This window comes from Nipponia nippon, unplaced genomic scaffold (genome assembly GCF_047370975.1).
Source record: "Nipponia nippon isolate SJK-2023a ecotype South Korea unplaced genomic scaffold, ASM4737097v1 scaffold_7, whole genome shotgun sequence".
NCBI classification, from domain to species: Eukaryota; Metazoa; Chordata; class Aves; order Pelecaniformes; family Threskiornithidae; genus Nipponia; species Nipponia nippon.
Window position 1 is genome coordinate 24,072,974 of NW_028262391.1, and position 71,530 is coordinate 24,144,503.

The window sequence follows — 71,530 nt, forward strand, 5'->3', positions numbered from 1 at the left end:
GTTTAAACCAATATGAAGAGCATGCATAGGAATCAGTGGTTGTGGGGAGTTGAGGGTTGGGATACACTGTGATACAGGCCCAGCACCAGGTCATAGGCCTGGCTGCTTAGGTGTGTGTTGAGGAATCCAGGTGTCTCAAGGACATCTGCTATGTGTGGCCACGTTTAATCCAGAAAGTAGTGTGCCTGAGGTAGCAAAAGCTGTGGAAATGTTATTCCGCTGTCTCATTGCCTTTAAAAGAGCTTTCCATGCCCTGTCTGTGCCATGCATGGACTTGGAAGTGTACTTTCTCACCAAGGGATCAGATTCAGTTGCTTAACAGGCAGGAAACTAACTCAGAAAGCTTTCTGACAGATTAACAAATTGAACTGGCTCACTGAGGGGCCAAGTAAGTAGCAGAGTGGGCACAAGGAAGGATCAAGACCACATAACCATGGGTACATGGTAGCAAGGCGATAGTGGTGGCAGGGATGGGGAGAAGAGCAGCACTGTCCCCTCCTTGTTGAAAGCAAAATGTTAGATCAGCTCAGAAACCTTGTGAAAGCTGTCTTTGACATCTAAGTCTGGATGGTTTTGAATGGTGAACCCCAACCTGATGTAGTCACTTTCTTTCAGGGCGGAAGAAGGTGTATAAATCCAACACAGTAGGCAGGAATGAGGATGCACTTTTCTGTTTGGCATCTCTTACTAGCTCTCTCATGCTAGTCTAATGACATGCAAATTTCATTTTAAGTGCCTAACTCTGTAATTCCATGTGCAATATGTCTTGGACCCTCTGCTCCAACCCAAAATGTGTTTTTCCATCCTGTTTAGTTTTGGCTTTTGTGCTCCTGTAGCTGTGATGTGTTCCAGCCAAAAACTTCTTTCATGGGATGTTTTCAGTCAAATCAGTTTCCTAATCTGACTGACAGTATAGTTGCATAATCTCTAAATTTTAACTCAGTGGAGGTGGTAGGACTGTTCCTTTTGGTGGATGTGTAAGGTCTTTGATCACCTTAGGTAGACTGCGAAATCACAAACTAGCACTCTCTGACTTATACAGGAAACTTAAAACCCTTTTTCAGCACTGTGGATTCAATTTCAGGCTCTCTTCAGCCTTCTGTGAGGCTGACTGCAGAAAATGTGTTGCTAATACACACTAAACAGCAGGATCCTGGACCTGGAGGGCTCAGAGCTGTGTTTTGCTTCTGAAATCATGTTAACGGACTTGGGGATCAGCACATGTAGTGACAGTGATGAGATACCCCCCTTCCATTTGTATCCTTCTAGTCATTTTAAAATCGAACAATTCAGGGCTCCTTTATGTGTCACTTTTGAAGATATTTAGAACTTAAAAGTATACTGAAGTTGCCAACAGAAACTGAATTTAACAAAAATAACTAGAAAACAGTAGGAATGGAGACAGAATGAAAAAATACCTTCCCCAGAACTCTTTAGGAAAGGTTTTCTGGCTGGGGACAGCCATATACCCTTGCAAAGGACTTCTGAGCTGCAGCACTTATCAGGAACTTGCTGGCTGAGTTGGAGTTCTTTATCATGTTTGTTATGTTCCTTTACATTTTAATCAAAGAGTTTTCAAGATTGTATGGATATTGCTATCCTTCTAGTTGTTATCGTTTGTTCCTACACTTTCTAAAGCTTTTAGAAAAACCTGTCCATATATCCACTGGTAATGAGGAAAGTGGGTTTTTTCCTTCCCCCATCCTTTGTCTGTACAGACAGGAACAGTGATGCCTTGTGCTCATTAGCAAAAAAGCCTTTCCGGATCTTTGTAAGAATCAATGACTGTCAGCGTCACTGTAAGTGATGAGTAATTAGACTTAGGAAATGAAGAATTAGACATGAGCTCCAGCTGCAAAATATTGATTTTCTTTTTTTTTTTTTTTTTTTTTTGAACAATATACAGTTTCGTTAGTGCTGTCATGTAACTTATAACAGGTAACTTCTGCAAGTGGACAAGTGGATAGGGAAGCATAGTTACTTGAAAAAGATGAGCCCTATTTCTTTAACAGTAAGCAAACCCAAGCAAGCAACTCTCAGGTAGTTTTTCAGGAAGTCTCAAATCCTCTTTTTTTTTTCTTTTCCCCCCCAAAATGTTGATACTGTCAATATGTTGCTGCTTATCAGAATTGATTGAAATACTTTTGTTAAGAAAAAATTCTATTTTTTTAAGTATGCTGGGAAAAGGTTCAGCATTTTGTGTATGTGTGTGTGTAAAGTTCTGATAATATTAGAAAGTGCAAGAAGCACGGGGAGCTTCATAAAAAAAAGTTCTTCTAAATGACTTTTTTCCCACGTAAAATCCTTGCAGTAAAAAAAGGGGAAAAAAAGAGAAAAGGCCTAGTTCTACCAATTCATCTTTTGTGATTTCAGAAAGATACTATGCTGAAGAAAAGCTGTGCAAGGAAGAGATTCAATAGCGTGTGGAAGCTACATATTAGCAGTGCAGTTGGAGCAATGCTAGTTGTGCAGTTAAAAGAAAACAGCAAGGCCCAGACCTGCCTGCTTATGGATGGACCCTACTTAAGAAGGCCTGCTATCTTCCATTGTGTCTCATACAGACTGGTATTTGCCTTGCGAAACCAAATGGGGGAGCCAGGTAGAATTTAAAGCAGGACAGTGCCCCACCTCACCAACCAAAGGCTGCTTTGGATGAATGTTAGTGTGAGATGTGGTGTGTTATATGACAAAACAGGTGTATATAAAGGGTTTGCCTTATATACGAATGATTTGTTCTCACCATGCTCCAAGAGTTATAACTGAATACAAAAAAAAACAAAAAACAAAGCTGGGAAAAAACCCCACAACCATTTTAATGTTTTTGTTACAATCTTTGTGTTCTTTAAAACTTTTTGTGTACACACACACAAAGATATTTTACTCATGCTGCTATTAAAATCCTTATGCTATAGCTACTTACTAGGTAGAGTGACCTTAAAATCAAAACAAAAAATTTTGTCCTGTAACATTTTGCAACCATTTTCTTTTGCTTTGTTTCTTAGCAGAGGAGCCATTGCATCAGCAGTAATATTCATTCCTCTAGAAGCCATGTGCCTGCCTTCTTGTTAGTTCATACTGGTGTTGCCTGGAATAACTTGTATCTATATACAATTGCAACTTTCAGAAAATTGGTATGATAGAAAAATTTGGACTGAACTGGTTCAAGATGCACAATCACATTTTAAGTAACACTGTTTTCCCGAGTTTTTGGTAAATAGAAAGCTACAAACACTAAAAAGTGACAGAAATAGAACTTAATTATTGCTGTATGCTTGACCAAAATAACTGTTTAGTATCCCTTTAAAATAAGCAGAACTCAAGTAATGCCTCTGGTAGTTACTTGGATGGAAAAGGTACTTGCTTTTTCTGGTGGTGGTGATTACTGTTTGCCTGCTAGAACTGGCCTGCTACGCTACAGTGATGAATGTGTCTCCTGTTCTGTTTGTTCTGGAAACTCATTCAGCTCTAGTGCAGTGCCATAGTTTGCCTCCAGCTTCTCACGCTTGCATTCTGATGGGGCGGAGGGGGGAATCTCAAAGTTTTGCCTTGGTTGAAGTGCCTTACTTTTAATCTGTGGTAAGAGGTATAGCCCTTAGCACACAGCCAGAGACGGGTATTTTTGGCACATGAGATGAAAAACAACATCCCATTGAAACCAAGGATGTCATTCTACATCCTCCCAACCCACCCAACCCTAAAGCAAAGAACTTAAACAGAAAAGATGATAAAATTTTGGATGTGAAGTCCTAACAGCAACAGTAAGTTGGCCAAACTACACACAGAATATCTAATTAGGATTAGTCTTTAAATCAGACTCCTCAGAGGAGTGCAAACTAAGAATGGGATCCTGATAAGCTGACTTGTGCAGTGCAACAAATCCAGTTGCAGAATTTGCTCCTAATGCTTCCGCTGCCCACCCCCTCTCCTCTTCAGGAGTTAAGTACTCCACAGGACTTTACTCACAGGCTGTTTCTGTAACAGTCATAGCTTAAATATTTATGTACCTAATGGACTTACCCTAACACCACAAGTGAGGGAGGGAAGCAGCATTAACCTCATTTTGCAGATAAACAGTGGAAGCCCTGATGGCTCTCTACTGTGTTACATCCTATGGAGCAACTGCACGTATGCAGTGAGCGTAAAAATGCTGTTACACCAGACTGCTGTATTCACACTGAGACTGACAAAGCTTTGGCATGTTCTCTGTTCCTTCTTTTCATAGCCACGTACGACTATGAAGGTAAAGGAAGTTCAGAATAAGTTGTCATTAATTTCTCAGCTACTGATTGCTCTGCTCAGCCGTGGAAGATGTGGAGACTAGAACAGTGCCACTCAACATGCTGAACTGTTTAACAGTGGGTAATCTCACTGCTGAAGGGCAGCAACTCAAGTCTCAGCTTCTCTCTCACCACAATTTAGGATGGTGCAGGGGCCTGCACAAAAACCTGTGTGACCAATGTCACAAGAATTTTTTTTATTTTTTAATTCTTTTTTATTGTAAGATGGGAAATGTCAATACTCTGAATGTTTTGCCTGAACAGAAGGGGAAAAGATTATTTTTTTTAATAAATATGAAAAATTATTTCTTTTACATTTGGAATGGAAAGTAATCATACGGAAATTAGCATATCGGGAGCTAGTTTTCCACAAGAGAACGGTACATACCTCTAATGCCTCGGAAACTCTTAGTTTAACCATTTTTGTAGTTATTCAAACTGATGCTAACTAGATGGTGACGGAGAAAGGTGAAGCTCTACGCTCGCCTGTCCTGCACTTTGCTTTGTGACCCGGACACTTCTGAACACTGCACGGGGTCAGTTTCGAAACTTCAGGGCGTGCGCCCAGCGCGGGCGGCGACACCACGAAACGGGATACGGGCGCTTCTCCCTTATGTAAGCGAGCCGAGCCCCCGGCAGGCCATTGGCTGGCCCCGGCAGGGCGACCGCCGCAGGCTCCAGCTGCTGCCTCCACAGCGCCAGCAGCGCGTCAGTATCCTCTCACTGGCAGCGCGAGGCTCTCCCGGCTGGGCTGGTTCCCCGCTCCCCTCAGCTCGGGGTCCTGCCGGGCCGTTAGCGGCGGCGGTGCTCAGGAGCCTCTTCCAGAGCGGCCTTTTCCCGCCGGCAGGGCGGGAGCGCTTCCCGACCCGGCTCGGGTCGCGCTCGGCGGGCGGCCCGGCCGCCCCTCGCACACCCTTCCCCCGCCGAGGGGCCGCGGGGCGGCCGGGCGCTGTGAGGGGGCCGTGTACGGCGCTACCGGCCAACGCGCCCCGCCCTTTCGCTTCTCCCCTCAGCGGCGCCGAGTGCGCGCCGCGGCCGTTGGCGGTCGGCCCGCGCGCCCCGCCTCAGCTAGCGAGCGCGCGGCCGGCCGCCAACAGTCGCCCGCGCGCCGACCCATCGGGCGCGCGCTGACGTCACAGGCGGCTCCGAGAGGGCGGGGCGGAGCCGCTTCCCTCAGGCGTGATGTAACCTCTGCCCTTCGGTCCGGCGGCGGAGGAGTAGCGCGGGCGGAGGGGAGGGGAGCGGACTGGACCGGACCGGTCGGCGGCTGCTGCGGGAGGCGGTGCGGCTCCCGGCGGTGAGTGCGGCGGTGGCGGTGCGGGGACGCGTCCGCGGCGGGGGAGGGGACGGGAAGGGGGGAGGGGCGGGCTGGCGGGGCAGGCTCGGAGGCGATCGTGGCCGCCGGTGGAAACATGGTGCCACACGTGAGGCTTATGTAAAATGAGCGGCGTCCGGAGCCGCCAATGGGAGAGATGTGCGCCCCGCCCCCGCCTCCGTCCCCCGCTGGCGTCACGCGCCGGCGGCCAATGACGGGGCGGGCGGGGCGGGCTCTCCGGGCTCAGTCACGTTTCTGCCTGTATGAAGTCGGTGCCGGGCTGCGCTGGGCTGGGCGGACGCGGTGCGGGCGGTGAGTCGGGCTCTGCCGGGTGCTCCCCCCGCCACTCGCCGGGCCCGGGGGGTCCGCGGGCGCCGTGGAGGGGGAGGCGGGGGGCGGCAGGGGCGGGGGGCCGAGGGCCGAGCAGCGGGGCCCCCCGCCCGCCTCCCCCGCCCGCTGGGCCGAGGTTACGTAACCCCCGCGCGCCGGGGCTCTCCCGTTGCCGGGGAGACGGGAGGGGGCCGCCGGTGGGGCGAGCGGGCGGCGCCGGGGGGGTCCGGCCCGCCGGGGAGGGGGCGGCCGTGACACGCCCCCACCTCAGACCGCAGCGGAGGACGGGGCGCCGGCCGCCACCCCCTCCTCGGGCCGGGCCGCGGCGTGGGGGGCTGCGGGCGTGAGTGCGGCTCGCCCCTCGCCCATCTCGGGCCGGGGGTGGGGGGCACAGACACCCCGCCCAGGTCAGGCCGGGCGGGAGCCGGGGGCTCCGGGGGGCGGCTGTGGCACGCCTCTCCGCCCGCGTGGGGCCGGGCCGGGGCGCCGAGGGGCGGCGGCGGACCCCACCTCAGAGCCGGGGTGGGTTTGCCGCGGGGCGGCGGTCAGGCCGGCGTGGAGGAGGAGCGCGGCGGGGCGGCCGTGGCTTCCCCGCCCCGCGGCCGATGGGAGGCCCGGTGGCGGCGGGGCCGGTCCCTCGGCGCTGCCGCGGGGCTCCGCTCTGGCGTCCCTGGCGGCCGCGGGGCGCGGCCGCATCTGTGTGAAAGGTCAGCGCCGGAGTTTGGAGGGAGCGGAGATAGGCGCGGGTGGCACCTTCGGGGAACACGCGTGTCCCGGTCCCGTGAGCATGGCCCGCGGCCCCGCGCTCCGTCGCCCTCCTCTCGAGGGGACAGCGCCGTGCGCGGCCGGCTGGCGGGCTTTTTTCAGGTGAGGAGTTGTGCGGCAGCAAGTAACAGAATCTCGGCGCGCTGAGGGGGTGTGTGAGCTACAGGTAGACACCCGGTGCTGTAGATCTGTTTTTTGTGTCGCCTATGGTTGCAAGGACGCTTTGTTCCTTGAGACCGTGTGGCTGTGCTGCTGCTGACATTAGTTGCATGCTATTACATGCATGATTACAAAACGGTTTATGTAAGTACAGTTTCATGCAAATAGCTAAGCAGTATGGTAACAGTCAAGCCGACACTTTACAACTGACTTTTTGTAATAGGTTAGGATAGGGTATAGCGTTGCTCTGTGTGCCATAGGAGACTAAACAGCCCCCAGAGTGGTCAGTATGAGGTCTCTGGTACTTGGAAACTGAAGCACTTTGAAATTGTATTCCAGTGAAACAGTAACTTGGCTGAGACAGTGCATATGAAGGACTTTGAAGAAACATATTGGTTTGCGTTTTTAGTCTGCCTTTTTGTCTGCCTTTTTGTTTTCCAAATGTAAGACTCTGAGGTTTACTGTCTTGTACATCTGAGATTGAATAGCTATCACTTACGTATTAACAAGTGAAGGGGAAAAGGTGGAAATCCTGTAATGATTCTAGTGGTAAGATTGCCTGGTCTAGTCAAAAGTAGAGTAAAAACTCATTTAGTATAGTGAGAAATTGTTTCAAGTTGCCAATATCGTTTTAACCACAGAGTTTATTTACAGATGACAGTTAATGTTAGTTAACATTTCTCAAAACTGCGCCTATTTTTTGGAACTGGCTTTTGCTTATTGTCAAGGTAAAATCTGAATTAATCACAATGATGGCAGTGAGGAGTATCTACTTGAATGCAAATGGTTAGTTTTGATAGTGTAGGGTTGTTAATAAAATGTAAGGATGTGAAGCTGACAGCTAAGGCCTCGATGGTGTGGCCCTGTTCCATAAACAGATCCTATTGTATATTAGATGGTTTGAGGGCATTGAACTTGATGAAACTCAAACTTTTCTTACTTTCTAGAGTGCCTCAGTGTCTGTATGTGTCCTTGATCTTCTCAGCGTTGGGCACAGTGCTGTTTATACCCTTTACACAGTGGCTTTTGAATACAAAATTTGAGACTAGGGCCTAGAATTTGATTCGTGTCAGGGAGGGTGCCCGCATTGTTGTGCTGTAACATCAAGTTCCTTCTTGCTTATGCTTGTGTGTGTTTGCGTGCTCCTGTGATCTTTCTTTTTGCCGTTTCTTACTGAAACTTGCATTATTTGTGCAAAGTGAATAAGTTGCACTGGAGAACTGGACCCTGTCCTCGCTTCATCCAAGGTTTGTTTTTAGCCTTGTGATTAGGGCACTGTCCTGAGGTGTGGAGTCTTTCTTCTGGACTGCAAAGGTTGCTTACCTCACTAGTAAGACATAATGGAAAAGAAAGGGCCTTTGGCCTAGAGTAGAAGATAAAAGCAATATCCGTCAGTTTTGGTGGGTTTTTGGCCGTTTCAGGTGTTTATTTCAAGATAGAAGGGAGAATGCTTTAGTTGGGTAGTTGGCGTAAGTGTCCAACACTGTGCAGTGAAGGAGCATGGCCTGTCCTGCGCTGTGAAGAAGTAAAGTGTAGTTCAGCTTGACCTAGTCTAGAGGTAAAGGCACGGAAAGTAGGATTTTGGCTTTTGTGCACTTTCTTCAGATTCAGCAGGTTTTCTGGTTTCATTTGTGATCTAAAGACTACATGGTTTTGCTGGGGTTTTTGTTTATTTGTCCGTTGGTAGGATTTGTAGGCTTCCTATATTTGTTTTAACACGTGAATGCTATCTGTGAAAATCTTCACTTTTACAACTTACTTTACAACAAAAATTCCTTTTGGATTTCCATGGAGAGACGTTAAAGAGAGAGTGTATTGTGGCAGCTCTTAGTGTAATATCTTACTTTTCCACTTTTTTTTTTCCCAGTTAGAAGATTAAAATACGTAACAACTCAGCTTATCAAATAAACTTACTTAAGCCTGTCCCTGGAAAATACATTTTTATAGTAATAAATTTCCCCTGTGAAGAATCACGTTTTTTGAATAAACTGAGATTTTGATGGAGTTCAGCCATAGTATGTGGATAGAGTGAAATGGGGAAACTGGCTGGAAGTAGAGTTCTGGATTTTTGGTCTACCTCAGACTTTATTATGACCAGGAAGTGTTTGGTTTAGATACAGACTGATAAACGAATTTTCTTTTTCCTGGGTTCTTGCCACACCCTTATTTCTCCAACATCTTTACAATATTAAAACGTGCTTTACTGCAGAAAAGCTTTTTTTAAGCCCTTAAAGTATAAGCACATGAGCAAGTTTCTGTAGGATGAGGTATATTTGGTGTGGTTTAAAAGCAATTAGATTACCACTAGCCAGTAGAACAAGTAAATTATCACTAGTCTAGATCAACTGGAGTGTTTTATATAGGGTTGCTATGGTTGGCCTATGTTAAGAGGGAACATCATGTTCTTAGCAAGGTGTTGTGTAATACTTGGCATGAATGTCCTGTAGACACTGTATTACACTCACAACGTTACCACATCATAATTACTAGATAATCAGGTGTTTCTGAAAAGGAATTGTTGTCTCCAGTTTTGGTTGCATGGCCTAGAATTCCTCTATGAGGATGGTGGATTACAGAGGCTTGTAACTGGGTTGTCTTGCTGCATTCATACTTTCCACATGCAGTTATATCCCCATTCCGCAAGTTTTAAACTGCTTGAATATTTATTATGTTAACCTAGCTTGTCAAGCACTGAACAGCAAATGGGTCAATTAATATCTGTATTATTCTTTGTGATACGGTTTTATTACTCTGAAGGGCTTTGATTTGCATTTTTGGGTACGGTTGAGGTTGGATATAATGGGGGCCAGGCTGTTAATGCAGCATGTGTTATTGGTAGTAAGGCAAACCTAGTTGTTGGTAAGTAAAGAACAGCTCCACCTTCTGACACATAGACGGTTTTTTGGGAGTTGTTTCTTTTTAGCTACAGGTGAGATACAGACTTCATAGAAGGAAGTTTAAAGGGCATGGGAAAAGAGAAGGTGGCAGTCAAAAACACACTTCATGGGCTAATGGTTTTGCGATCTGTTGCTGGGATTTCTCGTGGCCCCAGGCCACCCTTGTGAAATACAGTATGGTAGAGAAGACCAAAATGAAGGAAGATCAGATGGCTTGGGTATGTCTGCAAAGGCTACGGAGAGGCTCTGAAGCTATGCTTCAGAGCATCTTCTGTTCACGCTGACAGTGAACCAGTAACCATATGTAGTAAGAAAGCACCTGGACACATGGGAACGCACATGCCTGAGCATGCGCACAGTGATCTAGTACTCTAGTAAGTGGCTTAGTAGATCACCAGGCATGCTTGTGCAGCCTGCTTGTATTCTGCCTGCCAGCAATGCTGGAACATGGGTGGATCAGGCTTCTGTGCTTCTGTTTTGTATTTCTCAGGTTATCCTTTAAGTGTAGATAGGGTCTTTATGTCTGAATGCCTGCACTGGACTTCTACCAATCCAGCATAAAGCCCTCTTGCTTGGTGCTCTCTCCCTCTTGAAGAGTTCCTGAGGGACAGCAGCGGCAGTGTACTAAGTTTCATGCAAGTTGCACAGGCAGTGGTTCTGAAGAGCACGTTTTCCCTGTTTATCCACATATGCAAGTGTGGTTATGAGAATTTTTTTTTGTGTGTGAAAGCTATTGTAAGGTCAAGAAAAATTTTTGTGCAGATGTTTTCAGCTGCTGCTGAAGTGGTGTGTGGTAGTCCTAGAGGAGCCTTCTGATTTCTCTGACTTTTTTTGGTAGTCTGATTTAGACAACTTTGCTTGTAGGACATAATAAGAAGTGAGCCTAAATTTACCTTCCTTGAGATATATAATCGTGGAGCGTGATTTCCCTTTTTCCTTCATTTTCTCCCAACAGAAAGCACAACTTTATGCAGGGTGCTGAAGGGGTAGAGAGTCAATATGCTGTTTACAGGACAAGTGGACCGAAATACACAGGGAGCTTGTATCTTGGGGCAAGAGTATGAGGTTGTTCTGCAGATTGTGTGAGCAGGCTGTAGAAGTTTGGTGCAAGCGGTACCAATGTTCATCCTGAAAAGATATGATAGTGGGAAAGAGCTCATTTGTATGTCAAAATGTCTGGGAAAGACTTTGGGGTTTTGCTTCTGGCTGTCTTTAAGTGTACTGTGGTGATTCTTAATGCTTGATTTTTCTTATAGATAGAATAGAAATTTCCTTGTATAGATGTCTTTTAAAAGTAGAACCAAAGCTATACCGCCTTTCAAACATCGTGTCCTAAAACAGAAGCACTTCACTGTTAAGTAACACCTGTAATTTTTCATAATTGAAGCTTAGGGAGATGGGATGAAGTGGTGAGGATGTCCAGTACTTCTCTTTGTTGGTTTTGCTTCCTATCCTCCTTATTCCTTGCAGCTTTTGTATCATAGTATGTTTTTTTGTGCTTGACTTTATTACGTGTACTTTTATGTTTCTGCTACTTAGTTTCTTTAATTGTACAAAGACATTCAGTATATAAAACACTTCTTTGATATCAATTACATCTCTACCATGGGTTCCTCTGTGACTTGAGCTCTCATTTCTCGGTACTAAGATAGCCAACTCATAGGACAAGTACATCATGTTTGTTAGGTTGCCACGCTTTGTGGAATGTATTACGGTGGGGGCCGTATTAGTAATAATCAGAGAATTTATTTGGCACAGAGTCTTCCAGAAAGGGACTTTCATTATCTTTACCTGGGTATGAACTGCAGCAATGTCTAAAGAGCAGCATTAGCCTGGAACTTCTGTAAATATAATACCCCATGATGAAATTCTGCCCTTTTTTTTTTAAGGGAGAGGAGCAGTAGGCATTCAAATATACTGCTTAATGGACGTGTCAACAAATATTAAAGTTGAAATATGGTGTTGTAGATAACTTTTAGACCTAGTTTCGCCTAAATAAAGGTGAAATATATGACTGCATGGTGGGACATGATACTTTTCCCCTTTCTGTGACAACACTTCTTCAAATGTATCATTTTTGTTATTTTGTTCAAAAAGGACAAGAGTTGACATATGCAAATATTAAAGAGTTCTGGCTACTGATCTCCTGCTTCGTAATTTCTCCAGTTCCACTCAGGAAGAGAACAGCATTTTCTGTTTACAAAGAAAATCAAATGTCTTTTTAAATTCGCACTTAATAAAAAAAAAAAAATTAGTTCACCTTTAAGAAGGTACCTATTATAAGGAAGGATGTCTAGAAATTAGCGTAGGGGAGGTAAAGGAGACTGTTTAGCTTTTCACAAGATGTCTTGGCACAGGGTGGAACAATCTTGTCTGTCAGGGGTATATGTCTGTGCTCACTGTTTTTTCTTCATGGAAAATACCCAACCTGTTGGCAATTAAACTTAGCTCAACCATGGCTTATTATTCAAGGTGAAGGAATAAACTTGAGAGAGATGTTTTCTGTTGGCTCTTGGGAATGATCAGTTTGGATCTACTGTGGAGACTTGAGCACAGGTGGTGGACTTAACAGAACAAGGAATAATTACCTGAAAGGATAAAATAAGCTTTGCTTCTGGCCTGGCAGAAAACGATTCCTGCTAGATGATGGAGGAGTGGCTCTGACTGCTTTTTGGCAGGGCAGAAGGGGAGATTACTTTGGTACTTGGCTTCATATAGTTACAGCAAAGCAAATGATGAATCGGAAGCTGGCCCAGGTTGGTCAGCACGGCATAGGTGAGATTGACCCTCCATGAGATGAACTTGATAAGTTCAACAATGCGCTGATACCGTGCTATTCATAGTAAAACTGAGTTGACTTTGTCCTGTTACCTCAGGAGAACTTTTTGCTGTTAGTTACTCCATGGGGAGGACAGGCAGCTTTAAAAACAACAAAACCAATCTAGAACTGCAAGGAAATTAAATAATAATGGTGTTGTGGATGCTTCAGGAATAGAAGTGACTGGTGACATAAGCTTAGGTCCATTTAGGAACCATCACTTGAGGGCTGAGGGATTTATGTATTTCCTGTTTGGCCCTCAGGGACATAACTAAGGAAGCTTTCTTTTTTTTTTTTTTTTTTTTTTTTTTAAACAGATACAAGTAAAAGAAGCATAAGTTTTAGTAAGCTGGGAACAGTTTTTGCTTTTAGAATGTATACTTGTATTTGGGAATACGAAACTAGCCTTGGTCATGATGTCAATACTTTCAGTTGAATTAGCTCTCTGGAGAGTTTTTCATCCGCTAAGCTTAATTTGGAGTTTGTGTTTTGGTGGTGAAATGTTTTAAGATTGTAATCTGTGGAAGAAGAAACATAACTTGAATTCTAATATGTGATCCCAAATTTTATACTAGATAATACTCATTCTTTAGCTTGGATGCTCTCAGATGAGTGGATGGTTGATTCTGAAGTACACTGTGTTGATATCTGTATTGTCTGCACAAAGTTCTAACAATAAATGAAGATCATGGAGATGGAGTTTTGGGGGGTTTCTTATGTTTATAAAAGGAACAGAATTAAGTGAGCAGTTATTCTGTGTATTGCTCAAGGAACCAATTTAGAAATTGGGCTACAATAATAGTAAGTATTTTTATCAGTAAAATTTCTTGCATTTCCTCTCATTTGTATTTGTAGTTCTTTATAGCTGTTCGTCATCTGTGGAATACATATTTTACATGCTTGGACTTGTATTGCGTTATGAAATGGACTTGGTTTATATTTTATAAATATTTTATCATCTTGCTTATAAAACTTGGTGGTTTTTTTTTTTTTTTAGGAATGTATTGATGACACTTTCAGATTTGGAAAGATTGTGATTAGTACATTCATTAAGGTGAGTGTCTTACACTGTCTCCAAGAAAGTGATTTATAATATCATTTCTTTCTCAATGAGTCTGAACTGATTTTTTTTGTTGTTGCTGCTTTGGATGCCTCATTTGAGCTGTAATGTTAGAATGCTGAAAAATAAAAAGGTATTCAGGGTGTTAAGTTTTTAAAGACCTGTTGTACAAATCATGAAGCACATGTAAACGATGCGGCTTCTCTAAATCTTTAGGAAACTGAAATTTAGCATAGTGTCCAGTATCAAGTGCAACATCTACATTGCTTGATGTGCAGAAGTTTGTTAATAACTTCCAGTCTTTTGATTGCTTTTGCAGGTGTTTTAAGAAATTTTAATGATGAGGAAAATTCTGGGGTCCAGAAAACAAACTGTTACTCAGATAATCAGGATGGTAGCTCAGGAGGAGAAAGGAAAATGTTACCCTTCTAAGCTTTGATTTAGAAAGCAGGTCATAGCTTCCAACAGTATTTTTTTTTGTCAGTTGTACTCTGCTTTCTAACAGGCTGATACTATTCTAATCTCTGTTTGAGAAGCTGAACACATGGCATCAGAGATACTGACTTGTGCATGTTTGTTTGATGTGTGAGAAGCTGATGACAAAAAAAAGCTTATTACAACTCAGGCGGGATGTGTGATGGATTAAGAAAGCAGAATAGACAGAATTATGGAAGCATTTTGAAAGCAAAGAAAATTTGATGGTTATTGGAGCAACAAAAGGAAATGGCTGAGAGTTTTAAGAGAATAGTGGATGCATGTCATCTGTGATGCAAAGAAAATTTATCCAAGTGGTTTTGTTATGTGTGGTCTGATGATGGGACAATATTGGCCCAAGACAGGAAAGGGAAAGATAATAGTTCTGGGGAGTACTGTAATGTTCCAATACAGATTAAATTGTAGCTGAGATTTTAAGGATTAATACTATAGTGTCTGATTAGTCTAAATGATTGAAAAAAAAATATTGTTTTTCTATGGCTACAAAATGTGATCTGAATAGGTTCTTAAAGCTGACAACGTTCTCTTTTCAATGCTGCAGGTGTGACTTCAGTTCTCTACAGAAAGTGAACTTGGTTGGGATCCTGTAATACAGGTGTGTTCCCTAAAGCAGGTTGTTCATTCTTTTCCAATATTTGAAGTCTTCCATGTTTAAAATAGATATATCTTGGTATCGAAGGAAATGTTGTCACAAGTTCTATATTCTTTCTATACTGATGAAATTAGACTTCCTTCTGTGGAAAAGACCTTCTTGAGATGCCATACCAAAAGAGGATGAACTCTTTTAGTTCTTTGGAATTTGAGTCAGTCAATACTCAGTCACCTGTACTTTTCCTCTGATAAATAATAGAAGACCAGAAGATTAGATTTAACTGCCTGTAATTCTACTCAAACTGATAAAATGCCTAGTTTGAATGACTTGTGTTTAGTTTCAGATAAAAATACTTTTGGCTTTGGTTTGTCTTAGCTTTCAGTTAAATTGTAGAAAGGCTTATCATGAGAATTTTTAGTAGTTTACAAGGACTGATTTTTCTTAATGTCTTCCCAAATGCATTAAGTAGGCAAAGCCAATATTATACCCAATTAAAAAGGTACATGCTGCTACTGCAAATATCCTCTTCAAACCTAGATTTTGTTAAACCTTTTTTATTTTTTTATCTATGAAAATGTCATGATGGAGGTCACCAAACTAGAGAAGTGCTATGTCACTTCATAAATAGTCAGGCAAGACCTTGTGGCTAATTTCTTGTAGATCTTGATTAGTGAAGGTAGAAACTTAACTCCATTAAGGAAACACAGATTACAGGGAGATGAGTTAATGTTCTTTAAACGAGCATTTAACTAGTGCTGAAAGACACTCCACATTTTCAGTATCCAAGCTAAAAATTGCAAAATCTGCAAGTAGCTCCAGATAAGGCAATTTCTAACACTTCTCATGGTTGGAGATACAGAGCTTATAATTTAAATCCTGTTTTATCAATTTATGATAAAGACAGAGGCAAAACATTTAAAGAACCAATGTACACAGACGTGTCATAATCAGACTTGTAGAACTCATGTCGGCTTTGTGATGTTATGCAGAATGGAATATTGTGAATAAATTCTTCCTTACATCTGGCCAACATAAATGTACTTTTAACAGTTGGTAGACGTGCAGCCTTTTAAATTAAGGCATGTTAACATTGGCTGTCTTCCAAAACGGTTAGCTTGGGATCTGAACACTGTTCCAAATTTTTGTTCCAAACATTCCTTCTGGATATTTAAATGAAGCACTTAGTGATGTAATTGTTTGGCACACAAATGTTGTTCTTATGAACTTCTGATTTTTATTCTACTATTTCTTTGTATTACATGGCAGTGGCATGTACCGATAGACTTAGTTTCCTACATTTAATAGAAAAGTTTTCAGATTTCTTTTTCCTGCCAAAATTCCCAGTTTCTTTCTTGGGAAACTGTTTTTCTTAAGAAGGATAATATTGTGGATGGACATTGTTAGTTCTCTTTTTTTTTTTTTTTTTTTTTTTTTTAACTGCGAGGGTGAGTGAGTGAGTACTGGAACAGATTGCTGTGGAATCTCCATCCTTGGAGATATTCAAAAGGCATCTGGAGGTGGTCCTGAGTAGCCTGCTCTAGGTGACTCTGCCTGAACAGGAGGTTGGACAAGGTGACCTCCGGAGGTCCCTTTTGACCTCAACCATTCTCTGATTCTGTGAATTGCAGTTTTGTAACTGCCTAGTAAACTCTTTAATGCTCATGCCAAGCCTACTGTGATGTAGGTGAGTTTAGATCAGGTGTTAAAATGGTATTCTAACCAAATTTCTTAAGCACTTGGAGCTCCTCTCAACTACATCAGGCATTTTGTTCTGTTATCTACTGGAGAGGTTGGCCCTTCGTTCTTAGTGGCTGTGTCAGCCCATGCAGACTACGTACATACTATGCATGTACATAGTATGACACCATACCAATAGTGAATTGGAAGGGTTATTTTATCAAGTGTAGAAGATTCTGTTATTTTAAAGCTCTATAAGACCTTACTTTAGACCAAAAGTGTTTAAAATGCAAATTTGTATCTGATTCTTTGCTGTATGACAGTTTCATGTTTAACCAATGTTTATCTGCATAGGCATGGCATAACTATGAGCATCTCTCTGGTATCTGTTTGAAGAGGACACTGTTGGGGGGCCCAGGTATTTCTTTTATATTTTATAGTTGTAGAGGTGTCCGGACTCTGTAATGGTCAAAGATTTCCAGTAGAAGAGGATGAGACAAGAATTAAATGCATGTGGGAGACTCTGGACCTAGGCACTTCATGCTTTTGATGCTAGCTGGGAGGGAGCTTGATAAACACTTTTACCAACTTTTCATAGAAAAAACAGGTAAGAAATATGCAGAATTGTTATGATTCGTATTAGTAGAAAGATCCTCTCCCCCCCATCCCCCTAGAGTTTATGCAGAAAAGATATTGTTCTGTGTTTGTTTTATCTTAGAACTGTGATTTCAGTCATATATATAGTCATTCAGAACTATTTTTGGGGTAGAAACTGGGAGTTACCTTATTTGAAGCTAAGATGTTTTTAGCCTAAAAACCATACTTATTCTTAAATTCAGGTTTGGGTTTCTTCACTGAGGAAACAGTCTGGCTGGAAGCATCCTTGCTCTGGATGCGATGGCCCCGGCCTGGTGCTTATGCTGACGTCTTCCTGTATAGGTGCCACTATAAGTTCAGGGTGGCACTTGGATGGCTCTGGACCAAGGCTATGTCTTGGTCAGTTCCTTTGTTGTAAAGTGGCAGCTGTAAGCAGTGGTTAATTAGGATCACCTTTATAAAGATATTACTAACTTTTATCTAAATATCAGTCCTGTGTTCAGGATCCTCTTGAACTGAAAGGTAAATCCTTATCAACAAATTGTGAAATTAATGCTGTGAAATTCAGATTTTTATGGAAGAGCTTGTGATATTCTAGATGATGTTGATAAGTTTAATGACATAAGTAGAAAATTCTGACTTACACCTCATTCCTTGTTAAGAAAAAGAGCAAAACTTGTTTATGATGACTTGCAGTGAGATGAGGAATCTATTTAAAAAAAAAAGTTTCTTTTGTTTATTCAAACAGTCTTGCAGGAAATTAAGCATCTTTTGCTACTTTTTCATATAGCGAAGTCCAAGAATACTGCCATTTCTTTTTTTTTTCCCCCTTCCTAGAAAGTGTCCTAGTGAAGGTGTTCTGTTAATTGTTCTCTATTGCCACAAAAAAAAATGAAGCTCTCGGTGTAATTGCTGGTGAAGTTGTACAGTTAGACAAGTCACTTCTTAGGTTGTTGTTTGTTTTTCAACATTTTTTCGTAATGTTTTACTACTACCAAGTGTTTAATTATTGTCTAATTGCACAGGGCGAATGCATTCATTGTAGACATTAATTTTCAATTTTCTCTAATATTGCATGATACGATTCAATCCCTGCTAGTTATTTGTCATACAAATGAGAACTTTTACCCTTTGGCAAAGCAATCATCCAGAAGACATGTGGAAACTCTTCTTGTTGATAAGAACTTCAGTAAAATTGAATCCTAACCATTAGGAATGTCTCTTGTTGGTGCTAGTACAGTTAAGAGTCCCCAAATACTCACGTCTAAAGTATAGTCATAAACTGTGATGTGCCTCTTGCTTCATTTGTGAATATTGGTAAGTTCATATTAGTTGCAAATTTAGACTCAAATCTTCACATGTTCTTCTCTTACTCAGTTCTTGAATTAGATAATTTTGACTCTGGATTTTTAGTTTTTCATTCTTTAAATGCCAGTACTAGATACTTTTTTTTGTGTGTGTGAAAAGAAATCTGGAAGTATCTGTTCTTTGAATGTAACCAGATCTCTGCTGAAACAAGATTTTTGAGCTTAAATGCCATAGTTTCAAAAGAAATTTGCCTCCTTGGTGTTTTACAGTCCTTCTTGAGGGAGTTTTTCAAAAGCATAAAACCGTATTTCTTCAAGCATTTGTCCATACATATTTTGGTGTGTTTTTCTGGGAATGCTAAAGTTCAGGCTGTTTCCATTGTCTTACTGCAGGATAAAGGAGCTTCTGTAGCTAATGAATAACCAGAAAACATATTCTGCACATCTAACCTGGCACAATAATGCCTACATTTGTCCTTAGTGCTCAGTCGAAGTATGTTGCCTTTTTCATACACTGCATCAAGTTCTTAGTTCTAGTCTTTGCCAGAGTGACTTTGGGACACGTGCTCTGTCTAGAAGAGTAGAATGTTTTTGTGAGCCAGTTGCCTTAAAATCAAGCTTAACTGGTGCCAATTTAAAAATAAAAAGAAGGTTTTATTTAGAGTCAAAACAGACAAACTCCTTTAAAAGTTTAGAAAGATGTAGCAGAAAATAGAGAAAAAACTGGCTTAATGTACTTCTCTCAAGATCAAACCTAAGAGTTCTTCCTCTGTTTCCATGTGACTGTCTGCACTTGCTTACTGCACTTGGTGAGATGCAATTACCTTCCTCAAATGTGGTAACAGGAGAGAACCTCAGACTGGGAAGGCATGCTAGCTTTTACCTTTTCATTCTTGTTTGGTTATTGATTGGAAATTTATTCAAGCATATAAGTGGGATGAATATGTGCAATTTATTATGGCATTTTGACTGAAATTAGTTTCAGCATTAATTAATCTCTCTGGGATGACTGACCGTCTGTGCTCCTGAAGTGTTTGCATGGTGCTTGTGTATGCATGCAGATGTTCCATTTAAGGTCTTACTCTGTCTGAGAGTAAAGTCTATCCAGATGCATCAGTTCTTATCTAAAATTACAGGCACAGAGCATGGTGTGGGGTAATTGCCAGTCTGTTGTTTTTTTCACAGTTATTCCAATCCCTTCATAGAAAATCTCTCCAAACTTATGGCATATATTAACATTGCTACTTTTGGGTATCTTGGCTTTTTTATTTATTATACAACCTCTTGTTTTAGAAACACTCCTCTTCCATCTTTCCCCAGAAGCTCTTGGAAGCCTATCGTAATCTTTTTCTTGTTCCTTCCTATTTATTCTTCCTGTATTCCTTACTCTGGTATGTGCCTCTGGCACTGAGGCTTTTGAGATTTTTGAAACAGAAGAAACTTTGTGCAAGGCTGACTTTCAGTGACATTAATCTCCCAGTCCTGCCTAAGAGCGCCATTCTACTTCAAGGAGTTGAGCCAGTTCTTCTCAAAAGATGCATTTAAAAAGGTCAAACTTGTATCTTCTTCGTTACTGGGACAGTCATTTTTGTTTCTGTTACCATTTGTCCTTGGGCTCCAAATTGTAGTTGCTGTAATGCAGTTATGTAGGAACTGCATAGATACTTACTGTGGGCAAAGCTGCAAAAGCTCTGGCATGTTGCTAGTTAGAGACAGAAGCAACACAATTAAAGCGTTTCCTGACACAAGTTTCTGCCAGGTATCAAGAGGAAGAAAATTCATATGGTATCTCCTATAGGCCAGTACCTATTTCTTTTCTGTTGGTGATTCTCTTAATTTGAATTCATTGCTTAAAATAAAAATAATTTGAAAACCCCTGAAATCTTGACTGTCATTGAATTACTCAACTCTTGTTCAAGGAGGCACAGGCAATTTCTCAAAAGTTATTGGACAGCTTATATTTCTATATTGGGAATGATTCTCTCCCACCTAGGGAAGCACTATTGAAGTTTGCTACAAATACCTGGCAGAAGCTAGCCTAAGTGTCAGGGAAAGGAGGGAGGAGACAAGACAAATGATATTTGGAGGTGGAACCACTTACTCATCAGTGGTTTAACAATTCAGAATTTCAAACTGTAAGACTCTACGTGCTAGCTATGGCACAATTTCATTGACTCTTAAACTTCCAAAGATTACCGAAAAGACCTTGGGGAAACAATTTTCCAAGGAAAGGTTGTTCCAAAAAAAGATTTGCAGACAACTCTTGAGGCTGAAAATACTACCGCATGTGTAATATTTTGTCTTCACAATTTGAGAGAAGAGGTTTCTTCTGCTTAAAGACTGAAATAAAAAATGTTTGCATTCAGAGTAGGAAAGCTGTGGTACAATCATTGCTCTTCCCATAAATAGCACCATTTTCCTGGTATGTGCATTCCTGTAATATTGGGCTAATTATCTTTGGAGAATATAGGGCTACACTAAGAGTCTGTCTTCTGGCAGTTCATGCTTATGAACCTATCAATAATGATTTATATATTTTTCTTTAGGGGGTTTAAGTATAGCAGCCCAAAGTTGGTGGTGGTTTTGGTAGTGTGGTGGGTTTGTGTGGTAGTGGTTTTTTGTTTTTGTTTTTGTTTTTTTTTTTTTTGAGAGCTTTTTTCCATACCTCTAAAGAAATCAGGTAACATAGTTTACTAGCAGATAATGTAGTTTCAGTTATAGCAGTATGTTTTTCTCTTGTATCTAAAGCTCTTTCTAAGTAGCATTTGGTCAGAAAAATAGGAGGAAATGCCTACCTTAGGCACAGAATATAGCATGAGGAATGTTCGATCTCGCCTTAAATTCTTACATGTTAGACCTCCTCTTCAGGTGATGCTGTGGCCATCTTTTTTTTCCAAAAGCTTCATTTTGATCATGATGGGGTTAATTTGTGTAATTTTGATGTGCATAAGGCATTTATTTGAAGTGGACAAAATGTTGTAGATCAACTCCAAGGTTACCTTTAACCTTCACAGGGAAGGTAAAAAGCTATTCCATCGCTAGCTGGGTAGTTTGCTGGAGTACCTTTACTCACTGAATCCTCTATAGAACTTTACAACCTTGGTGCCCTCTGAGAAATAATACTATAGATGATACATGAGAAGTGGCTTCTTGAGAGTGGGTTCAGTTGTTTAACCAGGCAGATGCTCTTATTTCCACAATACTTGAAATAGCGGTAAGAGCATTTTCTGGGTGAGAATGGATGAACACACTTATAAAATGCTCCTTACCTATACAGTAACAGGAGGTTTGTCTCATGTGCTGTCCATATAGGTATTCGCCAGTGCCACCTTCTGTATTCACTCTTCTGAGCCCTGGGACGTTTTCTGTCGCTCTCAGACAAAATGAGTTGTGGCTAGCCCTGCATTGTTAAGCATGGGCTGTGATACTGTAGATAGTAGCACAGGTACCACTAACCAGTCGGGCTCATTAGGAGCATGTGTGTTGAGACTGGACTATTATACAGGGACAGAACTTCATTAAAATGTCTAGCTAGGTAAGGCAAGTGAAAGTGTGAGTTCTGTCTACCAGAGAGATTGAATCAGAGGTGAACTGTCTGATCTAGTTAATCATTGGCCACCAGAATATGTGCCATTGTGAAATGATACTAGAGTTTCATCTAAGAGTAAATATTCTTTTATTGCACGTTCCAGTTATGTAATTCTTAAGATAGAAGTGGCTTGCTTAGTCCAAAAAAAAAACCATTGGAGCTACTAAAGTGTAATTTACTGCCAGTATAGTACTGTTCAATACAATGGCATAACAGGATGTCTATTTAGTCTGGATTAGAGTACCTGAAGTGAATACATGCAGAAGTGAAATGTCGGTATGTTTTATTCTACCCAAAGGGAGTTTTTTATTATTGCCTATAATGAAGTACTAGTGAATAATCTTGTAAAGAAAAAAAAAAAATTATTTATATTTATATACCACTACTGATAGCTGAAATAAATGTCCTTAAACCATACTTCCTCTTTCAAATGAAAACAGATATCTTGCATATTACTCTGGGCAAACAAGGAGACAAGTAATACTTTCTTCTGAAAAACTCAAAATAAATGTAAAATGTCTGGAAAAACAGCAATTAGGAGGGTAAGAAAATAGTTTCAATGTTTTTTTTGGGGGGGGAGGGGAGTTGAATCGTAGTGTGTTTTGAATTAAGTTAATATTTTCTGTTACAGGCTTTCTAAAAATATATATATGTGTGTGTGTGTTTAAAAGGAAGCTGCTGCAATTAATATTAGCAAAACTTAGTTGCAGATTTTTTTCATTGACTTTGTTATTCCAGTCAGAGGTTTATTAGTCAACAGTTGTAATCTTGAGTATTTTAAAGGAACAAAAAGGAAGGAACAAACATGGTTCTGCAGTGTTAAAAACAACCTTTTTTTTTTTTTTTTTCCTTCCTGATGATGAATTACGTTGTTCAGAGAATCTTAGTTCATGATTTTCTAGTATTGTTGTTGTTGTAGGTTGCTGAAATAGATAAGGAAATGAGTCAGATTAAATATATTTATTTTATTCATAAAGTTGAACCGCTCTCTAGTACTTCTCCTTTGATGGCTCTTCAGTATTAGTCTGTTCTTAACTAACTTCTGTATACACTCTGATTTTGAGCCTGGTGCATTAGAATTTGCTTTAAAAGCAGGGATTTTTTTTGTTTAGTTTTAAGCTTACTGTTCTAAACAGTGCAGATTCCCCCCCCCCCCCCCCCCCCGAATTAGTGGTAATCAGTAGATAAAATTATTCTCAGACTTATTTGTGTCTTAGAATTTTTGTTGTTGATAAATAGGTGGGTTTGTGTACTTAGTTTCCCTGTTCCTACTGTATGTTCAGTCTACCTACCTACGTGGCTCTTGTACAAAGAAAGAAATGAAGAGTTGGTCAAAGTGGCAGAACTGATCTTAAAAGAAAAAAACCTCAAGACTATGTATTTGAAACAAATAAACAAAAACAAACAAAAAACCAACCTCTAAACCAAGTAATAAATCCTCTGATGTCTCAATGGAAGCTTTTTGTTTATCAAAGTAAACTGGAAGCCAGGGGAATGGTTTCACTGAAAATAATAATAGCTATTGTCCAAATGCAGGCAGTAAAATTGTCAAGTATTAAGTAGGAGAATAGAAAACAACTGAATATTTAAACTTTTAAGGAGTTTTCATGCTTATTCCGCTGCCTCTGTGTGGGTTTTTACTAAAAAATAATTGCCTTTTCTACTATAAAACATTGTTAGGTTTGCAATGATATTTAAGTTAAACTTTTCAAATGCTGAATATACTAACCATAAATATCACTTCTGACTTTTAATTTCATCAGTCAGTGAGAATTCCAGTTTGTCAGCAAAGGCAAACAAGAAAATAATTTTTTTTTTTCTTCCTTCCCTTTTTCCTCAGATTTGTGGGTCTGTACTTCCCAGCAGAATTTGTACAGAGAGAAAATTCTGAATATGGCTTGATTTGCTCTTGACCTTGGCAGTGTTTCTAATGAGTGTCCCATGGACTCTATCAAGTTCAGAGGGTTCTACTCTAGCACTGAGGAGCAGAACCCTGAGCAGCAACCTGGTATCAGTGAAAACATTTCTTCGTCGTTCTCTTTAAAAGAGCAACAGAAAATGAGTGATTATTCTGGACTTGCAAATAACCATAGCCAGATGATTGCTGAAGAGTCAGAAATTCAGACAAAGCCTGAACACTCTCATGAAGTTCTTCAGGAAGATGTTGAAATGAGCAGTGGATCCAGTGGAAATGACTTCAGTGGAAATGACACAAATGAAAACTACTCAAGTGGGCATGATTCTCATGGCCATGAATCCGATGAAAATGGGAAAGATTCAGCAACGCTCATGGAATCTTCAGACTGTCATAAAAGGTAGTAGCTAATATTAAATAAATTTCACTTTTATTTTTGTCACTGAAGGCTTTTTCCATTTGAATCTAATTTCTGAATAATAACTCCAGTATAAAGCCTATCTTCAGATTGAAGCTGTGTTCTTTTCCACTAGTTAACTTGTACTCTTATATGATGTAAATCGTGTAATGTATTATAATTCGTAAAGAGAAAGTCTCTAGTGTTCCGTGGGGCCAGCTTAATTTGTCTTTCTTCTTATCATTGTGTGTTTAATTGGCCTTATTTATATATTTTCTTGTAAACCAACTTCTATAATTGTATATCAAAAAGTGTTAGTCTGTTTTTATGTGTAAGGATGCAACTGTGCTATTTTAATCTTTTAAATAATAGCTTAGTGTACAGAACAAAGCTACAGTAAGAAGAACCTTGTTAGACAAACATGCAACAGCTATAGTTTCCATTTGTTGTACCAGGTAGAATCTTTTAAAGTTTGTTTGTTTGTTTTTCCTAGGTAGCCAGTCATTAATAGGAAAATATAAAGCTAAAATGCACTAAAAGTTGTTTGTTACATTTACTAATATTAGCCTCTTTCTATCTTTCCTTATTCTAGTTCAAGCTCAAATGCCTTTAGTCTGATGATTGCAAACTCTGAACACAATCAGTCTAGCAGTGGATGCAGGTAAATTAACGTGCATATATTTTCAGTAATTTGCATGTATGTAATGCTAAATGCTGAAAACTAAATAGTGTCATCTTTTTGTTTTTTTGTTTTGTTTTGGCTAAACCTGTAGGAGTACACAAGAAATCCTATCTTTGATTCTCTTCCTGTCCATAATCAGTAGCATGTCCTATTAACCACTTGGTTGAATTAGAGCTTTTTGTTGCTATTCCATGCAAGTTGTGTGATAACCTTTCAAGTCATCTTACTTTGTTTTGATTTGGTAGTTTAACTCTGTAATTTTATGTTTGTAGTTCACTTTGAATATTGCTTCAGCTCTAGTGTGGTTTTTTTGTTTTTTGGGTTTTTTTTTAAGCTTTTCGTTAAATTTTCTGCTCTTCAGAATTTAGTCTGAAGCCCTTGCCTGGGGACAACCTAGTAGTGTTCTAACATCAGAATTCACCCATTGACTTGGATGTGTTCTGATGTCCAGCAGCCATATCATCTGCCTCTCCTGTGTTCCATTCACCAGGATTCAAGCCTCAAGTTTGTAAGGATAAACCAACATCAGCTGCAGGAATCCCTCTGTATGAACTCTGCTTCTGACCCTGATAGCCTTGAGAAACCTGGTGGCATTGAAGGCTCAAATCTGGACACTTCAGAGTGCCCTACTGTACTTACTGGGGTTTTTTTAAGTCAGCTTCTGATCAGGAGACCAAAACCTGATCCTGAGCAGATCAAGGATATCTAGCTATAGCATACTGATGTTAAGACCCCTATCTACATGTACCTACCTGAAAGTGTTTCTACCTGATGCAGTTCCTAGAGAACTGGTAAATTAAAATTACCCCATTGCACCATTTGGTGCTTGATAAACTTATTGTCTGTGTCTGCGTTGCAGGCACCTGGAGATCTTGTTCCATGCTGTATTTTCAAGTGGAAATTGTATTCTGTAGTTCATGTTGCTTAGTATCAAAGACAGTGAACCAAAGGCATTTCTTAATCTTCCTTTCCCGTTGATTCTGTTTTCTTTGCTGCAAAATTTTTTGGGGGTTACTTATTACAGTTTTTTCTGATACCTCTTTAGTTTAAATTTCATTAACTGCTCTCTGCTCAGAAGTAAATAGGAATCCAGATGGTACAGTGTTTTCCCCAGCTGTCAGGCACAGTGCTAGAGGGTTACAGAGCAGAATCTGATCATCATCTGGGAATGGGAGACTGAAGATATCTAGAGAATGATCTTTAAAGAAAAGACTAAAATAGGCTGATAAGCTCTAAGTTTAGTCTTTCACTCAAAGACTACTGGGCTTTGGATTCAATATTGGCACCAACCAACTACTTAGTTTAATATCTATAGGTACCTTTCCGGTCCACTGTCCACATAAAGCAACATGGAAAGCTCCTGTCTTTATAGAACTTGCTTCTTCTGTCCTCTCTAAGTCAAGCCTTCCCTGTGGTTGGCTACTGTGCCTGATGCTACGGATCTTTGGAAAAACATTTTTGAGTTGTATAACTTGTTTTCCAGAGAGGCTTGTCTTCTATATTTGCTGCTGCTGCAGGCTAATTTGGAAAGGTTTCTTTTGTTGCAAAAGTCTGACCACTCTTATGAAGCATACTTGGCGAGTACAAAACCAGCAGTACGCTCAGTTATTTCATAATCTTTTCCCTCTCTCTTCCTCCCTACTGCCAGCGTAGAGGGTTCTTCTGTTAACAAGGCCCTGTTTGATTGCATCAGCCCAAACTGTCAAGCCATGTTGTAGATGTGATTTTAATATACAGCATGAACACAATGTTTCCCAAGGGAGTGTTATAGTCTTTTGTCTTATCCCTTGCCATTATTTTTCAGTACAAAATGACCACTGATTAAGTAAATGCTATGTTTCTCATAGTACATTGTGATGTAAGCAAGAACAATGTGTATTCTCTAGTCCAAGCCAGCTTTGTCACTTTCCAAGCATTTTTGATGAAATACACCCAACACCTGTCAGATGATTGATGTACCTGAAGAATTTTTCAAACTTCCCAGAAAAATGTTCAGAAATCCTCTTGAAAATTACCTGGAAGCTGAAGCCACTTTATTGAGCACTTCAGACAAGGAAGTGCAGTTGCCAAGACCGTTGCTTCTACAGTAGTTCTTAGGGTAACTTCTTAGAGACTACCAGCCATGACAATCAGGTGGTAAGAGAAGACATTCCTTTTGATGGGAAAGAATTTATCTTTAGGAAGGTTTAAAAAAAGCTCTAGAATCCTCTTGATTGTTGTGACTGATTAGCTTTTAAAATCTAATCCAATGAGAAAGACAAGGTGATTTTTCATTTTAACTGCTTCCTACCCACCTGCCACCCATCTTTGTCAGCCTCCCCTTCCCTTACCTCCTTTTCTCTTCCTTTTCGATTTTGTCAGCAGCTCTTAATTATGGGGAGAGATATCAGGAATTGCAAAGGAAGGCAATAATTTTCTGATGTTGGCACTGATGATCTCTGTAGTTTGACCTTCTACACTGAGACAGCACTTCTGAACATGCACCTGAGAAATGTGAATGCAATTTCTGTCTCCAGCCTCCTCTGATTCTTTACCCTACATATTTAGTCAAGTTTCCTTGTCTTATTTAATGTATTGCCATGCTTAACTGGGATACGTTGTTCCAAGGATTTCTCCATTTGTTTTGTTAACTTGATGCTCTCCCACTGCCATTCCCTTTTCAGGGACCTTTCTTATGAGAACCTGCTCGAACAGGAGGTGAAGACTTGAATGGACCTCCTGCTTCTCTCCTTTGAAGTCCATGAACATTTCTATGAGTTTGAATTTGAAAGGAACTAAGGAAAATACCACTAAAAAGGGAGGAGGGAGACTGGCAAAAAAAAAAATAATCTCTGGTGCTTGGGTGTATGTACTATTGCACATACAGAGTACATTTTACAATAAGACTTCAGGTGGTGGTAAATCTTTAAATGATTCTAGGTAATTTAAGAATTATTGTAAGTTCTGAATGTTGATACAAAGTACTGGAAAAGTTAATGTGGCTAGCTGTACAAATTTAGGTACATGACAAGTGTCAGAATATATTTGGACTTCTATGCGGATGGTGTGTTACTGCAAGCATTCAAGTGACATTTTATTTTTTTATCTTTGATCTTACAGTAGTGAGCAGTCCACTAAAGCCAAAACACAAAAGGAATTGCTGAAAACATTACAAGAGCTGAAAGCTCACCTTCCTTCTGAAAAGAGAATTAAAGGCAAATCTAGTGTCCTAACGACGTTGAAGTATGCCCTTAAAAGCATTAAACAAGTTAAAGGTAATCAACTGTGATACTACTGGGGCAATGCTACCCTGGATAAAACTAAACATTTAAAATAGGAATGCAAATGTGATTGTCTGTGTAAAGCTAACTTTAGAGAGGTTTTCTTTCAAACATAATAAACAGATGTTTTCACGATGTTCCCATTTGTTGGATCTGTTAACTTGTGTTCCTTTGGGAGTTATAGCAGCTTTCTAGATGCTTGATATTTTACTGATATTTGTTGAGTTAGAAAATTAATTGGAAACCAATTTACAATTTCGTACTACTTGAACTGTCAAACAGACTAAAATATATGATCACACACACATGGTTATATTAAGATGGGTAAACTTATTTGGGTTCCTCTATAGAGGAAAAACTACTTTGGAGTAGTACCTAGATTTCCCAACTGCCTGTTCTGTGCTTATGCCAAAAAAGAGTTTGTCCATTTACCGCTTCCAGGCTGGATGTTTATTGATAAGATTTTTTAATTCTGAATATAAGTTGTTTAATGTTCTCATGTAGCTAATGAGGAGTATTACCAGTTGTTGATGATTAATGAATCCCAGCCTGCTGGACTCAATGTGTCATCTTACACAGTGGAAGAAGTTGAGACTATAACCTCAGAATACATCATGAAAAATGCGGTGAGTGTGGTGACCCAAGTCTACAGTGTCTATTGAAAATGTTCTCTAGAACTGGAATTCTCAGGCATGCCTTCTTTTTACAAGGTAAGAGTGGGTAGCTAGGCAAATACGCTGAAGAAACTGGCTTTTGCCTTGCAGAGGATGTTGAGTAGAAACTGAGCCTTTGCAGACTTTGCCAATAACACTCTGATCTAAGCTTTTTTTCTGTCAGTTAGGGTGGGAAATAAGTAGTTTAAACTCCTTGGTCCTCTGAATCGTACCTCATGCTTAGAGGTGGTGGTGTGACATGTCTCACAGCGCATTATATCACACAGATGTTGAGATATCATTAGTTTTCATTTTAGAACACCTGCTAAAGTTGGAGAGTAACTCTTTCCAAATTTTAGTCAAGGCACACTGTGAATCATTTCAGCTTATCCTTATCAGTAGGGGTTATTTGATGTTTCACCAGTTCTTTGTGTTAGTGTGACTGAAAAGTCATGAAAGTATTGGAATCCCTGTTTGTTGTGTCGTCTTCTGTGGTATTTGTCTTGTCTTTGCAACAGGTATAGGCTTACTGTGTGATCCAGTGGTACTGTGTTTTCTGTTCTAGATAAGGACAGCTATAACAATCAACATAGTTTTTAGCAGTAAAGTGATAGTCTGAATGATTTTTTTAATTATTAATTTTCCCCATTCCCAGTGTTTTAGGGATATATTATGGAGTCTTCAAAAAATAATTGTATCTAAACTTATTAGACTACCTTCCACTATTTTTTTTTCCTGAAGCCTCTGCCTGAATGTATGAAGTTCTGAAATCAATAAAATAATAGCATGATGGGGGATGTTTCCTAGCTTGAAGTAGGTGGGTTTTGTTGTATCTATGAATAGTAAAGGTTGCCCATAAGGTAAAATAAACAGGAAGTCTGGAGTACAACTGAAAACTTCCACTAAATATCATAAACATTGTTCAATTGATCTGAAGCATCTGAGTTTGTGAAACCAGTGTTTTGACGACAGCTCTTAAGTTTGTGTATAGTGTTAGTGGATAGAGCACTAAAGGTTGTGACGCAGAAAACTCTTCTGTGACAAGAAGAAAACTTGAAATGATACAAGTGGAGTGTGTGTATGGTTGTGTGGGACCTTTTTTCCACCTGCCTACTCATTATTTTACCAAGTGGTTTAGAGCACTTTTTTTCATTTTGCACTGGATGGACGAGCTAACATAAAAAGCCTTTCACAAAACAGTTGAATTTCATAAATGTAAAGTATACCTGTAACAAGCACAAGGAAAATGTGCAGTTTTATAGCTGGAAGCTCTTAATTCTTAATTTGTAAATTCATTCTGCATCATAAAATTTTAGGCAATGACATCTAGGGCTTGTAACCCCGTAAGATGCTAGTGTATTATTCTTATTGCGTAGTTCAAGAAGTGTACTGTCTGTGTCTACTTCATAAGCAGATTAATTTTATCTTATTGCACCCTAAACAGATGCGGTTTAATACTTAATTTTTATTTTGAACTTATTAATGCTTTTATATCTTAAGTGATTTTCGAAGAAATACATACTGGATTGAAGAATGTTTTAAACTGTCTAATAATTTGAGATTTTTGGTTTTAGGATATGTTTGCTGTAGCTGTTTCTTTGATTACTGGGAAAATTTTGTACATCTCTGATCAAGCTGCTTCTATTCTCCGCTGTAAGAGAGGTTATTTTAAAAATGCCAAATTTGTGGAGTTCTTGGCCCCTCAAGATGTCAGTGTGTTCTATACTTCTACTACCCCATACAGATTACCATCATGGAATATTTGCAATAGAGCTGGTGAGTGGTCTCAACGGCAGATATTCTCTGACCTTCTTTCAGTCATGCAAATGCAAATACTTGAACTGATTTTTTAATATCCTTCCATCCTTTTCCACCACTTTTTGAGGGTGTAACACAGATGCATTATTAGACCATCTCTGAACAATACTAGATATATAATTCACTTTTATAAATCAGCAAGGCTTGTCTGTTGGCTAAGTGTCTTCTGAATGTCATTGTTTATTGGTTCTTGTGCCCCTTTCATCCAAATGATGAGTGAAAACAATGTAGGTATTCATGCTGAATAGTGGGTTTGCTTTCCAGTTTTACTAGCAATCCAATGACCACAGTTTTTCTTTAAAATTTCTTTTCTTCAGATATAAGGGGAAGAACATTCTGCCTCCTTCCTTTTAAAATGGCTATGATTAGAATACTGGACACCTTGATTACAGTGTAGAAAGATGTACTTCAGCTACCATCACTGTGCATTCACCAAGTACAATCATATCTCTATTCTTTTAGCATTAGAAAAATGATGTTAGGCATGCTAGTGGTGAAGGATCAGATTCTTAGGGCACTTGGTATTTGTTTGTGGGAGGATTGTTTTACTAGTGTAGCTGCAGCTGTTAGGAATTGAGAAATAGCTGCCAACTAGTTTAACCAAACACTTGAAATTCAAGGTCTGCTCTAAATGTTCGAAATTTCAATCCATTGTATACTAAATCTATTAAGTCAGAGTGTAAACCATATTTAATCTGAAAAAACAATTTGCAATAAATATATACTAAATAAATGCATATATAAAGCAGGTCGGAAGGGACCTTGTGAGGTCTCTAGTCCAACCTCTGGCTCAAAACAGGGTCAATGGTGAATTCTGACTGTGTGATCCTCATTACAGATATTCAGTTATGCAGGTTTTTTTTTTCTGAAACATTTTCTGTAGTTTTATTATGTTTGTGTGTAGCTTCAAATTTCAAAAATGCAGTAAGTGGAACTATGCACACTATCCCATTTATCAGCTGCCATAGAATATAATATCCAAAAGTATTGCGCGCTGAAGCCTTTGAAAGACCAAAGCTTACTTTGAAAAACAGTCTGTGGCTACTCTGGAAAAGGGGGGAGATAGGCTTAAAAGATGAGAGGAAGCCTTCATGAAAAATACGTTTGGGGTGGTGTTTTGGTTTTGGGTTTTTTTTGTTTGGTGTTTTTTTGTGTTTTGTTTGTGTTTTTTTGGGGGGGGGGTTGGTAAGTGGATTTGATGATCTGGCTGTCCTAGTGCCTTTCTAGGAAAAACGTCAAATTTGGGGGTTGCAGATAATCAAACATTTTTGGTCAACACTATAAAGTACAGTGGGAAAGCTGGTAAGAGTAAACAGCTCAAACTAGAGAACTGTTTAGATGTGGTGTTGGCCAAAGGCTTAATAAGCAAGCTGCTGTGATTCACATGCCAGCCTCAGGATCCGAGTGGTATTCAGATTTAGTTGCTTAAGAAGTACATTGTTCAGCAAATTCATACAGAGACTTCAGGAAACACAAACTTTTTAAAGAATTCAGCCTTTATCACTTAAGGAAAAATTCTTCTTTTAAATATCATAATCTAGTAGTAATTTGTAACTTGTTATGAAATATGTTTAATATTTCTAGAGTCTTCCACCCAGGATTGCATGGAAGAGAAATCTTTTTTCTGTCGCATCAGGTAAGGCAACAATATTTCAAAGCTTAGTGTTATATTATGAAAACATGGATTACAAAAGTATTTGACTTTTATAAGAACCATGTGGTATGTAAGTTTCTTACTCTTCCATAATATGAACATAAGGCAAAACATATGCATGTCCTCTAGTTGATTAATTCCTAGAAGCTACAGAGAAAACTGCAAAATGATTTCAGGACGTTGGATCTTAGAAGTTAATCAGTGTGAATATTGACCTTTACACCATAAAGGAAGCTGATAACGGTATCTCCTACTGCTATGGAAAGTCTTCAGTTCATGTCAATTGAACTGTTCTGTTCAGCACCTGCTACCGAGTCTCTTTCATTCTAGAAGACTAATGTCTCATCTTAAATTTGTCTGAAGTGTCCCGTAGAGAAAGATACATGAGGGTAACTTGAGTCTCTTTTGCAGTTACTAGATGACACAGTTCCTTTTGGTTTTGCTTTTCTTCCTTCTTTTCCTGCCCCCACTCCCTTTAGTTGCTTTTATTTAGGAAATGCTGACAACTTATTCAGTGTTCTTTCTTGTGCAGTTTGATTTCTTGCTGCTTATTGCCTCTCTGGTAGCATTTCTGAAAACAAAAATTGTGGATCCTGTTACTTAATTACTTCTGGAGTGAATTAGAACGTATCATTAAAGTACAAGTAAACTTTAAACAAATTAGAGAGAATGCACTGCTCCAGAGGGTTGGATTGGATTACTGTAAAAGTACTGCTGGTGTTATTGTGAACTTTTTTTGTCCAACTAACATTGATTCCAAAATCTTTAGTTCTATAAAGCTGTGCTGTTATAAACTAACTACAACTGAATTTATTTTTTTTTTGGTCACTGTGTAAATGGTTGTTATTTTATTACTATGCTTTGGATTCTTATTAAGTAAACAACTGTTATTATAGGTAAGAATTTCTGAGTCTTTGTTCTTTTCAAATCGGGATAAATATTGAGTAGAAAAGGTCTTTATGTTAACTGAGGGGATGTAGCAGTCTTCATGAAATACAACTATAAATTCATCCCTCTGAACAATATAATGTTACAGATTAAGATTATTGGATCAACAAAATAATCTATCATAGGAGGTGGGTGTTTCTTTTTCCATCAAATTTCCATTTAAAGCAATTGTGGGTCTTTTTATTTCAGGCAGTAGAGAGGATAACATATTCTTTATTGCAGTTGGTATGCAAAAGATGCCATCAGAATTAGCTTTTCTTCTACCAAAAAAAAAAAAAAATTCAGAAAGTTAAGTTCTTGGATGCTATGTTAGGAGTTATCATGCAGTCCTTGTGTCATGACGAAATTACTGTAGATAAATTAAAAACTTGTTTAGCATAAGATGAATCTGTTGAAATAATTAACTCTCTCTAATTATTATTAGTGCAGGAAAGGAGCGTGAAAATGAGATTTGCTATCACCCGTTTCGGATGACTCCTTACCTCATCAAGGTGCAAGATCCAGAAGTAGCAGAGGACCAGCTTTGCTGTGTGTTGCTTGCAGAAAAAGTACATTCTGGTTATGAAGGTAAACCTTTGAATGCGCAAAGACCAGTTTAGTTTCCTGAAATTGAGAACTTCTATGTTCTGCTACAGGAATTTTCATGCTGTGTAGCACAACTGAATTTCAGCCTAAGAAAGCCAACTCTGAGTTACTGTCAGTGATCTCAAGTTTTATTAAAGTGAGAGATAATTGATTCTGTTCTCTGCCCTTGCTGAGAGGCTGTGAGCTAGCAAGCTGCTTTCCTACATGCTCTTAGACAGACTTTTAGACTTTACTCACTACTTAATAGAAACATGTAGCCCAAAGTATTTTATGTATGCAAAAAACCCCACTTGTTAATCTGCTTTTATTTTTCTCTCAGCACCCAGAATTCCTCCTGACAAAAGAATTTTTACAACTACGCACACACCGACCTGTTTGTTCCAGGATGTAGATGAAAGGTAACTTACAAAAAAATATTCTTTTTCAATTTACTGATAAGCAAGCTATCCAGTATCTTTGCAGGTATTTTTAGGATTTAATGAAGATATCTGTGTAGGGTTAAAAAAATTATGTGACTATTGAAGAGTGTTCAACCCAAGAAAAGTACATCCCCTAATTTTCACTAAGCATGAAAACACATTACACTGTGGTATTTAAGTGGAAAACTACTTTCTGGTAACAACTTGTTCTTCCATTTTCCTTCTATCTGAGGGAAATCTGGATATAAATTTAATGAATGAAACCCATGGTCAGGAAAATTCCTGTGCTAACAGTCATTACCTGTATGAGATTTTTAGTTTTTATTTTTTTAAGTTTGATCCAATTAATAACAAACAATATGGTGCTGTCACTTTCTGCTGGCCCAGATACCACTAGAGGCGTGTCTTTTAAATGCAACATTAGATCTTAAAAAAAAAAAAAAAAAGTTGTGTTCTGAGTTCAAACTACAGTCTTCATAGTTCTTGCTGTTGTCTGTATACAAAAACTGCTCAAATTCTACTGGCTGAAGACTTCACATTGCTCTGACAATCATGGAAGCTGATTAAAGTATTCACATTTCAGAGTAGAACCAAATATGCTGCCTGTGATCTTAAGGCATACACAGAGGCTCAGGAACTAAAGTGTAAACCAAGCTTTCCTTTAGTCTTCTGGATTGCCTTTCAAAGGATGTTTAGGTGGTGGAAATGTGAGGTCTATGAAAAGAACGAAAGATACTCCTTCAGAGTTAGGAGTGTGCTTGGATAATCTCAACAAGCTTTTAAGGACAGGGTTGCACTTTGGAATATTGTAGTGTTTTGAAGACTTGACAAGAGAATTCACTTGTTCCTGAGTTGAAAACACAGGCTACCCTTTCCCTTTCTTTCTCTTCCTCTTCCCTTGTTTTACTTGATATTTTCTTCATAATGGTTTCTAATGTGCTATATGTGGGATTTTTTTTTTTTTCCTCTCCTTAGTGAAAACTAAGTTGGCTGCAATAGTAGCCTCTAACTTCTGAGATTCTCCCCTCCTCTTGTTTTTAAGCATTCTAAGAATGCTAAAATTTTCCTTGTAGGTCTAGATGGGGAGGATGTCATGCTACAGATTAGCAGTATACTGGACAATTTTGGATTTCTGTGGTATGTTTTGGGTGGGAGTCATCTTGTTTCTGAAGAAACATACTGTTCTTTGCAAAATCTTTAACTGCAGCAGAAGAGAGAGGGATTGGGGGAAAGGAGATTATTGGGAAGTTGGGCTAAGCTGGAGTCAATAAGGTAAAAACTGACTTTTGACAATTTATCTGCAGAGAGGTCAGGCACATCAGTATTACTGCAGCGCATATGTGTGTTATTAAATGAAAATTGCAAAGGATAGCTATCAGAGATTACTATAGAAGAAGTCAATGGCTAATCAGTGAGGATAAGCTTGGACTTTAAGGTACAGCTATTTTTGGCCGACTTGTGCAGACATTGTGGCTTAGCGTGAAGAGTTCCTTCAGGCTAGAAGACAGTGTAACGCTGACAAACTGTTTTTCCATGGTATGATTTATACAGTCTCTCTGAACAGCACAAGTTGATGCAAGAGCTACTTAGTCCAGTATAGTTGCGTCCTCTTCGTGGATTTTTCTGTCCCTCATTCCCACATGTGCTCCAAGCCAACTGCAACTTTGCAGGTGGGTTTATCTTTCAAATAGGCTAATGGCACAATGTAAAGCTTCCCTTCCTCCATGCGCCCCCAGCTCGTTTATTTCCAGTAGTTACTTAACAGAAATGGCAAGATTACTGAATGGAGAGCTTTACCCTTATTCTTGGGCTTGGGTGGACTGAATACAGCAAATCCCTTCACTATGGCTACTATGGAAGCTTCTTTCCTGTTAGTCTGGTGTTACCACTTATTCTCAAATACCATTTTTGAATGTTCACAGTGAGGGCTGATTACACCTCGGTTTGATACTAGGACTTTGCTTCATTTATTTCTGTTCTTGCGATCTGTGTCATTGATTTTGCTTTTAATTATTTAAATCCTGAGAGAATTGGCAGCCAGATAAATGTTTACCAAGATATTCATATGCAGTTTATTACTTTTAAGCTCTCCAGGGTTAGGTGAAATACACAAAACAATAGATTCTTGGAGAAAGTGGAGTCTAATATTTAAAAATATACAGCTGAACACCTGCTGTTGGATGAGAATTGTTCATAACACAACACTGAAACTGTTGCCTGACTTGCATAAAATAAAGTTAATTCTGTAATCAGTATGTGTTCATGAGTTGGAAGAATGCTTATTTGTCCAGACTCTGCAGGTGGATCTCTGGACAGAATATGTTAAGTAAAAATAAATATTTTCCTGAAATTACATGGATCGTTCCTGTATATATTTGTCTTTGACTTCTATTTGGTACTTGATGTGTATGATGGGTGTAAGGAGTTCTACATAGTTCACAGTGGAGTGATCTTAAGAAATGAATTTAAAGCAGTTTCCTATTTAACTTGCAATAAGAATATAGAGACTTCTTATTCATGTTGTTTTGACACTTTAAATGTCATTCTATAAAACACAAACTAAACTTGCTGCCTCTCCTCATCAGCCATTCTTATGCCATATGTGCATTTGCATTCATAAAATGAGTTTATTAACTTAAACTCTGAATTATTTTGAAGTTACTCATTATGAGGAAGCACAATGATGCTGAGGCACTGCCTCTAGTAGATAGTAAATTAAGTATTCTCAAATACAGCGTTATACGATCACAGAAATGCTGGTTGGAAGGGACTACTGGAGGTCTCTGTTCCATCCTTTTGCTTGAAATGAAACCATTGCCCAGTTCTAGGTTAGATCAGCTGTGACCTTGTCTCAGTAATGCCGGAAAGCTCCCAAGGACAGAGATTACACAATCTGTATGGGAAACTGTTCCGGTGTTGCGCTACTCACTTTGTTAAAAAACTCCTCCTAACATGTAGCATAAGCTTTCCAGACTGCAATCTGGGGCCATTGCCCATAGTTTTATTGTCTGGCACCACCAAGAAAATTTAACTCCATCTTTGTAACATCTCTTTCCAGTAGTCGTGGGAAGCTCCTGGGTCACCTCTTAGCCCCCTCTCCATTGGAAGGGGCGAGCCTAGCTCAATCTCTACTCATCAGTCTTATATTCTAGATCCCTGACTCTTCCAGTGATCTTCATATCAGTATAAAAATGCGTAGGGGATTTTTTTTTTTGGCATAGAAGTGACTGAATTTGCATCTTTCTTTATAACTAACTTAATAAATAACAGTTTAAAATTTGATCCCTTTTAGGATAAGTGTTCTGTCGCAGCACAAACAAATGTAGAGTTTGCGAGGCTTGCATGAAGCAGGTGGCAAAGAACAGGAACAGTGCAAACAAACTCATGTTTTCTTCTACTTCTCACAATGGATGAAGTCCTAACTGAAGTCATTCGGAGTTGATCAGTATTTTAAACTCCTCTAGCAGCATAACTCTTCTTGCATACTTTGAACTTGGCAGCATTTTTAAATGTCAATGTGTCAAAATGATATGATTTGGTGTGAGTTTCATGCCAGTTTCAGCTTTGTAAATTTGTTGCTTTAGATCATCCACAAGCTTTTAAGACTCATTATTTAACTAGTTGCTTCAATAATAAGACATTAGTTGGTATCCTCATTTTCCCCTGAATATCTCAGCCTCTTTGCTAGAAGGGTGTTTGATGTTTTGGGGAGCTGTGATCTAATTCCAGTGGGTTATCGGAAGTGCGATGTTAAAGGCATTTGTCCCATAATGTTTTTGAGGTCCAACACAACACACATCCTGTGTCTGTGGTGCACTGTGGCTAAGTTCTTCATTAAAGCTATTCACATACTGAGAATCTGTTCCTGGGCCTTTGTCAGCGAATGGGACTGGGGGGAAGGTATGCAGCGCTTTGAGTTTACAAGATGACTTGTTGGCATCTGGCAACTTCTTAAACATTACTGAGTAGTATTGACTTCATGGATTATTTTTTTTCCAAAGCATATTTGTGGTTAGCTTTCAGGGTAAGGTGCAAACTGCCATTTGTGAACTTTCACTCTTTCTCCTTAATATGAATGCTTTAAGTGATCAATGAAAATTATTTCATCACATAAATTAGTCCTTCACATCATTAGAAGCAGTCATTGATAATGTGCAGGAATTCAGTAACATTACTTTTAATTCTCTATTTTAATTAATAAGCTTGCTTCCTTGCAGCTCCTTTATGAGTTGAACTCTTAACCTGCCTGAGAGAAAGTTTTTTTCTTGAGTCCTAGTCAACTACCTTGTTGCTAGTTCAGCTATAGTAATCCTGTGATCCTTAGCCTTGGCTTGCAGCCCGTAGATTGGGATACTATTTACATTCATGAGAGTTATACAAGATTAAACTTTATTAATGCTTTTTTAAAATTAGGGTAAGTATTTATCCTCTAGAGCTAGGCAGCATAGTAAAGACAGAACTGCTGTAGCAGACTTCTTGATTTGGTCTGATCATGTTTTATAAAGTTACCAAAAAAAAATCCAACCACCCCACAAACAAACAAAAACCCCCTTGTTCAAAGAGTACTACTGCTATTAAGTTGGCACTGCTGTTTCCCCAAATTTAAACTTCAAATTATTCATTCTTTTTATAGGAAAAACAGCAAAGAAAGCTTAAAATGGAAACATTTTCAAGATTAAATATACATTTATTCCACTTGATTTTTATTTTTTATTTGTTTTTCTTTCCACAGAGCAGTACCTCTGTTGGGATACCTACCTCAGGACTTAATAGGAACACCAGTCTTGGTGCATCTTCACCCAAATGACAGACCCTTAATGCTAGCAATTCACAAAAAAAGTATGTAATCTCTTACTGTGACAGAAATTTTTTTTTTTTCTAAAAGTTAATAATAACCTCAGCAAGTAGGAGGTAAAAATTAATTGTGACTATGAATTTTTCTGCAAGTAAATACTGAATCCTTTACTCTACAACTTGATTCTTAATGCAAATAGATGAAAATGAGAAATCACTCAATTTTGTTTGATACGAAGCATGTGTCTGCTGTAAACAAATTGACTGTAAATGAATATTTTTATATATAAAGAAAATTTTCTTGAGAATGTAATGATAGAAGTTTTCATACTTTAAATGGTAGTCTTTCTTATTTCATAGAGAAGAAAATAAGAGCCATTCTGGCAATGTTAATTTCTTAAACTTTGAAAATGTAAAGCTGTTTCTTCAGTAATCTTTAGCCTGTTGTGTTCTGAAGGTGATTTTCCTGACATAGTCCAGTAAATTAATGAAGGTCTGCTTATTCTGGTAGCCCAGCATTTCTAAATGTATAGACGTATATGGTATTTGTTCCTTCAAATATCATCTTCCTCCTTTGCAATTCATTGTAAAATCCTGACTCATTAAGTAGATTTGTGCAAATATTAATCTGAAATTTTTTTGAATCCTTCATTACAGTACTTCAGTATGGAGGACAGCCTTTTGACTATTCACCAATCAGGTTTTGCACTAGAAATGGAGATTATATAACCATGGACACTAGCTGGTCCAGTTTCATTAACCCTTGGAGTCGAAAAGTTTCATTTATTATTGGAAGACACAAAGTTAGGACGTAAGTTAATAAACTGTTGTTTTTTTTTTTTGAATTTTTTATTTTCCCTCCCCTTGGGTTTACATAGTGATCCTTAAGAAAGACATAACGAATTTTCAGGGGTGGAGAAAAATCACGCATACAAATTGCTTCCTTTTTAAATTTGGGTTTTGTGACATAGTAACTGCTTTAAAAAGAAATTTGAAGTCGTTCAAATTCTGCCAATACTGTCAAGAGTTGCTTCAGAAGAGGGAAGTCATGCTCAAAGTGAGTAAGGGTATGTATTTTATCAGATTCAAAGGTTGTAGATGCAATAGAATAAGCATCAGTTTCTGTTTACTGTATACAGATGGTAAATTGAAGTTGTGGTCTCTGTGATTGAAGTACTTGCATTTGTAATGAGCTGGGATATGTTTGGTTTATGCAGGGGTCCCTTAAATGAAGATGTCTTCGCTGCTCCCAACTATACAGAGGATAGAATCCTTCATCCCAGTGTTCAGGAAATCACTGAGCAAATATATCGGCTATTATTGCAGGTACAACATGTGCTTTAATGTTACCCTTTTCATTTCCCACTGAAGAAAGGGCATTTGTCTTTGTGTGACGTTTTGTTTAGCTGTCTACTACTGTACTGGAATTTCTGACTACAATCCTAGAAATTACTTAACACTCATGATTACTAGAGAAGACTTACTGAAGTACATTAAAGCTCCAGTTGGTATTTTAAGGATTTCATGCAGCTATGGAGTCCTCACAAAAAAACCCCAACCCAAATCAAAACAAAAACCCTAAAATAAATCCTTTTTTCCTCACATGGAATTACTGGTAACAATTTCAGTTTTGTTTAAAGCTGGTGTGCCGAGATATGTGTGTATATAGATATATTTTGTTGTTGTTTTTAACAGCCTGTACACAACAGTGGATCCAGTGGCTACGGAAGTCTAGGTAGCAATGGTTCACATGAGCACTTAATGAGTGTGGCATCCTCCAGTGACAGCACAGGAAATAATAATGAAGACACTCATAAGGATAAACCAGTAGGTTTGGGTTTTCTTATTCAAGTATCCTGTAACATCCTGTTAGTGCTTGGTTAAACTTCTAGCAGAAAAAGTTCTCAGTCTTAGCAGCTATATTTCATTTACCAAGTGATACTGGGTTTTTTTCTAAAGTCTTTGTAATGTATCTTTGTATTTTCCTATCAGAGTCATTCAACCATATTAAACAAAATGCAGAGTAATTGTGTACAAAAAACATACTTTAAATTCCTTCTCTTTCCAATTCCCAAAATTCTGCTGCTGCACAATAAAATTCTATGCATCAGGATTTCTCCTGTGATCATGCTAATTGTAAGATAGAGATTAACTGAGGTTGGATTTAGTCTACTGAGGAATCACTACACATTATGTTTTATGTCAGAATTTTGTAATAACTCTTTTTAATGTCCTGCTTTCAGGAGGTTTGTCAAGATGCCCGTAAGGTCAAAAATAAAGGACAGCGTATTTTCACTGACAATAAAGCAAAACTGGAATATAAGAGAGAGCCTTTTGCGGGTAAGACATTAGCAAGTTAATTAAGTATTAGTCTATTGTGTTGGTGCCTCGTATAATATGACAGTCGGATTTTTTTCTAGTTTAGTTCTAATGAATGCATAAAGATAGCATTTTTATCAATTAAAATTCTATTGTCCTGTGGCACTCCACTGTGTTCAGGAAAATACTGTGTTCAGCTATGTCTGAATTGATAATGGTATAACACACAGTTAAGGCATGTCCTAAAGCTGTTGTTTTGAAGTACCTTAATTGTAGCTCGTGTTTTCATACAAGTCAAATATCTTCTTTTCTGTTAGGTGGAGGAAAATGTTGTGGATGTTTTCTTTCCCGTTTGCGTTGTAACCTCATGAATTTTTAAGTTGATGAATGAAAATCTTTCTTACTAATGAGATTTAAATTTTGCATACATTAATAGATTATTCTTCCAATAATTTGTTATAACTTACGGGCACTAGAGTTGTCCTCGTACTGAGTGTATTTCAACTCTAATGATATCTATTCTTTTATAGCCATATTATCTATTCCCTTTGGATCCATATGCATCAACCTAACTTAAATTTCACATGTCCAAGAATCTGTAAGAACAGGAAAATATTTACACCATGTTCACTTAATATTGCACAAACCTATTACTTGCTTTACAGCGGCTAACTTGTGACCTGTCAAGAAATATATATCAAAGAGAACTTTTACTGTTGCTTTTAGGGGAATTTGCAAGGATTTAATGGCATAATTGCATACTAGCAGTATCTCTTTTCACAGAAAAACAGAATGGTCCTGGTGGTCAGGTGAAAGATGTAGTAGGAAAGGATACTGCAGTAACAGCTGCTCCTAAAAATGTGACTGCTGAAGAGTTGGCTTGGAAAGAACAACCCATATATTCTTATCAACAGATTAGCTGTTTGGACAGTGTCATCAGGTAAGCAACCAGTGTGTAAACTACTTTTGACCTCTAGACTTAAGACTTGCATATCTAATATTGTTAAATCATTGTATTTTAGGTACTTGGAGAGTTGTAATGTGCCTGGTACAGCAAAAAGAAAATGTGAACCTTCATCAAGTGTTGCATCACTGAATTCTGGAGTCCATGAACAAAAACCAGCTGATAATGCTGTACAGCCCTTGGGAGGTATTTCTACATCACAGCTTTTTCTTGATTGACTTTTGCTACCAGCCAGTTGGATGTTACTTCTTTGCAGAATAATGACAAGTGTAGCTTAGGCATGACCTCATAGCCATTTTCTCAGTGTTAGATGTTGATGATCTAACTTTGATTATGAAAATCTTCCCTACAATCAAAATACTGAGTAGTTGATTGCATCTACAATCAAGATATTCAATAACCTTATTTATACTGTACAAAATACAGCAAGATTTTGAGTTTTAGGACTTGAATCATTATCAAATGTAAGAAGTTTGTTTCACAGTTGAGACTTGTAAGAACAACCAGCTGAAGAACCTGACAGCTAATTAATTGCAACAAAAATATGCATATAACACTTCTGTTTCTTCTTTGTGGACATTAAAAAAAACAAAAAGGGAACAAGAGAGGGTAAAATGCAGCATTGCACTGCTCTGTGTTGTGTGAGGCACAAGAACCCATTCGAAAGGAGTGTCCAGCCATGAAAATGGGGATTACTGAGGGATAGCTATCTAAAAAGTCTGCTGTAAGCCAAAACATTAACTGAATTTGTTAGGACTTATGTATAGCATTTGATATAGTCCCTCTGTGGATGGGGAGCTAAAGTGAAGAATGTAACTGTTCGGTTAGTGCAAGAATTGTGAGATTGGTGAAGGACTATACATAAACAAGATACTTTCTGATTCAACCTTGTCATTATATGAGGCTGAAGGAGAATGGTCTAGTGGAGTTTCTCAAAAATTGGTCTTGGGAATGATCTTGTCTAGATTTCCTTTTGATGAGCTTCAAAAAGTTCTAATGCAGCTTTTAAAATCACATTGGAAGGTATCAGTATACAAAGGAACAAAGTGTCCTGTAGAAGGAATTGAAATGCCTTGAGAATTAGAGAGGAAGAAATGGTGGAACTAGTATCATACAATTAGGAACACCATTTCTTCTGTCATTTGGAGTCTATGCAGTTATAGTTGACAGGAGAAGATGTGGGTTCACTAGCTTTTTGGTGCATTGATGACGGGGAATGACGAAGCCACCAGCATACTCTAGTCAGGAAAAAGGCAAACTTTAGGTCTTAAATATGTGTTATGTCAACTATTCCTACTTAGAGAAGGAATGTTTTAATGCTGTTTTATGAAGCACTGGTATGACCTCTGCTGGATTATTGTGTATAGCTATCAGGTGAGAGAATTTAAACAGGTGGATGCTCAGAGCAAAACCGTTAAGATAACCAGCTAATGACAGTGATTAGTGTACAATGATATGGGAGCTGGGCAGGACTTAATCTTAGGCTGGAAGAGGCTAGAAACTTTTTTCCAAAATTGTGCCATGAAAGAAGAGTGACGACCAGGAAAGAGCAAAAAGTGCTTCATTGAAAAGATTTGGTTTGGCTGTATGTGCAAGTAGAGGACTGGATTTGGTTGCTCAGAAGTCATTCTATTCCTAAAACGTTCTTGGTGGAATGCAGAAAGTAAAGTAAGATGTTCATTTTGTGTCTTGTCAAGCACAGTTTAGCCTCTACTGTTTTGCAACCCTAGCAGCATATAACTTGCATTTGCTCTTGTTTACGTTCAGTAAACTACAACTTTATTTCTTTTAACAGATCCTGCTGTGTTGAAGGCATCTGGTAAATCAAATGGTCCCCCAGTGGTTGGTGCTCACTTAACATCTTTGGCTTTACCTGGCAAGCCTGAAAGTGTTGTCTCTCTCACAAGTCAGTGCAGCTACAGTAGCACCATTGTTCATGTTGGAGACAAAAAAACGCAACCTGAATTAGGTATGATTCTTGCTGATAAATTTTCTCCAAAATGGTGGTTGTCAGCAAGTTTGAACTTCAGACATGTGAACAGCTAGTATCTGCTTGTGACTTACATTTTCTTACAGCTAAAATGTTCCGATGGAAATGGAATAAATAGGGACAGCACTTGTTTCTTAAACTTGCAGCAAAATTATTTCAGAATTGTAATAGCTTAAAAATGCACGTACAGAGCTTTTTTAATCTGGATTTATTTCTTTCCTCCTATTTCTGTAGAAATGATAGAAGATGGTCCAAGCGGAGCAGAACTCTTAGATGGCCAACTTCCTGCCCCTCCATCCAGCTCTGCGCATGTAAATCAAGAAAAGGAGACATTTAAAAAACTGGGACTTACAAAGGAAGTCCTTGCAGTGCATACGCAAAAAGAGGAGCAGAGCTTTTTAAATAAGTTTAAAGAAATCAAGAGATTTAATATTTTTCAGTCCCACTGCAATCACTACTTACAAGATAAACCAAAAGGACGGCCTGTTGAACGTGGTATGGCAATAGTTTTCACAATAAAACTTGTATTTCTGTAGGAAGTAAATCCTGTTGAGAGGGTATTTCCATTTTTAGCTGTATTGTGGGGCCACTGTGAATAGTGACAGTTGCATGCTATTTTTAAAGACCACAGAAAAAAGTCTTTCTGATAAGTCTTGCTTGAAGATTGAGAGTGGAATATAGCTTTTAATGTAATAACTGACATTTTAGTAACTAATGTTTTCATTTTTCTCTGTTCACTATACCATTACTGTCATGCATCTACTTTCAAGGGACAAAATACATGCTTTAGCATGTTTGCTTTATTGTGCCTATGCTGGTATTCCCTTGCTTTTCCTTCTGTCTTTCCATCTGTCTTTTTTTTCAGGTTTGTGGTTTTGTATTGTTTTCACCCCCTTTGCTTTACATCCAGTTTACCCTATTCCACTATTGTGTAATTGGTGAAACAACCTAATAATTGTTTGGTTGCCTTTAAGTTAATAATGTGATCAGTGGGATGGAAATGGCACAAACTAGCTGTAATAGTGAGATTGTTTTGTTTATTAGGACTAGGAACTCCGTATGGCATTTTCAGAAGTGCTTGATACCAATCTGACTTTGTTCCCATTTCAGTCCTGACTTGACTTGGAACAGAAATCAGACACTGCTAAGCATTTTTTGCAGATTCTTATCTTTCATTTTTTTATTTAAATAGCTATGCAGGTCCTTGATTTAGGAAACCTGTTCTGGAACCCTTTAGTCCCCTTGCATTCTTTATACTCAATAAACTTTCAGCCTATCTAAATAAGCTTTAGCCAAACTAAAAGTTTGAGCAGCTTTTAGTGCCAGAAGGTATTTTATGGATTTCCTCTGTAATCGGATGAACCAACAGCCTTCACCTAGGGAAGAGTCACTTGGTGCAGAATTCTCCTAAAATAAGGTTGTAAAGGTAGCATGCTTTTTTCCTTCAGGAAATTCCTTTCTTTATGTATACTTTCTCTCCTTCTCCCCCCTCCCCATACTGCTTTCGTTTGTAATTGCTGGAGTAATTAGAAGTTTGCCTCTCTGGGAGCCACTGTTTTGCAGCTTTATGCTGTTTGGGTGACACACATTTGAGCCTGAACTGATCTGCTACTGCTGTCTTTTCTTCCATGATGTGTCAGCATGGTTTTCATTGCCCTGTTAGCTTAGCTCTTGTGCTAGAGGTAAAAGTGAACCTGACCCCTTCCCAAATACTTCCACTTGGGTAGGCTAAGTCCAGAACTGTGGTTTTGAGCAACTTCTAGGGATGACAAGGTGAAAGGGATCCATCAGATTGCAAGTAGGATCCTTCCTGATGTGGTGTGGTGGTTTTTTTTTTGTTGTTGTTGTTTTTTGCAGGTGGCCGTGGACAAAGAAATGTTAGTTCTGGAATGGATCAGCCTTGGAAGAAAAGTGGAAAGAACAGGAAATCAAAGCGCATTAAACCCCAGGAATCTTCGGACAGTACAACTTCTGGAACTAAATTGCCCCATCGGTTCCCTCTTCAAGGTTTAAATACTACTGCTTGGTCACCATCAGACACTTCACAAGCGAGCTATTCAGCTATGTCTTTTCCCACCGTTATGCCTGCATATCCACTTCCTGTTTTTCCAGCAGCAGGGGCTGTACCACCAGCTCCTGAGACTTCACTCTCTGGTTTTAATCAGTTGCCAGACTCTGGAAATACTTGCCCCATGCAACCATCCCAGTTCTCTGCACCCCTCATGACGCCTGTTGTAGCTCTTGTGCTCCCCAACTATGTCTACCCAGAGATGAACAGTAACTTACCTCAAACGCTATACCACAGCCAACCCAACTTCCCTGCCCATTCCACTTTCTCTTCACAGACAGTATTTCCGACACAGCCGCCATTCGCTACACCCAGCCCTTTTCCACAACAGGCATTTTTTCCAACACAGCCATTCCATTATAATCCACCAGCAGAGAGTGAAAAGGTTCCTGTCACAGAGCCGCGAAATGAGCCATCCCGTTCCTGCACTCCACAGTCAGTGGGTCCTCAAGACCAGGCTTCACCACCTCTGTTCCAGTCAAGGTGCAGTTCTCCTCTGAATCTTCTACAGTTAGAAGAAACCACAAAAGCTGCTGAAAGTGGAGCTCCTGCGGGTTTACATGGAGCTTTAAGTGAGGAAGGAGCCATAGGCAAAATCATGACAACTGATAACTGTAGTAGAAAGGGATCCTTACCAGTAAGTATGCTGATGTGTTTGTTTTTTGGTTTTTGTTTTTTTTTTAAAGTCTTCCTATTCTTGAACATATCTGAAGTTGTTAATATGTAGAGATGCCTAAAATGGATTCCACTGCCCTCGTTTTCCTGTCTCTGCTACACCGTTTTCAATCCTTTTGCTTGTGGGACCTGTTTTTTAATGATAGACAGTCATCAGTCAATATAATGCCAGGAGATGGACTCACAATTGTAGTTAGTAAATTCAGACTTCAGCAGACTGAGTACATGAAATCCAATCATTAAAATAGTCTTAACCTTTAAAAATTAAAACCACTTTCTTGTTGTTGTTGTTGTTGTTGTTGTTCTAAAGATACAGTAGGAAGTTTGGAAATACATCCTGAAACAGTTCTGTTTCCTTTTTTTTTAAAAAAATATGAATATGGATAAGCTCATTGAAAAGCACTGAAATAGATTTAAAATAATACGAGCACTGTATTTTTAGCAAAACATTTTGGGCTAGTGAATTTGTGTGGAGGCGGGGAAAGAATCTCTAAGTGGTCTGAAAGAAGCTGATTTAAAATAAAATCACATCTTTATTTACAAACAAGCAACCAAAGAAAAGGAAGAATGAATTACTACTTGCAGGCCATAACTTTATTCGGTACACTAAAACTATGCTGAGCTGGTTGGTAACTTCAGTTTTTTTTTTTCTGGCTCATTCAAATTTGACAAATCAGTTTAACAAATAACCTTACAGAAACTTCAGATGGAGTAATATGTCCATAAAGGTTTCTATGACAGAAATATCTAGACTGATATTAGTGTTTTCTAAAGGCACCATAGAGTGTCTTTGTAAATGTGAAGTCACTGATGGGATGGAGTTGCAACCTAAGCCTTTTTGACTGGCTCTTTCCTCCCTCCTGTTCGTCTTGTGCTGTGGTTTGTAACTGGTCTCTGCATCTAATGGTGCAGTTACAAAGTAGAACTTGTGTTCATTGCTGATAAAAGGAAAGCAGGCATTGGAAGGGGTGGCTTTTACTTTTAGGCATGTCTGAGATCTAAAGTACTCTAATTGGTAAAAAGCATTGTTGGTGTTGATGCTAGCAGCTGATGAGATGACTTTCTTTGTGCAGTGAGTCATAAGCATGTATCTACAGTAGAAGTTATAAAGGAGGAGGATGGAAAAACTTCTGAAAAGACTTGTTCCCCACACTGTGGGGTACATTCAGATTTCCATGTTAAACTTTTCTCCCTGGTTAATTTCTAGATGATTTATTTTACCTAATAGTCTTGATATTGATTCTTAAGGGGGATGAATGGAGGGAGAAGAGAGAAATGGATTTTGTTGTATCTATGTTTTTCTAGAGAAACTTCCAAACTTGATTGATACAGTGCAACAACTTGTCACATTCTATTATTACATGTTTGTTATCTCATGATCTTGGGAACAAATACATTTGGTTTTCATAAAAAAATCTCTATCATACTAGTTGTGCAAATGCTACTTATGGAGAAATTTTCAGGGTTATATGCATCCAGTGCCATATTTGGACTAATGTATTCTGTGCACTACATCTCTGAAATCTTATCCCTGTAAGGACTTCTGACTTGTGCTGTGGTATAACAGTGCATCTGTGATAGTCTGTAACTTAGAGCATGCTCTGAGATGCCTCTGCTGAATTAAAAGAAGCTCGATAATAACACTTAATAGTAACAATTTTGCTGGCAAATTCTTTTGAATTTCCTCGAACTGTTAGTTCCTATTCTTTAGAAACCTGCAAAATGTAACTTTCTGTAGTTTCCTCATCACTTACTAGGAAATGAGGACAATACAGGCATTTGTTCAGGAATGTGTTAAGGATAAAGGTAGTTCTTTCTATTATTATGTATTTTGCCAAGTTCTGTCAACCTTAATTGCTAATATTCTAAACTGACTTGCAGTGAGGTTTTGCTTATATTAGAAATCAGTGTAGTTAATGCTCTTCGCTTAAAACCATACGGGTAAGTTATCTTGCCTAGGAAGCTTGCATCTGGGAACACCTTCTTCCTTCTCATCATTCACTACTGAGAGTATTAACAGTGGTGGACTGTTGATGCAAAACTCCTTGAGATAGATTATAGTAGGAGCAACTGCTAGTGTGTCTTAGGTGTCTTGGGTAAATTCTGACTTGTCCAGGACAGTAGGGGCTGTCAAAACTGAATAGCAAATGCCTTCCTTACTTCCTCACTACCTCACTAAACTATACATATATATATATATATATATATATATATATATATGTATGTATGTGTGTGTGTGTGTATGTATGTGTGTATATATATATATATACACACACACACAATGTATATATGTATATATATATATATTTTTTTTTTAAGAGAAATTGAATTGAAATCTCAATCTTACTGAAGGACCACTTTTCTGCCTATCAGTCCACTTCATTATTCCTCAGTTGGTCCTGGCATATGTTATTGGTGGTTGTCTGTCTTTTGAATAACTGTGTAAAAATATTAGAATACAAAGTGAAATGGATTAATACTAAATGTAAATTACTAGTAATGAAATAGCCTTGGTTTTTTGTTTTGGGTTTGCTTTTTCAATTTTTTTTTTTCCCCCTCTCCTTCTTGTCACTAGGCTGAATCTCCAATGGACGCTCAAAACAGTGATGCGCTCTCCATGTCTAGTGTCCTGCTTGACATTTTACTTCAAGAAGATGCGTGTTCAGGCACTGGTTCAGCTTCTTCAGGGAGTGGTGTATCTGCAGCTGCTGAGTCTCTGGGGTCTGGATCCAATGGCTGTGGCATGTCGGGGAGCAGAACAGGTAACGCTGGCAGTGAGTACTCTCTTAGCATTTTAGAAGAGTTGGAGCGTGAAGTATTGCAAACACCACTTCAACATGAAGTGCTTTACATAAAAATCTTTATTGTCTTTAATCCTCATTGCATAGTTTATTCTTGATTTTTTTTTTTATTATATAACATAAAAGTTTTTTTTCTATTGTGCTTGATTTACAGTATAGAACCTTTTAAGTGTGTGTAAAATAGCCATTAAGGTATTATGTAGGTATGACAGAATAATGAAGAGAAAATACTGTAATCCTTCATGTTTCATTTCAGAGTTTTTAATTTAAGCAAGCTAATTATTCTGTTGAAATTGAATGGAGACTTAGCTTGAGAATTTGAGTTTTAAAAATATAATGCATTTACATAGGGGTGGAAGCTCTCTCTGTTTAAAAAATGAAGTAAAATAGTGGTTGTATTTATACTTTCAGTTCTCTTTAATCTCTATTTTCAAAAGCATTCAGATAATCTGTGTATTTGACAATTTATAATGAAACTTTAAATTTCTTTTTAAAGGTAGTAGTGAAACTAGTCATACCAGCAAATACTTCGGGAGTATTGATTCCTCAGAAAATCATCATAAAACCAAAATGAAGGCAGAAATGGAAGAAAGTGAGCACTTCATTAAATACGTCCTTCAGGATCCTATATGGCTTTTGATGGCAAACACAGATGACACTGTTATGATGACTTACCAGATACCTTCACGGTAATTCCAATATCGTAATCCTTCATGAACTGTATATATGTTGGGGGGAGCAGGGTGTATAGAAGGAAAGATATATATGAATCTCTGTCTCAATAGAAGTAAATTGATTGTAATGTTTAGCTCAGTGTTAAGAAGAATTCTTGCTTCCTGTATATCTTTTGTATACTACACAAGACGTTCTCAAAAAGTAAAATTATTTGATTACTTATCTGTATTTTTAGATCAATGACCTGAGTTGAAATTAACTGTGTATATTTTTTGAAGCTGTTTTATAGTTAGTGATTTGTAACTACTTGTCTAGAAATCTTTGTAGCCCGATTAACAGATCCTGGTGAGTATGCTTAGATCTAATGATGGTCTGTGGCATGGAAAACCTGTAGTCTGTGGCTGTTGTCCTTGAGATGCCACATTCAGTGACACGCTGCTTTCTCTGCCTTCTGCTTTTTTCCCTGGGTTGTTAACTTCCACATGTTCATTCTCCTCCATAAATTCCCGTTCAAATAGGACAAGGAAGTAGAAGGTAAAAATCATAAGGTTTCTAATAGAAAAAACTTAAAAAAAAAAAAAAAAATTCCCTCCTTCAATAGCAAAGAACAGATATAGGGGGAGGTGGGGTGACAAGTCTGCAGATTTTTTTTCTTCATCTTGTTTATATTTCTTGAGAACAGTGAATGGTGTTTTGAAAGGAATAGGAAGTTTCAGTAAAAACGAGTCTTTTGAAAGGAAAGGAAAACAAGCTTTCAAAATACAGAAGCACAGGGATGATGGGGGGGAATAGAGAACACATCGTAAGAACTTCAGAATTTTTCCCTAGATTTAAAAATATCTTGGCATTTTCTCAGTTTCTGTAGCCTGAAGGGTTGACAACTATAGATGGGAATTCCAGTAGACTGTAAAAGTAGCAAAGCCTGCCAAAGAGAACATAGTATAAAACAGAATATTGTGATAAGAAGAGTTAAGCTCACTGTCAGTGTGTGATGCCCAAGAAGAGAAGTGTAAAGCCAAGCTGTTCTTAGGCATGCTGTAAGGAACAGAAATAGTACTGGGTTTCTTGGAACTTGCTTTCTATTGTTGTCTTTTATAGACGTATACAGCTTGTAAATGCTTGGTGTGGTGCGGGTTTGGTTTTTTTTGGTGGTTTTTGTTTTTTTTTAAGTTTCTGAATCAAGATGGGGCATTGGGAGAAGAGAGAACTGTGGCGGCTGACATAGTGCAGTGTTTTCTAAATCTCTCTCCCTCAGTCCTGAAGTTTAATCCATTCTTGATGACCTTTTTAAACATATCTTACTACTTCTGCTTTAGTATCTCCTATGTGCATTTAGTGTCTGTTTTAGGTTGTCCTCTGAGTGAAGGAGAACTTGGAACTTACTGCAGCAGCTGCAGAGGGAAAACTGGGGTTCTTGGTGGTTTCACCAGTGGTGTTGCCTGAACAGGTCTAAGAAAACTGTTTTCAGTGATGGGTTTTGAAAAGACAATGAGCCAGCAGAGTTGCGTTAAAGTGGTCTGCAAATGCAGAAAGCTGATGAAATAACCACACTTCATTTTCTTCCAATATAAGATTTGTAAGCTTAACATTCCAGAACAAAAATAGTCTTTAAAAATGTTAGTATTTGACTGTGTAACCTTATATAGGCATAAAGCCCAGAAACTGTTGACATTCAATTTCTACATACATTTTATTTTAGAGATTTGGAAACAGTTTTAAAAGAAGATAAGCAGAAATTAAAGCAAATGCAGAAACTACAGCCAAAATTTACAGAAGAACAAAAAAGAGAACTTATTGAAGTTCATCCATGGATCCAGCAAGGTGGACTGCCAAAAACCGTTGCTAATTCTGTAAGTTTAAATCAGTTAGTTACGCAGCTAATAATTTAAGCACTGTTATACATGCGAGAGTATGTTAGACTTTTCCATTCATGTTGCTATGAAAGCTTGGTAAATTACACAGAGAAAAAAATTCATTCAAAGTTCCATGCAGAGGTTTCTGCCTTGATTTAATTTACCATAAGTCTTCTTTCCAATGGGAAAGTCAAAGTAGTGGTAAACACAGTATAAGAAATTTCCTTCCTATTTGTAAATTTCTGTGTATCTGTTTGAAACCCTTTATTAACACAGCCAGAAACTTTGCTACACAAAAATCTAGTTTGTGTGCAGAAATTTATGCCCATTGCTTTCTAGAAAGTGCAAAATTAATGGGAGTATACTGTTCCTTTTTTCTATCAGACTTCTTGCACAGGATCATCTCTTGTCTTGATTCTACAAGTGGATTAATGGCTTGAAAAGCAAAAAAAAACCCAAACAAACAAAAAAAATAAAAACAAAAAAAAACTAAAACCAACCAAACAAAAAAATGCCCAAAACAACCCAAACAAAAAAAACCAACCAAAACAAAGCATTGTTGCAGTTTTATTTGTTGTCTGTGTATTTTACTTATTCACACACAAATACCTGATTGCATTCTCTTTTCCCTAAGCTTTCCGTCATTTGTAGCTTTTTGCACATAAGTTACCAGATGCAGAGGCTCTCTTTGCACGTTAGTATTTCAAAAGTCAGTGTGACAGAGTTGCAGTGGAATCCTAATCCTGATGTTAGTTTTTGCAATGTTAATACTATAGCATCCAACTTCTGTAAGCGTACAGTTGCTTCAGTCTCTTAAGCACTGCAACTGACATGAACGTATTACTGCAGGGCTAGCAATCAAATGGAGGAAAAGGTGATTGGAAGTGCATGTAAAATGTCAGCATTATAAATGATCTATGACATAACTGCTTCCAGTAGAGTTCTCAAGTACTTGTATTGATCTACTACACGTTATAAAATGATTGTGTGGGGGAAAGTTGGGGAGTGGAATATATCTGGTAGTTGCAGCACAGATGTAAAGGTTCCCTTGGAATTGGGGATTGCATGCAAATGGACCGTTGTTTGGAAAAGCTTTTTTTTTTTCTTTGACTTATGAGTATTTCTATAATTTTCTGGTTTTGTTTTTAGGAATGTATTTTTTGTGAGGACAATATACAGAGCAATTTTTATACATCATATGATGAAGAAATCCATGAAATGGACCTTAATGAAATGATTGAAGACAGTGGGGAAAACAACTTGGTTTCCCTGAATCAAGTCAGTGAAGAACAAACATAGCCTTTGAGCCTGCTGTTTTCAAAGCTGCTTCAAAACTACAGTGATGATCCATAACGGTTTTAATCTTGTATCCAGCAAGATGAATCCAGTTCATAAAAACAAATGTGTTTTTTCTTGCTCTAGAAGAGTCATTTGTGAATGAATCTCTTTTTAAATGGTGGCAATCTCTTCCCAGTAAGGACATTGTTGAAGATGGTATAGCTTTTCTTTAAAAAAGAAAGACTCGTATTTTGCACTCATATGCCTCAAGTATTTCTTTATAAACTATAGAAACTTTCATTGATGCCTACTGTTTTTTGTAGAGTGGATTAATGAGTACTGAAAATCCCCTTACATACGGTTCTTCAAACCTCCTTTTGGTAATGATTCAGCATTATAAATTGTTCTAGCGATTTTGCTCAGTGGCTCTTTAGCATTGTTCTTAATGTTTTGAAGTGGTCCAGCATAGTAGAAGAAATAACCTTCAAGCAAATCAATTCACACTTGCCCTTCTCACACCAGTTGATCCCATCCTCTTTGTTTGTTTCTTATAGTTTTGAATGTAGGAACCATTTGTGTCCAAGAGAAATGTTGAACGAATTTTGTAAGATGGTCTCGGGTTAAAATACTTCTGTGAATGTGTGAGAAAGTATAGATGAGTGCTGACAACTTTGTAGCCTTTTGTTTAAATGGACACTGCAATACTATGAACTGTTTATTACCTTGATTGAAGCATCATTTCTGAGAATTTATACACAAGAAATCTTCATGCTTAAAGATTTTAAAAACTAAGACCACAGAGGATGACTGTGTATGCTTCAGTGACTGTTAGACAAAGCTTGGTATAACTTTAACCTTTATTTCTGATTTGTTCTGTCAGGAGGTTGGCCATTAGTTTTTCCTGCGTGGCTAAACAAACATCAAACTTGTATGTGGCAAGAGAGGATTAGACATTTCTTGTCATTTGAAAATGGTTCTTATAAAAGAGAAGTGATTCTGAGAATAGCGTTGACTTTCACTATATTCAAATTGCATAATCCAAAACTTAGTGTGGCTGGAATCCTTTGCTGTCAAGGATTTAATTTTAATGCCTCTGAGATTGTATTGACTTGAATATGTGTACTTTATGTTCTTGTGCTGTTTATACATGTTGGATGTGGGAAGAGAACACAGAAGAGGAACTTCAATATATTGGTTAGTTAAAGGACATTTAGTTGCAGTATTGCTAGATGTCAGCTGTAGGTCTTGGGGTGAAAAACTTATGGAGAAATTCAATTAACTTTGATATGTTTGTCTTAAAATATTTTTCTTGGAAAGCATTTCCTTTTTTATTAGGGTAACGTTTCTATTCACTGAAATTTAGCGTTATTTTCATTCTATAAAAATAATTCTCTTTGCATACAAAGAGGATGTGAAGTTAGATCTGACACCAAAAACATGCAGAAGTGACTGGTATTTGCTTAGTGGAAGAAATAATTTGTGTAAAGTAATTAGTTATTAATTGGACAGTGTCGTGAGGAAATTTGGAGACAGGTTCTGCCAATAGCAGAGTGTGTGAACTTGTGAAACAAGTAGAATCACAATTTTAAAAAGTATCTTAAATGTAGTGCAAAGCACTACCCAGCAAGATCTGGTTCCTGTCTTTAATAGTTTAGCAAGTTCAAACTTTAATATATGTAAATATAAACTGAATGAGAAATTTTAAAATGTTGGTGTTCAAGTCCAATGTATTAAATGTTTTAATCATAGATGGAACAGTGCAGCTATACCAACATATTAAATATATTCCATTTTTACATGTAAACACAAATAGTTTTAATTGGACCAGGGTTTGGGAAAAATAAAAGCTTTATATAAAAGGAGTGCATCATAATTATACAAATTATTTTCAGGGACTTCTCAACCACTTTGAACTTCTTTGCTGTAGCATGCTTTTTTTCTGTTGTGTTTTTTTTTTAATTTGTTCTCATTCTTTTTTTTTTTTTTCCCTCTCCAATGACCATCTTGTAACCATAACTTAGTGAAAGGAAGAGAAAAGTATATTTAGAGCATTTTGTGGATGTGCTTACTTAGGGACTTAATCTTGCATCCTTAAAGTGTTTGCATTTACAGGGTGGTATTAAAATATTTTCCTGTAACTTTAAATCTACATGCCTCCATTTATAGATAAGATTCTGAAGCTGTAATTTTTCCAAACTGTTGTAAGATGATTTATTTGTGATGACACTTTGTCAACATGTCAACAATGTTTTCTGTACACTGTGCAATATATTTTGGTTTTGCCACTTGTGACTAATTTTTATGACTTTGCTTTTTAGAAAACTGGTAAATAAAACAGATATATTTTTAGTTGCCTTTTTGTTCCTTGAGCCTTCTACTCCATGTAAGAAGCAAAAATATATTCATTACTCTTAGTATGTGAACTGGTATTTCAAACTGAAGAATTTGCAAGCTATGAAGTTAGTTGTGGCTTACTGTCCTGAAGTAAAATTGGTGCCAACTTGTCTGACCTGCAAGTTTAGTAGTGAAACGGAAGACTGAATCTTTGTAGTGACTAGTCATTCTGAAAACATGTACAAATTTACTCCCTGGAAGAGCGTATGCAGCTGGGTGCTCTCTGTTTGTTTGTTCAAAACCACCAGAAGACACATTGTCCTTTTTGCTCTGTTTAATGTCAGCTGTGGATACCTTTTCTCCTGCAGCCCTCTGTGGTTTTGTACTGGTAGCTTAGAGGTAGAGAATTCCAGTTATGCCCCTTTAATTTGCTTTGTATAGTGATAGTCTTCTGTCATGGTTTGAAATGTCGTGTCTTCTGAAGATTGCTGAAACTCATCAAGCTAGTGTACTTTCCTGTTGATGCTCTTGCTTTATGCTCTGATGAGTAGAGAAAGTGGGGAGGCTTGAAGATACCTATTTTCTCCTTTTGAGCAGTGATGTAGTTTAGTGGGTGTGAGATGCTGCTTTGGACCACCCCTCCAGTTTAGGAGGTACTCAGGTTATGAGACCCTCATTAGATCTTTTTTTCCATGACTCTGTTGTGAGAGGTTTGTGGCTTTTTAAAACAGAAGAAGCTAGTGCAAACCCTAGTTTGGTCACGAGGGACCCAGATATTTCTGTGAGCTGGAAAATCAAGGTGTTTCTGTACCACAAAACAATTCACCACACAGGTGAATTGCCTTCACACTAAGGGTAGAATTGTAGCGTTGTGCACTCTGTTGCTGAGACATGCATTTTAAAGCATGCTTGTTCAACACGTCATCTGAGTCCCTTTGAAGTCTTCTGGATTGACCCTAAATACATGACCAGTTCTCTGTATGTGAAGTCTGAAAAGGCTTTTGTCCTAATAGCACCTTGGTTCCTTGCTTAGCTAAACATGCAGAGGAGAGAGATATTGATGAAGCAGGTTACAGAACTGCAACTCTGAGTCATGCACGTATACAGGGTAGCTGTGCAACTCCGTAGAGAAGGTATTGTGCTAGCATTTGGCTGTAAGTTTTGATAATTGATATATAACGTTGGGAGAACTGAAGTGCTGCTGATGCAATAAATTACCAGGTAATAGTTCACAGTTATTTCTGCTTCTGGTAATTTTTTGCAATTGTAAATGTAATAAGAGTATGAGTTTAAATGTGGCTTCAGGTATTCATGTACTCCTCTTTCGTGGTGTGCCTTCCGTCAGCACTCAAAGATAATGGCTTGCTTTACACTGCAGAGCTGTTGGGAACAGTCTTTTGTCAGAGAGTTTCTCCCACCTCAGTAGCCCCTAGGCGTCACTGGTGTCCTGTGATTGTATTTGGCAGTTTTGCTGCCCCTGTTTTTCCTCCATTCAGCTTCTTGTATTTTGGGGCTATTGAGTTTGCTATGACATTATTTGATGTAAAGGGAAAGATCTGTGGCTTGACTTTCAAATAAGAAGATGAGAAAATTCATAATGAGCTGTTGGCCCAATGATAGTGAATGCAATTATAAACTTTCTGCTTGGAAAAGGGAAAGAGAGTACTGAAAAGCATCAGATTTTAGTCCACTTCACAGCTGTCATGAATTTGGAGGGAAAAAAAATGCTCTCCTTGCTAAGAATTAAGGTCCTTGATTGTTCTTTTGCCTCTCTAGCAAGGGTGGAAAGAATCTAATGCACTGATAAGCCTCTGACTCAAAGAACATGGTGAAATGAGTTGTGTGCTTCTGGCAAAGTGACAAACAGATGGCTTAAAAGGCGAATAATGTTTGTAGATGTAATTTCCAGAAATTCTAGTGTTTTACTTGCTCACAAGTGGTTAGGAGCTTGAGAAATACATTCGATCTATTGAATGAGGGTAACAAACAGTTCATCAGCTCCTTTTTCTTGGGGGCTGTGGAAGAGGACGGTATTTTTAGGGGTGGTACACAAGGTGTATAGTAACTTTGTCAGTGTGCTTCACTGGTGCAACTTTAAAAAACAAACACAAAAATGAAAAAAAAAAACAACTTCTGCCAGGCTTCCTAAGTGGAAAAGAATTATAAGACTAGATAGAAACTGAGACAACTGAACTCCTAATCGTTGGTATTGGCATCTGATGAAAAAATCTGAGGTACATCAAGCTGCCATGTGCAATAGCAGTGTGTGTGATGGGGCTTCATTCTACAGTATTTCTGGCTGTGGATGATATCTAGTAGTTGCAGACAAAAAGAAGCTGCTGTGGCAGCATGTGAATACTGTTTAACCTTAGTAGACAATATGAAAGTAAGAAAACACTTGCCATTCACTAATAAAGAAAATGCTTTTTAGCTGAAGAACACATTGTGAAAGAGGTCCAGTGTCCTGAGGCACTACGAAAGAGCAGTTTAGGTGACAGGCTCTTTGCTTGTGGTGTTACTCACAGGACACATGTTTACACCTGGGAGGAAAAAAAAACCCAAAACAACCCACCTGAAAAACAACTGTTGTCAGCATTGGATTAACCAAGATGAGCGAGTGCTGTGACATAACTGCAGTGCATTTCCAGCGGTGGGTACGATGATTTCTGTGTAATACAGAACGGGGAAGTTAGTAGTGAGACGGTTCTCGAGCACCTGCCGCCGCTGGGGTGGATGGCTTGGTGGGGGAGCTGTTACACCATCAGCCTTAGAGGGCCATGCTGCTCTGCACTTCACCTGTCTTAACTAGATAAAAGGAGACAAATCTAAGGATGGATTAAAATTTCCTGGTATTGCGGGATTTGTCAAGGTGTACTCTCTCTGCAGTCCGCGTATTAATACAGTAAGACAGAATATAGCGAACGTACTACCCTCTTTAAATTGTTATAATAGTCTAAATGTGGACTGTTTGTGTTGCTGTTGCACTGTCAAGTTCAAAAATTCTACTTCTGTCCAAGAAAGTATTGGCTGTACTTTTTTTTTTTTTTTTTTTTTTACATTTATTTGGCCATTGCTTGTCTAAGGTAAGGTCTACTGCTTTCCCTTCTGTTGTCACCAGCTGACTCCCTTTGAAATCTCTTGTGGCCTTTTTGCATAGGGGAAACAGCAGAAAAACCTAGAAACCAGAAAACCCAGGAACCCAATCATAAAATTGCTGGATAAATTTAGCAAATACATTTCTCTGGTTGGCTTTAATCGTTGATTTTCTTGGCTACAGGAAGCAGAAGAAAGGTTGGGTGGCCTGTGCTTACCTCCGCTCCGATTCAGATGAGCGCCAGGACTGGAGTGGCTCAGCTCTGTGGAGCTCAGTTCTGCAGAGCCCTGGCGAGACAGACTCCGTTCTTTCAGCTTCCCAGGTGAGAGCCACATCCATGCTGTGGGTTGTACACAGGCATTTATACTAATGATTTAATCTGAACCATCTGTTTGCTCTGTACGCTGTGACTTTTGCTCCTGCTGACTGCATCTTTCCAGCTTTTAAGGGTTTGCAGTTTTGTTGGAAGCATATACAAAATTACTGGAGCATATAAAGACTGAAGCCAATACATAAATTGGGCTCAGTGCTTTTCTTGTGCTTGTGTGAATAAACTTCTTCCACCTCCATTAATTTTCAGTTTGAATTTTGAATACTGACAGATCTGTCTTCCTGTATTTTGGAAACAGTTTTTTCATGGTTCAGTTGCATTTCTAAATTTGGTAAAACCAGAGGTTTATGATTCAAACAATTAATTAGATTGCAGACCAACTTCTTTGTGCTAAGCAATTAGGAGTGGCAATAGCTGCAATGCAGAGGTACTGTTGCTTCTAGAGTACTAAAATATGTAGTTTGTTTCTGCAGCAATACCAAATTCGAAGAAATAAAACGTCATCTTATTTTTCTCCTGCAGCGACAGAACACATGTAACTCACTATACCAACCGGTATGGTTTAGTATCAGATGATATTTAAGTGAATTTTGTTGTATTCTTTTATTGTGCAATGTAATAGCTATCTGCTAGAATTGTTTCTCTTCCTGTTTGGGCTAAATGAGGTTTTAATGTACTAAAAAAACCCAAACAAACAAAAACCAACAACAAAAACAAACAAACAAACAAACAAAACTCTCTCCAGGAAATAATGGAGTTGAAGAAAAACATGTGTCTGCGTCAGGGCATGGAAAACCCAAGAATGACCTGAAACCACTCTGGCTGCAGGATGATCTCCGGAGTGGTGTGGAAGGCTCGGTAACAACCCCAGCCCTCGAACTGAACTCTGCAAGCTCCGGGCCTGCTCTCCCTGTGCCTTCACGCCCTTGTACAGAGACTCGGTTACCAGCCTGGGACCAAAAGCAGCGTCTTAAGTATTGCAATTTGTGCATTTAAAAAAGCATATGGCGTGACACGGTGCAGAAAGAAGTGACAATGTGAAGAATGTGGCGATCGGGAGTTATTTCCAGTGTCTATATGCAGTTGTCTTTACAAGCCCCTCCTTTTTTGTGTTCTGGAGAGCTGCTGCCTGCCTGTGAATAGTGAAGACTTTGTCCCAGCTGCTCTGTGCAGGGCCGGGGAGGATGGGGAGGAGTGCCTTCTGTGCAGATCTGATTTCTAGGAAGATGCATACCTCTTCCTAAACTCCGCCTCCCTGCCTGCTGCTGAAGGCTGGAAGACTTTTGTTCACTGTTGGTTGCCTCTTTTGCCTCCCCTTCTTTCAGAGACAAATCCAAATATAAATATATATATTTTTTTTAGAGTTGTATTGAAATTTGTAACTGCTGAAATCGCATGGCAACAATGAAAGATTCCCACAAAATGTAAAGACCTAGGAAATTCTTCTTGCATTGTCTTTAGTTATGTGTATACAAAAAGATGGTTACCAAACTACTTCGAATGGAGGCTCCTGTAGCTTTGGATGTAGTCAGGCAGTGTATTTAATATTCTTTTAGTAATAATTACCTTGCGTTACATGACCGGTGAATTTAAATGAGATCAACTATAAAGACCTGATTATGAAAGCACTTACGCACAACATTGTTTTATTAGTCCTACGAGTCCACCTAAGATCCCTTCCCTGTATGTACTCTGCCATTATGAGGGAATGCTTAAGTCTTAAATTTAACGAACAGACTTTTCAGGGATTTCTGGTTTGGATTTTTGAGGAAAATCTGGGGGTTTGGAGCTTTTGTTTGTTTGTTTTTAAAGTTTGTCTGGTAGTCTATTAGCTAACAGATTAGGAAAATAAAGGTATCTATATCCTAATCTGAGTAAACTGTTTATAGTCTTTCATAGCAGAATGATTGAACCAGACTGCATACTGTGAATGATTTTACAGATTTCACTTACTGACAGAATTAGCTTGGAGTGATATATGACTGCCTTTGTCACCTAATCTAGCGTTCATAGGCCTGTGAAGTTTATGGTGTTAACTTTTACTCATTACGCTGACAACAGTGGCTTTGCAGGTAGAGTCTTTTTGAATGTATTTGACAAGATCAAAGGGTCCAAATGCTCAGGAAGTTGTTGAACAGTAACGCTGCCCATAGTGCCCTCTGAGGGGACAAACTGAAGTAATGCAGACGAAGGCCGGGCTATCTTGGCCACCATAATGTAAATCCTCCGTGTGTCTGAATGAGCCAGCAGTAAATTAGGTCCAGGAAGCACAGCAGTGCGTTCTAATGTGTTTTAAGAAGCGTCTATAAATGGAGATGGTATTTATCACCTAGTTGATTTATACACTCTAACTTAAGCATTTCAAAGAAGAGTTTTAAAACTTTCAGATGTAAAATTTGTTTTTCAGTTGAGAGGAGGGTGTGTGAGAGAGAGAAATCTGTATTATTTGTTCTGCAGGAGTGTTCCCAGGAGTATGGATGCTAACAGCCTTCTCCAAGCTTCGCAGACTTTATCAACGCACATAGTGACTTGAAGCCAATTGCCAAAACTTACTGTGAGTAAATTGCTGTAATTAACTGTATCCACAGCCTTCCAAGCACTGTGTGTTGCCATACCTCTAAGCCTGTTAGATAAGACTAGGGTTGAACTGTGACACCTGGTCTATATATAGAAGGTGACAGTTTGCTGCTCTGGAAACATTTGGGTTGTTGCACTCTGGTTTGTGACTTTCGTGAAAGAATTGGAGGAAGAGGATAATAACACAGTTCCAAAGGGCACTGCCTCTTCTTTGAAATTGCTTAACACTACCTTTTTAAAAATAGTTTTATCAACAGCAAAACACAATTTTATCTTTGTCTGGGCGAGATGTAGCAGCTCCTTATCAGAGAGAGAATTTGAGAAAGAGATGAAGACGAATGTCTCTCGAGTCATGTGGATATTTGGACCTTTAGGAACAGTTTAGTTGAATGGAGATGGGGAGTTGTTAAAATACGGACACAAAAGGAAGGCACAGGGTTAAATCTGTGTGCCTGCATGAGCTATGACCATAACAAATGAGAAAGTTGTCAAAACAGGGAAGGTTGGAATTGCTCTGTGTCTAGACAAAAAGAGAAAAAAAATTGACGAGGAGAGAGAAAAATGATGTTTAGAGCTTTGGCAAAAGAAGCTAGAGCTCCAGCCCCATGAAGGGTTGTTTTCACCTGGGTTCTCTGCTAAGCTACGTTCCCGAATTGCCAGTCTCAGTACAGATCTGAACTCTAAGGGTAACGTTACTCTAAGGTAACATTTAGAAACTGAGTCAAATCAAAATTACGTGTCCAGACGCTTCAGATTTTAGTGTCTTTGAAAACCAAACCCTGAATAAGTAATTGGGCCACTTGAATCTGTCTGTGGCTTTATTTAGAGCAATGCGTAAAATAACTTTGTCTAGAGAACATTTAATATTGAGAAACTGTTTAAAAACAAAACTAGTAAGTACAAAACATGTAAAAAATGATACTCTTTTGTTTCAGGGGAAGGACAGGGGAAGTGGAAGCCCTTCCGCTTTTGAAGGTGCGTGTTTTCTATTTCTCGCTGCTCAGATGCCATGGTTACAAGCACTATGGAAAACAAACCAGTGGTATCAGGTAGGCTCCCCTGCTATTTTCCAGCAGTCCCGATTTCTCTGCCCATTAGTGGAATTCTAACAGGAAATGGAGCGAGGCTGAACACTGATGTGTTTCAGCAACGGAAAGGACCAGATGTCAAAATCTTCTGATTTGGTGCTCGGCCAGAGCACCGAATCCTCGCTGTTGCATTGTAGGATTCTGCTACATTTCTAGGGCGAGTGTATTGTGAGCAACAGTTTTGTTTTGGTTTCTCATCAAGAAATGAAGCGAAGGTGAAGGCAACGAACTTAGCTGGAGTCTTTCCCACAAACTGATAGATTTTCCCAGAAGTGGTGAAATGAATTGAGATCCACAGCTAAATGCCTCACTTCTTGCTTGGCCAGCCATCGCTGTTTTCTTGTGGCAAGGACCTTTTTGTTACAGGTGATTCAATGTGTTGAATGACTATGTAGTGACTGTATATGCTGTATTGTAAAAGTAACTAACAGGATTGCCAGACTAAAGAGTCTACCTCTCTGTGTATACAAGATTTTTAAGTACTTGGCATAGCATCTAATGTATTCAAGGAGGGAGGTAATACTTGAAAATTTCCTTGGTATTGTGGGGATCCATTTTCCCAAAGCAAGCAGGCAGTATGCTTGGAAGCATGCTATCTGGGAGCAAAAGGGGAAGAACAAAAAACCCACAACCAAACCAAACAATGCTTGAAGGTATGTAACTTTTTTCTTTCCCGATCTACTTATTTCACATGAGACTGATTGTGTTTGTTTGCATATTTCATTTCCCATCTGGCCTATGTCATTTACATCTATTAATTTTACATGCGTGTGTGTGTCTGAGTCAAGAGTGGTCATTGCTAGGCTGACCAAGGAGAACTCATCTCTGAAGTGTTCAGGGTTGGCTAGGACTTACAAATCCTTGTTCGGGTGACCAAATAAAGCAAGAAGATAGAGCTTATGCATCTGTCATTCACCCTAGATACATCAACACTTGTTATTAATGCAAAACCTTAGTGTTTCACCCAATACCTGAGTCTCGTAATATTTTAGTCATAGGAGGCTTCAGAACATAAATTTTGAGGAGGTTTGTTTTTTCAGCTGAATTGGCCACTTAGGCAATAAAACCCCTACCTTGAGAGAGACGTGTGACCAGTTCTTCATTAATGCAATTTTGGAGTTAAATCCAAACCACATGAATAGAGAGTGGAAAAAGCAGTGTCCGACAGCAGACTCTGTCCTAGGAAATGGGGAAGCCTTTGCTTGCTTTGAGTGTACTTACTCGAATTTCATGTATAATACAAATTAAAGCACAAGAAATCATTGGCTACATTCAACAGCAGTCACTCCCGTAACTGGCAGCAAGAGCCTTGATTTCAGGGAAGACTTGACAGTTTTGAGAGATAGGAAATGCTCTGGCCTTATAGATCCATTCTCCCTCTTAGTCTGAATAAGAGTTCTTCACTGTAGTCCCCTTCCCTTTTTCCTCTGGTAAATAAGAAATCTTTTTTATCAGCTCCTTCACAGCATTTCTTCCCTTCTGTCTGTGCTATAAAATGATTGATTATAACAGCTGTAAATTGCTGTGTAACTGTATAAACCCACAAAAGACACAGGCAAGTTGCTGGCAAATTCTCTTTTTATCTCCTCTTTCCCCCTCAAAAAATCCTGAGATAATGCTGCTCCCTTCTTTGTGAAGCCTTGCTAGAACTATACAAGAGTGAAATATTATTGGTTGTCATTATAACTGGCACATCAGTATAATAATATTTCTATTGCATCTTTTAAATGTTAAAAAAAAACTAATCCCAAGGTGTTAAAGCAAGCAGATAGATATTACTACTTGTCCTTCCTGGAAATGCAGCCAATAGACCTTCTAGTAAAAAGCTAAGAGGTAAGAATCTGGTTGGTGTGCTTTGTTTTGTTTTTTTAAAAGGGTTTCAGGGAGTAGATTATAATTTCACGAATAGAGGAGTGGTGCTTCTGGGAAGGAACGGGGTTGGAAACAGACTCCCAAGTAAGCACAGAGCATCAGGATCTTGGGGTTTTGCATTGTATTTTGAAGACTCCCTTTGTCACTGGAGTTTTCTAGCCTTGGAGCGATGCTCTGGTTCAGCGTTGGCTGAAAGGACGTGAATCATTTTTCCTGCTTCCTGCAGCAATTGAAAGTGCAGTCTGTCCCACTGTTACTGAGTGTGACAGCCGCGCGGTCACCGCTAAGCAGCCGAGTGCTGCTGATAACACACCGCAGCAGAAAAGCAGCTGCGTGGACCTGTTCGTTAGCTTGGTTGTCCGCATGACAGTGCTGCTCTGGGCAGCTGCTTCCGTGCATACGAACAGGGCACGTAAGGTATGATGTGGGAGTAATTGTGCCCGTTGGGTCTTACAACCCTCTTTTTGAGACCAAGCACATTCAGGAGCTTGCCAAATTATGTGTCACTTCATATAAAGCTTTCTGGGAACTAGAGGACATCCTAGGCACTCTGAACAGATATCCCAAAGCTCCCAGGAGCACATTGTTGCTTGCTTGTAGGTTGCTGTCATGGACTTCTCTGGAAACTTGTGTTGTCTTATTAAGAAGCTGCTGGTTCAGTGGAGGGGTTAATGAGTAGGAGACTTGCAGCTGCTGTGAGAGTAACAGCTACTCAGTAGAGATTTGCTCCAGAATCCCAGATTTTTGGCATGAAGCTGTGCACTCCCTCTGCCTGGATGAGGGGGTTTGATTACACTTGTTTTATGACTGATTCATCCGCTCATGTGAAGGATAGAAAGAACCTGGGCCAGGCTCAGGTGTGTGTAATATAGTCTCGGGCTCCTGGTACTCTGCAGGCATCCGCTGAGGGTCCGCTGAGTGGCAAAGGAATCTGTGTATGTTGTTTTGGAAGGGGGCAATGTGTAGGCAGATACCACCTGTGCTGGGAGTCAGCTGTGAGTAACGAAGGCACCCTTGTTTTATGAAGGCTGGTCATGCACACCAACCAGCATGTGCAGGCCCAAAGGAGGCAAATTTGCTAGAAACTTGTGTGATTCGGGCCTTGGTGAGGCATGTGGGTGCTGTGAACACCCTCTCTGAGTGGCTGGAAAAGTTTGATGGGGCTGATAATGGAGTTGATGTCTCTTCTGTTCCTCCCTCCCCCCACCCGCCCGAATCTGTGGAAGACCAATTGCAAAGGCTGTTGCATGGTGACAGTAGAAGGGATTTTATAGTGACTTCGCTTAGCACAGGTTGGTTTGGGTGAACTCGGTTTAGGGAGAATGAAATTCTAAAGTTTTGCTAACGTGCCTCTCGGTCACGAACAGTCCAAACCCCAAAAGACAGCAAGGCTTCCACAGGGGGTCACTAGAAGCTGAAACCCATTTTGAAACGCATAGCTGAGCGGATATGCAGGTTCCATGTGATGCCCAGTAATTTCCCTTTCCCCTCAATGGGCACATCATTTTAAGGATACTTTTAAAGTCTGCCTCTTTGGTGGTGATTTTTAAATTAGGCTGCTTTACTTTGTACTTAAATGGTCTAGGATCTTTGCAGAGTTCAGCTGAGGGATGCTGAATCTGGGCAATTCCTGAAGCTATCTGCAAACCTATGTTTGAAGATGCCCTAGGTCTGCACTTTCCCAGATGCAAAGAAAAACTACTTACCATTCTTTCAACCTACATTTTAGCCTGAGATCAATGTGAAAACTAAAAAAACACAAATCGAGGTAACTAAGACCAGAAGGGATCAGCTAATATAACTGCTTGTATGTTGTTATTTTACTAAGTAGCTCTTGTTTGTAACCAAAGCAACTTGGTTTTGCTTCTGGAAAGATACTCCTTCTCACTTGACCTGATGACATTAAGAGAAAGGAAATTCATGGCTTCTTTCAGTGTCTAATTTCAATCTTTTTCCTTCTCATTTCAAACAGCTTGGACCAACTATCTAGCTCTTGGCATTTAAGGCTCTACTTTATTGGATTAAAAGACCTTTTGAACCCATGACTTCCTCAGCTGGTAAGTGAGCAATATAACATATGTATAATATAACATATGCAGTATAACTAATCAAATCACCCTCAATCCTCATCTTGTTTAACTAAATTAAGCTTAAAGTCTCTTGCTGTAATGTGTATTTTAATGTTTGAATGCTTTCTGCACCAGCATTGATTTTTTTTTTTTTTTAACCTTCTTAAAATGCAGTGCAATGAATTGCACTTGCTGAAAACAATAATGAAATACTAATGTTGTATAGGGAGCTAAAAATCCCATGGACGGAGAGAGACTATTTTTTCCCCTTTTCTTTTTCTTTAGCTTAACTCATGCAGAAGGCTGAGAAGCTTGAAGTGCACAATTTCATGATTTAGATAACTATGGGTTCAGGGAATGTCTATAAGAAAGAGTATAAATGCAACTTGGAATCAGGGATCTCATGCAAGAAAATGAAAATATGTCTTAGGAAGTAGAGGAAGGATAGGCTTCTGGTTAAGCCAGCCAGATTGGTGGGTTGGTTTGATCCTTGAGTTTTCCACGTGCTTCCTGCATGACCTTGTTTAAACCATTGTGCCCATCTGCAGAGCAAGATGATGTTCTCCTCTGGGGTCCCATCCATACTGGCTTGTGTGTTTCTGTGGTCCAGGTGAGCATGGCCCAAGCTGTGGCTCGTGGGCCAAACTCAGCAGGGGACATGCTGTTTGGCCCAGTTGTTTTCATCAGCGGAGAGAAGGAAGAGCTGCTTGGGCAGAAGACTCTGCGTGTTTCAAAAGCTGAACACCAGACTTGTAAATCCCATGTGTCTGCATCCCTGTCCCTGCAGGGCGAAGGAGTAGTTAGGGCTGGAGACCTGCTTCTCTGTGTATGTGTGCGCACATGCGCTTAATGCTCTTCTCCCTAGTAACAAGTGACAGGATGAGAGGAAATAGCCTCAAGCTGTGCCAGGGGAAGTTTAGGTTGGATATTAGGAAAAACTTCTTCACCAAAAGGGCAGTCAGACATTGGAACAGGCTGCCCAGGGAAGTGGTTGAGTCCCCATCCCTGGAGGTATTTAAAAGAAGGGTAGACGTGGTGCTCGAGGACATGGTTTAGGGGTGGACTTGGCAGTGCTAGGCTAACAGCTGGACTCGATGATCTTAAGGGTCTTTTCCAACCTTAACGATTCTATGATAGCCGATGCTTGGAGATGGGGCCATAAATTGGGAAATCCTAAAACTGGGTTCCAGTAGCTGGAGATGTCAAGACTGGATAGTTCCTTGGGGATTTTATCTATGGAGAGTTTACCAGAATGTGGCAAGTTCTCCCAGCTGACCTGGTCTAACAAGGAGCAGTTTTCCCCTGCAACAGGTGTGAGCGACTGACATGCAAAGAGAGGGGAAAATGAGCCCTTCTTTCTATTATTCTTCAACTGCATATCAAACGAGAGTCCTCCTGTTAGTGAGCTGCTCCCCTCTCCTTTTACAAGGCAGTGCGCTGTCAGATCAGATAGTCTGTTTGTATTACTTTGGAATGGAAAAGAATAAAGGCAGTTTCTATAAAGAAGGACTTGAAAAGGCTTCACTGGTTTTTCATCAGAGCTGCTGGAAACCTTCCTTTCCCCCCACGGCCGCTTCCCCAGTCCCACCCCCAAAACGCTCACCTCTTCCTGCCTTTGTCAGGGAAGTGTCAGATTTGACACCTTTGCAGTAAGGTACAGAAATGCAAATGGAGAAATCCAGCAACACCTAATCAGAGGATGTAAACTTTCTGTGAACCTAATTTGTGGATTAAAAAAAAAAAAAAAGCCTTATTGCTAACACATTTCTAAAATGTTTTTGACACTTTTTAAAAAACTCCTAATAGGATTGCTTTAACCTGCCTTTTTCTTTGCAGCTAATACAGGACTGAGAAGTGCACAGGGGAAAGGCCTGTTATCCCTCTGCTGTGGCTCTTCCTAACCATCTCTGCTTTGGGAGAGCAGCGGGCCAGGTGGCCATGGCCAGCAAGCTTGCAGCCCCTTGGTGTGTTTCCTTCTGCAGCAGAGGGGATGGGATGTGTCCAGCTGTTGTGGCAGATGTGCAGGGAGCTGTGTGGACCTACCAGCCTGTGAGGGTTACCCCAGGTGGCGGAAGAGCAACAATATACACAGGAATGGGAAAGGGAACAGGTAAATGGGGAATGCCAGCTTCAGCTCTGATTCCTCAGGGCCAATACAGGGTAAGTAGAGCAGCATGTCTGCAATGCTGCTTCACAGAGATGACTCTGCTGCTACCCCTCCCGCCCCCCCAAATCCCCCAAATTTGCTGAACCAAAGCTGGCACTTTTATGTTGACTCTTGGCTGTGTTTCTGTCACTGAAGTGTCAGGATTTGCACTTGCTTTCACAGGAGCATTACAGAAGAGCCCTAACCTGGAGGTCTTTCATCTCATGGAAATGAAGCCAAGCTGAGCTGCCTCCGGTGTTCCCGCAGCAGCAGAGGGGTTGAAGCGGCTGTGCCAGCCCAGGAAAGGCCCTGGATGTCACACATGAAGACAGCCAGCTCAGGCAAGTGTCTGCAGCCTCGTGCTGCTGTGTGTATGTGTTGTTGTGAGCCGCAGGCTTGCTGTGGCTGCTGTTGTTGTATTGAGAAAACAGGCTGTGGCTTTACCTCCCTCTTGAGAGCACCTTACAGAAAGGGGCTTTTTCTAGACCTTAAAAGCAAGGGGCTCTGTCTTAGAGGGTAACATACTGCAATGTGTGAACTGCCCTTGGTGATTAAAGGGAGGTATTGTTATCTGGGCTAATTAAGCAGAAGTGGAGAGTGACGTATCAAACACCATGTGTTACACTATGGAAGTAGCTTTGTAAGAAGCTATCTGGCCTTGTGCTGGGGCTAGAGAGGTGCAGGCTCAGTCCAAGAGGTCACCTTGTGTGTAGGGTGTTACTTTTAGTGCAAGTGTCCCAGGCTGCTCCTTCATTTACACTTCAAAACGCTAACCTCCCTCCCTAAAGCAGAAAGGTTACTACAGAAGCTCTCACCTCCCTCTGCTGAGCTGGTTTTTGCTCTTCTCCCTCCGTGCCCCTGCCCGCCCCTGCCCCCCCCCCCCCCCCCCCCCAGTTCAAAGGGAATTTAGCACAAAAGGGGATGAGAAGAGCCAAACAAATCTGACAATCTTTGAATAAGAACACCCACCTCAGGTAACTTAAAGAAAAATACAAAGGAGAGGTCTTACCAGTATCTTAGTTTCCATTTTTTATTATTCCATAGGGTTGTTAACAAAAGAAAATTACATGTCTAGTCCCTTGGTAGTAGATTGCTTCCTTTCTTGCTTGTTCTGTTTGGGAATTTCCATGTATTAAGCAACTTTACAATCCTTTTTGTTTTTCTCTTTACAATGACAGCTCTCTGAAAGGTCTTATCACAGCATAAATAACCTGGCATCTCCCAAATGTAGAAACAGGGGAGGGGTCAAACCTCATGTACAAGAATGCCAAGGGTCCCCTCCCCAGCCCCCTAGAAACCTTTTTTTTTTTTTTAACTTTAAAGAATACTTTCCAAATCCATTGCATACTCTATTCCACTTTGCATTCAGGAGCAAAAAAAAACCCCTCCAAACAACCAAAACAAACCCACCAAACCCAAAACCCCTGTGAAGTCGTGCCCCAGGACAGGATTTGCCTAGCACTGCTGCAGTTAGGACTGTAGGTGAGCAACACCTTCAGATGGGAGATCAAGTAAAGTAGGTTTGAGAGTGGCATCCAGATAAACTGGCCCAGAAATCTGTGGCCTAAGATCAACCCTACACCAGTATGACCTTGCTCACTGCAATAACTTAAGTGTCTTCTAGTATTAAACAAAAGAAACATTTGAATTCCAATACTTGAGCTAACAATGCTTAGTATAAGAATTAAGTGCTTAATTACCAGCATTGTTTCCACAACATGTATATACTTTTGTTAATGGTTAACAATAGGGAACTGTAATTTTTTTTTTAAACCAGTTAGAAGTGCATCACACTCCACAATACATGCGATCAGTTGTGAATTCAGTATTTTTTTTATTAAAGGTTAAAAATAAAAAACATTTGACACCCTAATATACATAAAGTCACAATAAACTCAAGTGTGCTAAAAGCAAAATGTGCATAAAGACACTCATTTCTAAAAGGCACCCTGCCACCAATATCTTTTAAATGTTCATCTAATTCCAACAGGTTTCTAGTTTTCTCTTCCTTCACTGAAGGCGAGACTCTGGACTGCTACCGAGTACAGATGCTAACCACACCAACCCCTTTCAGGGATCTTTGCTATCACTAGAACACTTAGAACTGTGCATGCAGACTTATCTGAGCTTCTCATGGAGTTAACACTCATGATTTAAAATGCACAAAGGCTTTTTCTTAAGAGAAAAAGGTAGTGATATTTGGGCCACTTATAAGGACCAAGAGAAAGAGACAGGGTTATCAAATAACTGCTGTGTATCCACCAAAGAGCTTTGCTACTAAAAGCCAACTCCCTCCTCCCCCCCCCCCATCCCCTCCCCAACCTCTCATAAAAACAACCCCTAAGGTTACAAAATGCCACACACACACACACATACACACAGATGAAATGTTA

The 71,530-nt window shown here is 39.3% G+C and overlaps 2 protein-coding genes across 16 annotated transcripts in view; one reads left to right on the top strand and one right to left on the bottom strand.

The window, feature by feature from the left end:
- The first annotated feature begins 5,403 nt into the window (after positions 1–5,403).
- PER2 (period circadian regulator 2) lies at positions 5,404–55,975 on the top strand. Of its 15 annotated transcripts, none has more exons than XM_087739535.1 (27): positions 5,404–5,574; positions 13,559–13,615; positions 14,658–14,711; positions 16,740–16,992; positions 22,319–22,420; positions 23,719–24,193; positions 24,783–24,851; positions 27,972–28,126; positions 28,637–28,758; positions 30,360–30,561; positions 32,188–32,239; positions 33,630–33,772; positions 34,110–34,188; positions 38,942–39,048; positions 39,661–39,814; positions 40,221–40,329; positions 40,699–40,830; positions 41,247–41,343; positions 42,106–42,262; positions 42,345–42,472; positions 44,082–44,255; positions 44,511–44,771; positions 46,134–46,981; positions 49,595–49,781; positions 50,317–50,509; positions 52,195–52,345; positions 53,498–55,975. In XM_087739535.1, the coding sequence occupies exons 6-27, from the start codon at positions 23,820–23,822 to the stop codon at positions 53,645–53,647; spliced, it is 4,044 nt and encodes a 1,347-aa protein (XP_087595661.1). In that variant the 5' UTR covers positions 5,404–5,574; positions 13,559–13,615; positions 14,658–14,711; positions 16,740–16,992; positions 22,319–22,420; positions 23,719–23,819; the 3' UTR covers positions 53,648–55,975. The 15 variants fall into 15 exon arrangements, 14 of the variants coding, with proteins under 14 accessions (XP_087595661.1, XP_087595668.1, XP_087595664.1 ...); XM_087739542.1 differs by having other exon boundaries at positions 16,826–16,992; XM_087739538.1 differs by having other exon boundaries at positions 16,832–16,992.
- Positions 55,976–70,947: 14,972 nt separating this feature from the next.
- LOC104008591 (transcription cofactor HES-6) overlaps positions 70,948–71,530 on the bottom strand; it is a 1,765-nt gene continuing 1,182 nt past the window's right edge. The window contains exon 4 of the mRNA XM_087739831.1: positions 70,948–71,530. This exon is cut by the window's right edge and continues 623 nt beyond it. The gene's annotated coding sequence lies outside the window, so the exon portion shown is untranslated.

What these genes read in the sequence shown, in the direction of transcription:
- PER2 (XM_087739535.1), top strand. Translation starts at nt 23,820, where the DNA reads ATGGACTCTATCAAGTTCAGAGGGTTCTACTCTAGCACTGAGGAGCAG. An exon ending in AAGCATTAAACAAGTTAAAG is followed by an intron (nt 28,127 to 28,636) that starts GTAATCAACTGT and finishes GTTCTCATGTAG; the next exon opens with CTAATGAGGAGTATTACCAG. An exon ending in GAATATTTGCAATAGAGCTG is followed by an intron (nt 30,562 to 32,187) that starts GTGAGTGGTCTC and finishes TAATATTTCTAG; the next exon opens with AGTCTTCCACCCAGGATTGC.